The sequence below is a fragment of the Macrotis lagotis genome, chromosome X (genome assembly GCF_037893015.1).
Source record: "Macrotis lagotis isolate mMagLag1 chromosome X, bilby.v1.9.chrom.fasta, whole genome shotgun sequence".
NCBI lineage: Eukaryota > Metazoa > Chordata > Mammalia > Peramelemorphia > Peramelidae > Macrotis > Macrotis lagotis.
In genome coordinates, this window is record NC_133666.1 from 648,312,758 (window position 1) to 648,384,846 (window position 72,089).

General features: G+C 45.8%; 1 protein-coding gene across 1 annotated transcript; it reads right to left on the reverse strand.

Annotated features, from left to right (window-relative positions):
• Positions 1-1,726: 1,726 nt before the first annotated feature.
• On the reverse strand, positions 1,727-46,674 carry ONECUT3 (one cut homeobox 3). The gene is given in 4 exon segments (XM_074200288.1): positions 1,727-2,045; positions 45,458-45,698; positions 45,766-46,203; positions 46,205-46,674. Coding segments are annotated over 4 exon segments (1,383 nt in total). The 5' UTR covers positions 46,607-46,674; the 3' UTR covers positions 1,727-1,743.
• Between the last annotated feature and the right edge of the window lie 25,415 nt (positions 46,675-72,089).

Consider the following 72,089-nt stretch of genomic DNA (forward strand, 5'->3'; position numbering starts at 1 on the left):
CACCAGCCAGGTCCCTTGGCCTCTCTCCCTGCCCCCTCACATCCACCACTGCCACCGCATCCCATCCTCCGGGGATAGGGGTGCGGAAAGAACCCCAAAGGTTTATAGGGAGTCCTCTGTGACACCCAGACCTTCAGAGGCATCAGCGGATTTGACTTTTTGTGTGGGTGTCTCTCTCTTTCTCTCCTCTAAGTCCCTCCGCCCCATCAAGGTGCCTAAGTAGGGATGTAAAGTGACTGGGACCTGGAGATGGGGCTGAGAGGTGGGGAGTGTTGGGCAGTGGGGAAAGGGGCGCCTGGACTATACCCACTTCTTGTTTGAGCTCATAGACACCACTTCCCCTCCCCCACCCCACCCCCCTTCCACTAACCTCCCCAGGCAGAAGTTCTAGCCTGGGTGGGTGGAAGCAATTGTGGGACTCAGGGAGATAGACTTCCCTTTTCCTAGGAGCTGGGAAGACTTAGGGAGTCTGGGTGGGGTGGGGGTGGGGAGAGCTGGGGGGGGGGGCTAGCTCAGCCCAGAGCTCTGGGCCTGGGAGCCCTGGGGGAGGAGAAAGGTCGGGCCTGCTCCCCGGGATGCTCAGGAAGGAGGGAATGGGACACTGACCCCCAGGTGGGCCCCTCCCTGCCCAGGCTGGGGTTTAAGGCAGGTAGATGATCTTGGCACGTCGAATTCTGGCCACTGGGGAAAGCAATGTCTGCCGGCTCCGATGGACCAGTTCTCTCCTTATTAGGGGTGTTGGGGTGAGGGGTGGGGTCGCCATTGGATCTGAGGTTTGTTTTTCTCTTTTCTTGGGTGCGGTTGGGAGTCGTCCTGGCCCTGCCTGGACTGTGCACTGGAATCCGGTAACCACCTTGGGTTTTAGGGGTCAGATGAGAAAAGGGAGGGCTGCCCCAGGCCCCGGGGGTGGGGGTGGGGGGAAGGGGGAGATTGCCCCAGGGAGGCTTGCCCACCTTCCTTGGCTTAGGAAGGCGATGGTGGGGGGGAGGGGTATTAATTTTTACAGTTCTTTTTCGTTTTTAAATACCCGGTTTGTATTCCTACTATGTGCTTTTTGACCCGCTTTTGGGGGAGGGGACACCGTGAGACTCGATTTCCTCGGCGGCCCCTGGACACCCTGACTGGAGGTGGGGAGGGTGGTCGGGGGCCCCAATCCTTCCACGGAGTGAGGGAGGGACGTCTGTTTCCTTGGGGTAGGGAGATTTCTTTGGGAGGAGTCGTGGGGAGGTGGGAGGCTTCGCCCCCCCGAAGGAAGGGCCCCATTTGTGCACGTGGGCTCGGGGGGCGTCCCCTCACCCCCCTTCTCGGGGGGGGGCGGCCTCGGATCCCGGCACTCCCCCCATCCCCGGCCTTTGGGCCCCCTGGCTCCGTGGGCCACCCGGAGGCTCTCCGAGCGCGTCTCAAGCCAGTCGGGGAAGAGGCCGGAGGGGCCGCGCGGGGATCGGAGCCCGCGCCCCTCCCGGGCCCAGCTCAGCCCGCCCCTTCCTCCCCGTAGCTCACCTGCTGGGGAGAGCCGTCGGCGGGGGCTCCGCTCCGCCCCCCACCCCGCGGCCGGGAAGGGAGCGGGGACCCGCCCGCGGAGGGGGAGGCCGGGGACGGGGGGGGGGTGTCCGGAGCGGGGCCCTCCCGGCAAGCCCGGCCTCGGGGAGCAGCCCCGGGGTCGGTCAGGCTCCCCCCGTCCCCCCGGGGAGGAGGGGATGGTCTGGCCCCCCGGGGCGGGGCGGGGCGGGGCCCGGGCGGGGCTCAGGCTTTGGAGAAGGTGCCGGCGGCGGCGGCGGCGGAGGCCGAGGCGGAGGCCGGGCCGCCCGGCTCCTCCTGCCAGCGGTTCATGCAGCGGCGCCGCGCGTTCATGAAGAAGTTGCTGACGGTGTTGAGCTCCAGGCCCAGCTGCTGCGAGATGGTCACCTGCATCTCCTTGGACGGCCGCTTGTTCTCCTTGAAGATGGCGATCAGCGTGCGGCGCTGCAGGTCCGTGAAGACCAGCCGCTGCTTCTTGGGCTGCAGCGTCCGCTCCTTCTGCTGCTCCTGCTCCTTCCGCTTGCAAGCTGCGGGGCGGCACCGGGCCACCGAGGCAGCCACGGGGGGCACCGGGCCGGACCCCGACGGACGGGGCAGCGGGGGGGGGAGGAGGCAGAGGGAGGGGGAGGCGGAGAGGGAGGGGGGAGGCGGAGAAGGAGGGGGAGACAGAGAGGGAGGGGAGGGGGAGACAGAGAGGGAGGGGAAGGGGAGACAGAGAGGGAGGGGGGAGGGGGAGACAGAGAGGGAGGGGAAGGGGAGACAGAGAGGGAGGGGAGGGGGAGACAGAGAGGGAGGGGGAGACAGAGAGGGAGGGGAGGGGGAGACAGAGAGGGAGGGGGAGACAGAGAGGGAGGGGAGGGGGAGACAGAAAGGGAGGGGGAGACAGAGAGGGAGGGGGAGGCAGAGAGGGAGGGGAGGGGGAGGCAGAGAGGGAGGGGGAGGCAGAGAGGGAGGGGAAGGGGAGACAGAGAGGAGGGGGGGAGACAGAGGGAGGGGAGGGGGAGACAGAGAGGAGGGGGAGACAGAGAGGGAGGGGAAGGGGAGACAGAGAGGGAGGGGGGAGACAGAGAGGGAGGGGAGGGGGAGACAGAGAGGGAGGGGAAGACAGAGGAAAGAGAGAGGGAAGAGGGGAAGGGAGAGAGAGAGAGAAGTGAACCAGAATCAGATGAAAACCAAGAGACAAAAACAGAGAATGAGAACAGTGAGAGACAGAGGAAGGGTGGGGTGGGGCACATGGAGAAAGGGGCAATAACACATGGGGAGACAGACACAGAGGAGAGAAAGAGAACAAGGACAGTAGAGTAAACTTTCCCTCCAGGGCCCCCCAGCCTTCCTCTCCTTCTGCCCCTTCCAGCATGTTGGCCCCCTTCCTCAGATCAGCATGCCTTCTTCTCAGCCCCGAAAGCTGACTCTGGGGTTTATAAAATCTATGGGGGGGGGGGCAGGTCAGAGGGTAGGGACTGAGATAAGTTCCAAGAAGTAGCAGGTTCCCCACCTTCATCTCACACCTCTCCTGTATCTCCCTGGCTTGCAGAGAGCCTCTCTCTCCCCCAGCACCCTGGATGAAGGGAGGAGCAGCCTTCTCTGGACATGGGCAGGTGAGAAAGCTGGTAGAGCTAGGAGAAAGGAGATGACCTCTCCCCTCCTCAATGCAGACACTTCCCGGGGGCTGACTGGGGCCCAGCCATGTTCAAGGGAATAGTCTTCTCTGCTCTTTAAGACTTCCCTCTTTCACATGGTGCAAAGCTCGAGGCTCACTGAGACCCTCAACCCCTCAGAGACACACTGGGGTCAAACCTTTCAGCATAGGACTCAGGATCTAAGGGAATGATTTATATGAGGCCTGCTAAGGGGGAGGAGGAATGGATCCATCCCCAGCTCTCCTGATGGACTGACCACTCAGGAATTGTAGAGGATGGAGGAGACTTCCTCTGCCCAAGTCTTATCATTATAGAATAATCATAGTCAGAAGACTTGGGTTTGAGCCCCACTTAATAGCTGTGTGCATCCTCAGCAAGTCATTTAATTCCTTTGAGCCTCAATTTCCCCAGCCATAAAATCTAGAGGTTAGAATAAAGTCACTTTTAGCTCCATTTTTGTCTGATTCTTCCAAAGGTGTCATATTGTACTGGAATGTACTGGTTTGGAGTCAGAGAATATGGATCTGAGTTCCAGATCTGTGACTTACTCCCCATGTGTAGCCTGAGAGGAAGTCACTTCTCATCTATTTCCTTATCTACAAAATGAAGAGACTTGACTAGATGATCTTTATGGACCCTTCTAACTCTGACCTTCTGTTAACACCATTGAAGCAGAATGGTTCCCAGAAATGATTTAAACCAAACCCTTCATTTTACTGATGGGGAAACTGAGACCCAGGCAGTCTAAGCAACTAACAGAGCTGGGACTAGAATCCTTGTCTAATGACTCTCAGCCCAGGGCCTCTTTCAGGACCACATCTTATTAGAAACTGGGACCTAAGATGAGTTTCCCAAAGTAGCTTGATTGTAGCCACCTTTCTCCCATGGGCAGATAGATGTATTTGGGGTGAGGAATCTTGTCAATCTTGAGAACACCATCCTTAGCTGGGAGAAAAGCCTGCTTCTCCTCTAGGGATGAAATGTCTTAAATCCTAAATCTAACCCACCCCACCCCAAATCCTTGACTCCAAAGGTTGACTGAGACCTTAGTCTGGATCTTTTCCTCGTTCCAAATGGTGTCCCTTGAGATGAGGATCAGACTTTCCTCCTCTCATGGAGTCCCTGAATTGACAGCCAAAAGCAGTATTCCTCCTTTGTCATTCCAAGTTCCCTCCCTCATGAGATCTCCTGAGCTAAGACCTAACATTAGCATATCCCCCTTGGCTTCATATGTCCCTCTTTATTCCCAAGAGTCCTTTGAATTTATAGCCATGGATATGGAGTCTCCTAAGCTGGGACTCAGGAATGGGACCACCCCTTTTTCTCCCATGGGATCCCCTGAGCTGAGAGCCACACAATGGACACACTTTGGAAAGGTTTGGACCTGAATCCCTTGTCCCAGGGACCCACCCCTCCATGGGAGGGGGTCCTCTCCTTTGAGGGTGAACCTCCCCACAGGGACCAGGGGTTTGGGGAAGGGCAACAGGGGAGAGAGGGCATGGGGCAAGACCTACCCTATGGGCATCAGATGCTTGCAAAAGAAACAAACAAAAGGAATGTTGTGATTGGATTTTGGTGGTATTTATGGTCTTGTGCTGCCCACCCCACTCCATCCCTCCCAAATACTTCCCCTCCTCCCTTCTCTGCCTTGTCCTTCCAGCCCCCCTCCCTCTCTTCCCCAGTTTCTATAGAAGTCCCTCTGAGTCCTCCCTTCCCATTTCCACCCCACTCCATGACCGGATAGAGAAGATGGACATTATCTCAACAAGACCTTATGAAAAGGTGGCTGCCAAGGAGAGCTTAGAGTTAGTATTTCCCCACTGAGCATAGCAACATTTGTAATAATAATGCTTATCACAATAGAAAATAATGACAACTTACATTTCCACAATGCTTTAAGATAAAAAAACCACTTCCTCATAATAACCTAAGAAGGTGATCCAGAGAGAAGTGGCAGCTAAGTGTCAGAACTTAAAGGCATGGCTATGACACATTGGTTTAGGGGGAGAGGTGGTAAGAGTTGAGGGGGGCTGGATTATTTTATTGTCACCTCAGGGAAGGGGAGAAGAGGAGGAATGGAGGCTGTGTAGATCATCATTGGAACTGGAAGGAATGGAGAGAGGAGATGGTAAAATTCTGGAGACAGTCCTACTCATTCTATCATTCTTCTCAGTGACCACTCTCTAAATGGGACACCTCTGAGGTCCCAGATAACACCACCCTGACTGAGAGACCCATCCTGTGGTCATGGCTCTCCAGTGGCTCTTCTGTGACTGTTTGCCAATTAGAAAGCTGGGTATGCTTTCTCAGTTCAAGTCAACTTAAGAAGGTAGGTGGAGATAGGTACCAGGAGACTGGGTAGATGTCCATGTCATTGACCTGGCAGCATAGCACCAAATTTCAACTTGGTGACTCTTGTTTCACAATGCAGATATTACACCTCACATCCACCTCATTCAATGGGCCATGACACCAATTTAGATCTGCATTACCTTTAATCTAGATTATGGAAGTGGCCTCCACATTTGGTCTCCCTTCTTCAAGTTTCTTCCTTTTCTAATCCACCCCCAATAGCTACCAAGTGGATATTTCTGAGACACAAATCTGACCATGCCACTTCCCTGCTCTAAAATCTCCAGCTCCCTATTGCTTCTAGGATCAATTACACACTCTTTTGATTGGCACTTAGAAACCTTCACAAGCCTGGCTCTGTTTCCCCTTTCCAGGCTGATTACTTCCCTTCCTACACTCTGGGCACTAACCAAACTGATCTTGTGGCTCCTCTTATACCATATTGTTGTCACTGTCATTGTTTTTATATAGCATTTTACAGATAACATCTCATTTTATCCTCACAAGGATCCTGAGCATAAGTGCTATAGCATCTTCACTTATAGATGGGGAAACTGAGGCAGTTAGGAGTACTTGTCAAAGATCATACAATTAGGGAGTATATAAGGCTGGCTTCAAGCTCAAATCTTACTTCCACATTTCATTTATCATCTCAAGCCTAGATGTGGAATATTTTCCCTCACCCATCTCCTCCTGGGCTTGGGACAAGAGCCACCTTCTCATCACCATCACCTTCACTAGTACCACTATCACCTTCACCATTACATCATCATCTCTATCCCCTCATCACCATCATCTCCATGACAATCCTCAACATCACCCTTGTCGCTGCTACCATTACCATCATCTTCATCACTAACAGTAATGTGATAGGATGCTAAAGTCAGTGGGGTGCCATCCATGCCCCAATGCCAATGCCTATTCCTCAATACGATGAGGCCATATCACAACTGTGATTGTTACTATTCTCCATAATCACTTCAGGCCATCTTGTCACAACTCCAAATAACAAATGCAGGCACCATGTCATTTGGACATCAAAACATAGTCTTGGGTATTGTTGTTAGGGAATCAATATCATAACATCCAATGAATATTTGTGGGGAGAATAGTTCATGACAGTTAGTGGGCTGTAAGTTTAACATGAATTAACAGAGTTAACAGTAGCAAAGGAAGCCAAAGAGAACATCCTAGAATTCAAGAGGTCTGTCTGGCCCTGGCCCTGGTCACACACCAATTCTAATTATTAAGTCAGCTCAGATGACAGTAAAGAAGTAATGGGGTTCAGGTGTAGATAGAGGAGAATGGCCAGAATGGGAAGGGTTTTCAAATTATGCCACAAAAAAACATTTGAAGCATAAGGGGTGACGGGTGGAAAAGAGACATAGAGGAAGTATGATCAGTATCCTAGAGAATTTGAAAGGGCTGCCAAGTGGAAGGTGGCATCAGACTGGTTCTCTTTGGTCCCATAGGGAAGAACTGGGGCAATGGGTTGAAGCTGCAAAAATGCAGACTTAGACTTGATGGGAAAACTTTGGAATCAGAGTTGTCTCTAAGTGGATTGGCTTGATTTGGGAGACTCTTCCTCCCTGAGAGTCTTCAGTTGAGAGGGTGGGCAATCACTTAGATGTTGTGTTGTATAGGGGATATATCTGTGGTTGTGGAGATGATGAGGGAGGTGATGGAAGAGGATGGTGATGACATGTGGACTAGATGAGGCCTGAAGTCCTTTCTAAAGGAAATCTTGTAATTCTGAGTAATCCCACCATGGTCCATGTAGACCCCCCCCCCCGCCCCTGACTTTAGGACTGCTTTTCTGGTCTTTCCAGGGGCTGCTGCCACTCAGAGGGGGGCCTCAGCAAACCAGAGGCATAAAAAACTTCTTTTCCTGCTGATGCAGCTAAATCTGCCCATTCTCCCCTCCGTTCCCCCCTTCCTCCCGTTCAATCTAATTACAGCTCCTTGGAACCAAAATCAATACTGACTCAAGTCAGAGCTATTTACAAGAGGGAGTGAGTGCCCAGCCTGGGGGAGTCTTTTCATCTTGGCCATCACCCATGGTTCCCTGCAGCAGCTTCCCTAGGTACCCCTTGCTACTCCCAGCAGCTGGGTGAATAGAGATCTATGGGAGGAAGTTCTGTCTGGGGGCCAATATCAGGGTTAGGGCATCCCTCTCATGGTGGTACTCCATGACTCCCACCTTCCTTGGCCACTTCTTTTCTGTCTTCAGATACATTTTCTCATGTTTTTACAATCTACTCTAGTCTCTCTTTCATTTATGTATCCTCAATCTGTCACCTACTAAATAATAAGCATTTATTAAGTGCCTACTATGTGTCAAACTCTATGCTAAGCATTGGGAATACAAAAAGAGGCAAAAGACAGTCCGTGTCCTCAGGGAGCTTACAATCTAATGGGAGATTTACAATCTAAAGCCAGTTCTATAAGGATAAATAGGAAATAGCAGAAAGAAGGCACTGAAATTAGGAGGGGTAGAGGGTCCTTGAATTCTAGAATGTCAGAGGTTTTTTGGTCCAACCCACCACCCATCCATCTTCAGGCAGGTGGAGACTTAACTGGATACCCACCTGTTCCTACAATGACAATATTCAATACTTTGCCAATCACTCTATTCCAATACTTTATCTCACTGGTTGTCTGGAAGTTCTTCCTTGTGTCTATTCACAATTTTTCTTGCTTTCATTTCCCCTCATGCTCTTAGACACACAGGGGAGGATGAACTCTCAGTGTCTCCTTCAGCCAACTCCTTATGTACCCGAGGTTTGTAATCATGGTCCTCCTTTAGCTTCTTTTTAGGAGCAAACAGCTTTTATCACCAATACCACACTACCATACCATTATCATCATCATCACTAGCCTCATTCCAAACCCATTTCCTTCTCTGCCAGCTGTCATCATTCATTACTGTCATTACAATCACTCCATCATCATCTCCACCCCTATTTCCAAGACTACCATCATCATCATTATCTCTAGCTCTATCAACATCACCATATCACTGTAGTGAAAGCTATGGCTGCTTTTGTTTATGGTTGAGGTGAGCCAGAGACAAGAATCAGGGGAGTTAAGGGTTCAAGATGGTGAGATTTGGGATGCAAAGAGTATAGAACCAGGTATTAAACTTATTGGAGAGGACAGAAAGTGGCCTGGTGAGCAATAGTTAGCCACAACAAGGATCTAGACAAGATAGAAAGAAGTTTAAGAGGAAGAAGGTAATAGAAGCTTAAATTTAGATCTAGAAGTGACCACTGAGGTCATTGAATCCAATCTCATTTTCAGAGGACAAAACTGGGGATATTGTTTGTCCTTCATTTTCGAAGAAGGTCACAACATCAGGGAAGTGATGCCATGACAAGCATGTAAACTGGATTTGAGTAAGGGGGTTGCTGTGCTAAGTCACCAACATCACTTTCTCCTCCAGAGCCATTTGGATCCATTGGTCAAATATGAATCAGGACGACTGGAGATAGCCCTGGATGGGAGGCAATCAGGGTTGTGTTTTGCCAAGGTCACAAAGCTAGTAAGAGTCAAGTATCTGAGGCTGGATTTAAACTCCTGTCTTCCTGACTCCAAAGGCAATGTTTTATCCACTGTGCCAACTAGCTGTCCTGGGGATATTGATAGAATATTGCTATTAAAATTTGCTTAATATGGAGGTAAATTCCTAAAAACACTTTGTTCTTGAAAGAATTTAAAAAGAAAATAAAATTCATACACATACTGTAAAAATGAAAAGAAAGTTGAGATCAGAACTAGAATACACCCATTACAACAGCTCTCTCCAATATATAATGTTGTATTTTGGTTTATAATCCTGATATTGTAATTTAATTCAATGAAAATTTAGTTCCTTTGATCATATAATTTTAATAGTCTGTAAACCAAAATTCCTGAACTAAGGATAAGGCAGTGAAAAGGGAAGGCATTTGGTAGTCAGCTATGATCTCAGTGTTTCAACTTTTCTTCCAAACCAAAAGTACTTTATAGGATAAAGAGCAAATTTTCTTGAATTGCTATTTGACTGTTAATTAATTACTTCTCCCAGTGCAGGTGAATCTTTTCCATTGGGAATGGAAGCTTTTCCCAGATCAGGACTCTGTACTGGATAGAGGTAGAGCTCAAGAAGAAAAGTTCTAACTCTGGGAAATAATCGCTAGTGGGACCAGAATCATATCCCTCTGCTGATCTCATGTGTCCAACACACAGCCCTGCCCATTCATGTCTGGTTTATTGGAGGCTTTTTACTCCTCAGTAAGAATGGATTATTTAAATAAGTTTGAAGAGATCCCAGAACAAGAAAGGGCATTATGCCAAAGAACCCTGGAGTAAGTAATGCCAGGATTCAGAGGATCCTTAAAGGTCATCTGACCTCGGTTCTTTATTGAAACAGAAAAGAAAACTTAGTACTAGGAAGTGAAAGTGACTTAGCCAAAGTCACACAATGTATTTGGGAAAAGCCAGAGGAATATTCTGGAGTTCTCATTCCCTGGTCCTTTTTCAGTTGGACCATAATGCAGTGCAAGGATTCTAGATGCGTGAACTCTAAAGTTTCAAGCAATCCCAGCTGTCTCAGGGTGGGGCTCCCTCAGATTATTGGTCCATGAGGGTTCTAATTCTGGTTCTGCCTCCTGACTTTTTTTTTCTACTTTTGAACAAGTCACTTTCATCCACTGGAGGTGGGACTCAGTTTCCTCATCTGTAAAATGAGCCCTTGTAGGTTGATCTCTAAGCATCCTTTCAGCCCTGAACGTCTCTGGCAATCAGGGTTCAAGGTGTCTTCAGTGTTTATGTGAAGCCCTTGCTGGCCAAATCCCACAGCTTGGTTTATTCTTCTCCCCACTGAGATATGGAAGACCATCCCCCTCTCCCACCCCATCTGGGGAACAATAGTACTGATGGTTGGCCAGGGTAAGCTAGGCTTGGGCCTCTGAGTCTCTGATTACCACCCCATCCCCCCAGCCCCCAGCTAGAAGCCTCTGAACTCCATCCTCATCCCCCCCACCTCCTACCCTTCCAGTCTTGACCCTGCCCTTGCTTCAACAAAACCTGCAATTTTCTACCCATTTTTCTTAAGTGGCAGTGATTTGTTGGAATCACAAAAGACTGCTTTCAGCCTCTGCCTTCTAGTGGATCTGAGGGTGTGAGCCCAGGAAAGGGAAAGGGGTGTGGGGGAAGGGAAGGGAGAGGGAAACAGGGAAGGGGAGAGGGAGAAGGGAAAGAGAGGGAGGAGAGAAGAAAAGAGAAGAAAAGGGAAGAGAGGAAGGGAAAGAGGCAAGAGAGAGGGAAAGGGAAGAAGGGGAAGGGGGGAGGAGGAGAGAGGGAAAGAGAGTGAAAGGGAAGAGGGCAAAGGAAGAAGGTGCAGACTCCTGTGGGGGGTGTAACTTGCATGGGGATGATGGGGCATGAAGAAGAGCCTGGGGGCATGGATTTGAGGGTCTCTCTGCCTGCCTTGAGTTTCCCTCTCCTGCTCCTATTCCTTCTTCCCTCAAGTGCTTCAGCACCCTAGTGTTACATCCCTGTCCAGTTAGGTTTGTGCTTATGGAAAGGAGGGGAGGTGGGACCTAGCTCCTGGGAGAAGCCATCTCCAATCTGGGCCAAGTGGATGAGAGAACCAGAACTGCCTGAAGGGGCCCAAGAACCAAATATCAGCGTTGCTAATGCCCAGTGGAATTGAAGCTTCTTTTCGTCTAAGACTAGGGCCTGAACACACACACACACACACACACACACACACACACACACACACACACACACACACACGAAAGCTAGAACACGGAGGGTTTTAAGAATATACACTATCTGATCTGTGAGGGACTCTAGAATGTAGCTCATGGGAGCTGAAGGATCTTTAGGAGACAGACTGTCGCAATTGCTTGGTGTCAAAGTTGGACGGAGAACCTGACTCTTCTGATTCCCAGTCCCCTTTTCCTTCCATTTAGCCTGCCCAAGAGATGGGCAGATATGTTCCGAGAGTCCTTCTGGGGCTAGTGGCTGGCCTTTGTGTGTATTTAATTAGGGGACACTGGACAGTTTTGGGTTGAGGGGAGGGGGACCATTTTTTGTGGAAGGAGGGGATATTGGGTACCCAATGTTGAAGATGTCAATGTTGACTTTTCCCCATTTATTTATTTTTTCAATTGTAATTTTATTTAGTTTTCCAATTACACAGCATACTTTTTTTTTTAGGTTTTTTTTTTTTTGCAAGGCAAACAGGGTTAAGTGGCTTGCCCAAGGCCACACAGCTAGGTAATTATTAAGTGTCTGAGACCAGATTTGAACCCAGGCACTCCTGAATCCAGGGCTGGTGCTTTATCCACTGCGCCACCTAGCCGCCCCCAGCATAGACTTTTAAAAATGATTTTACAAGTTCTAGCACAGAGAGCTTGCCCTGAAGTCAGGAAGATCTGAGTTTAAATCTGGCCTCAGACAATTATTAGTTGTGCCATCCTGGACAAGTCACTTTACTCTATTTGCCTTAGATTCCTCTTTGTCATGAAAATCCCAAATGAAGTCACAAAGAACCAGACACAGGCTGAACGACAACAAAAATTTTAAATTTAAACGGTTCCCAGAAGTAAAATGTTGTTTAATAAAAACCCCACAATTCCTTTGGCACTTACAACATATTCACACCTTTTCTGTTTTGGCATCTCTGTTTTTATAATAGCTAATAATGGCATATTTACACAATGCTTTAAGGTTTGCAAAGTGCTTCACAAATATCTTGTTTGATCTCAGAATCCTGGGAGACGTGTTCTGTGAGCATCCTAATTTTAGGATTAAGGAAACTGATGCATGCAGAGTTCAAGTGACTTGTTCAAGGAAACACAGCTAGTAACAGGATTTGAATTCAGGTCTTTCTGACTATGTCCTAGTGATCCAAATCAAGTTCCTTCCCTTCTCTGGCACTCGGGCTCCTCCTCTATAAATTCAAAGGCAGCACCAGAGGATCTTTGAGTCCTAATATTATATGCTCTATGAATTTCTGTGGGACCTTGCTAAGTTGCAGCACAGAGTTTGGCAGTGCCAGTTTGGTAACATCCGTTCCTGGCTTCCCTGCTCAAACCACAGCAGAGAAAATACAGGGGCAGCTTATGTATCAGCATAGTCCTTTCATATCTATTCTTTCATTTGATCCTCAGCAGAGCCCTGTGAAAGAGGTAGGGTAGGAATTATGACTCCCCCCATTTTACAAATGAAGAACTGGAGGCCCAGAGAAAGGTATGTCCGGGCTTGAACAACAATTAGTGGTTCTGATTCCCAGACTTAGGGTTTTTGTCTCTGCAATAATCTGCTTACAAACCAGAATGGGCTTAGACTCATCTCTCCCCTGTTCCCAGACCTCTGTACTATTTATCCCTAATTGCCTTGGCTTGGGAGACTGCCTGCTCTAGCCAGGCTCTTGGCCAGTAGAGCCTGCACTTTTCAGTAAAAGCAAAAACCATAGAATTCTGATCTGGAAAGGACCTTTGAGGATTGTCTTGTTCCAGAATCAGAATCAGAGAGAACCTCAAAAGCCATCAATGGCTAAAATGGAATCCCCTCCTCCACATACCAGACAAGTGTATCCAATCTTTGTCTGAGGCTCTCCAGTGTGGGAATACTATCTACCTCTTGGGGCAAGTCTGTAGTTGGATTTTTTTCTTACTTTCATCTTTAGCTGGCCCCTCCGAAGCTTCTATACATGATTCCTAGTTTTGACCTCTAGAACCAAACAGAACAAGTCTCTTCCCTTCCTGAATTTTTCATCCTTGTTTCTCCCTATCTTCTCTTCGTCAAGTTCTCTGACTACTGCTTGTCTGGCATGACCCTGAAGCCCTCTGCCACCCTGATCACCCTCCAATCGCCTGCTTTTGTTGATGTTCAGAGAGGTTAAAGTATCTACAATTTCCCCATCCTCAAACTCAAGCTCTGGGCCTGATGCTGGAGAGAGGAAGGGAAGGGAATAAGGAAAGGCATAGATTATACTGGCAAAAGAAGTGGAAAAAGCAACAAATCATATAATACAGGTAACAAAGTCGTAATATATACACTTTCCCAGTTGGCATTCAGGTCACTGAAATAAATGTTTCTATTTTCTGGGTGACAACTTTTGCCAAAGCTGTCCACAGCCACCTGTATCATACCTATGGCTGCCTGTATTATTGTCCTTGTGACTGTTTTTATCATCATGGCTCTAATATCATTGTCTCTGTGATTCATCTTCATGGCGACCTGTATCACATCTTCTGCCATGACCATCCTTGTCCTCATCACTAGTTGTAGTGCCATCCCTATGTTTGTATCTCTGTTTCTATGGCTGCTTGCAGGACTACCCTATAGCTCTCTGGAGAATTGTTTCCCAGGCTATCTGCACCAAAATCTCCCAAATGACTGTCTCATTGTCCCCACGACTGACTGCCTTTACTGCCTTTCCTATGAATGCTGGCATCCTTTGACATTTATGGCTGCATGCAAAGTCATTGGTCCAATGACTATATTACTATCCTTTTGGCCACTTCTCTTCCCCATTCCCATGACTCCATGTACCTCATAGTTTGAAACTTTTTCTATTACTCTCCCTTTAGTTGCCTATATCACAGCCCAACAACTGCCTGTTCCCATTGCTCTGATGAGAATCATTGACCCAGTCAATGACCAACACCACCCTTGTGATCCCCAGTGTTACTCTTTGTATCGATATTATCGGTGACAATGCCAGTGTTCTCATAACAGTTGTATCACTAATCATGTTTTTTGTTGTTGTTGACTTGTTTCAGTCTTGTCAGACTCTTTATGACCCCTTGTCGTGTTTTCTTGGCAAAGATACTAGAGTGGTTTGTTTTTTTCCTTCTTCAATTCATGTTACAGATGAAAAGTTAAATTGACTTGTTCAGGGCCACATAGCTAGTAGCTGAGATTGTATTCGGACTCCAGGCCTGCTATTCTTTGGACTATGGTGTCATCTAGCAGCCCCACTAACTTTGTGGCTGCCCATAATTCTTATCTTATAACCATCTCTTTAGTATCTATATATTTACAGCATCTATAGCATCTGTCTGCATTACTGTTCTCAAAGTTGTTTTTATCAAAATTACACAAAAGACTGTATCCAACCAACATTGTATCTCCATCCTTGGGACTTTCTGAATCACTGTTCTCATGTCTGCCTGCATCACCACTTTCTCCTTGGCCCTTTTCGATATCAATAAAAATACTAAGAGAAGGTTCTTTGCTTATTCCACATCATTATCTGATGGCTTCAGATGATGTCAATCCCCAATCTTACCAACCCCAGAAAGTTGCTTCCATCTAGGGCATTTCAATGTGCATAGGGTACTGAAGCTCCAACATTTGAAGGTAATGAAAATTCCACTTGATTAATTCTTTATAACAAACAAGAGTGTTCATCATTGGCCGAAGGCAGCAGAACCAAGTTTATTTGTTTTATTTTCCAACATATCCAGAGAGGCTCAGTTTGGCTGAGCTGGGGGTGTCTGACTCCAATCAGGAGAATAGAAAAGAATTGGAACAAAATGATAATATCAGAGCTGGGAGGGACCTTAGAGTATAAAATGTCAGAACAAGAATGGCTATTTAGATCATTTAATTCAACCGCTTCATTGTACAGAATAGGAAACTGAGGGCAATCCATGGAAAGTAACTTGGTCAAGGTCACCCCTTGAATCACTGTCAGAGAAAATTGCAAATAAGTTATTTGGCTGATGCCTTAATGTGAATATTTTGACTTTCCAAGCCATTTTCATAAATTACTTAATTTCATCTTCACGATAACTGGGTAGGTGGAAATGTTATCCTCATTTGGAATATAGGAAATTGTCGGAGACTTGCGCTCAATGGCTCCTCAATGGTTCCCCACTTCTCTTTTCACTCCTTCCCCCCTTCTCTTTTCACTAATTGCCTACCTAAGTCTCCCTCGCACTTCCTCCTGCCTACAGTCTGGACAAGCACTGTGATTTGCTGTAGCCCAAGGAAGGCTTTGATTCAGGGATAGTGCTTGAATCACTGAGATATTTAAGAGGAGGAGAGTAGGTTTAAGGAGGAGTTGGGGAGGGACTATTTTTCTGCAAGGCAATGGGGTCAAGTGACTTGCCCAAGGTCACACAACTAGGGAATTATTAAATATCTGAGGTTGTATTTGAACTCAGGTCCTCCTGACTCCAGAGCCAGTGCTCTATCTACTGAATACTAGCTGTTCCCTATGGGGGACTATTTATGGAGGGATATGATGTCTCCCTTATCTCCTTCTCTCTTTCCCTACTCCCTCCCTTCCTTTCTCTCCTCTTCTCTCCTTCCCTCTCCTCTTTTCTCTTCTCTCTTTTCTCCTCTCCCCCACCTTCATCTCTTTCTCTGTCTCTATCTCTATTTTTGCTCTCTCTTTCTGTCTGTCTCATTCACTATCTCTCAAGAGCTTCTATGAAGCAGAGGATTTAGAATTCTTTTGCTTCACCCTAGAGGGCAGAGCTTAAGGTAATTCAGGGACAGAGGTGGGGAGCAGACTTTGATTCAGACTTTAGAACACTTAATCTGATATCCTATCAACTTTTTAAAAGAACATATTTGGAGAAAAGTATTTCAATATATTTGGTTTATGTATTTTATTTTATATATTTAAAATATCATTCAAAAAGAGTTTCACAGGTTTTACTAAGTTGCCAGATAGGTCCACTACAAATAAAAGCTTAAAAGCTCTTTCTCTAGAGGTAGTGAGCTGCCCATCTCTGGAAGTGTTCAAGCAAAGCCTAACTGACCCCCTGTCAAGGAGGATGAAGAGGACATTCCTGCACCATGTGAGAGGCTGGACTAGCTGGCCTCTGAGGTCACTTCTTATTCTGAAAGTCCATGATTTGATGAGGTAGTGTCTCTGTCCCTCCCTCCCTCCTAGAAGGAAAGCAGCCTAGCCAGGTACCAAGACCTTCCCCCTGATTGAATGTGGCAGTTGGTAGTTAACTGGTTCAGATGTCAAGGGCTTTAGCCTCCCCTTGATGTGTTTAGGTCAAAAGGGGGAATCAATACACTCAATATCTGCTAGGAGCTGGCCCAGGGAGCTGTGGGTACCCTTCCTGGGGACAGGGTTGGGGGAGGCAGGGAAAATTCACAACTAAGTCAGAACTCCCCAGACCCTCCAGTGGCTTGTGGTTAAGAGTGGTGGGAAAAAAGGCAATTCTGAGAGAAGCATCCCAAACCCAGGCTTTCTGCCCTTGACTTCCCTTTTCCCTGGGGAGGTTCTCCTAGGCTAACCCCTTCATGATTGTTTTTACCCTTTCCCACACTGCTGGCCACTAGAGGGTGTGTGTGCACTGTGGAGAAGAAATCTGTTTATTCATAGATTAAGAGGTGGAAGGTCCCTTAAAGAATGTTAGAGCTAGGCGGGCCCTTAGAACATGTAATGTCAGAACCTTAAAACACAGGGTGTCAGATCTGGGAGAACCCTTAGAATCTAGAATGTCAGAGTTGAGAGGGCCTTAGAACACAGGATATCAGAGCTAGAAGGGCTTTCAGAACCTAGGATGTCAGAGCTGGGAGGGCCCTTAGAACATGTAATGTCAGAATTGGGAAGGTCCTTGGAACACAGGACGTCAGAGCTGGGAGGGTCCTTAAAACACAGGATATCAAAGCAGGGAGGGCCCTTAGAACAGAGAAGTTCAGAGCAGGGATGGCCTTGAGAATATAGAACACAGAATGTAGGAGATAGGAGGAACCTTAGGGCATAGAACAAAGAAAGTCTATGCTGCAAGGGGCTATAGAATATAAAACATGGAAATTATGAGTTGACTGTACCTAAGAACATAGAAAATTCCATCTTTAAGGGACCTTAGAATTCAAAATATCAGGGCAGGAAGGAATGTCTTAGATCATAGAGCAAAACTAGAAGAAACCTTTGAACACAGAACACAAAATATCTGTGCTGGAAGTAATCTTCATGGACCTGAAGTCAGGAAGACTTGAATTCAAATTTGTACTCAGATACTTCCTAACTATCTGATTCTGGACATTAACCTCTGTTTGCTTCAGGTTTCCTCAACTGTAAAATGAAGATAATCATCTAACCTGAAGGGTTGTTGTGAGGGTCAAATGAGATAATATTTGGCTGGCATGTGGTAGGCATCATAGAAATGTTCATTCTCTTTTATCCTTCTCTCCTTTTAAAACATAAAACATAGACATTCAGAGATAGATGGACATTAGATTGTAAATGATCAAAAATGGAAGGGATTTCAGAACACAAAATCAGGGCTAGGAGGGACCTCAGAACATAGAAGACCAGGATGTGAAATGGACTTTCTCCCATCTCATTCCCCTCAATCAGAACTCTGTCACTAATTAGGTGACCTTGGGTAAGTCACTAAACCTTCTTTTCCCCTTGTATAAAATGATGGAATTGTTCAGATAACTTTGAAGGTCTCTAGAACTTAGAGTCAGAACCCTGAGAACATGAAGGGTAGAATGCCAGAGCTGCAAGGATACTGCCCTCTTCAGCCAAGAGCTATGGACAGAAGAGGGGCCCTCCCCTCCCAAACAAGGCAGATTGAGCTTCCAGGCCTTTTCTCTCTCCTCTCTACCCTCCCCCAAGGCAAGGCTGAGGAGGGGCCCCTGGGGGGCTGGGGGAGGAGGGGAGCAGCTCAACTCAGCTCAGCTCAGTTCAGCATTGATCTAGGGGGCTGTCGATTGCACTGGCTTCAGGCTGGCTTCTGCAAATTCCAACCGTGTGTGTGTGTGTGTGTGTGTGTGTGTGTGTGTGTGTGTGTGTCTGTGTGTCTGTGTGTCTGTGTGTGAATCTGTGTCTGTGTGTCTCTGTGTGTGTGTATCGTGTGAAGTATATGTTCTATATTGTGTGTATAGATGCTTGATATTTGTAAATATAAGCAGACTAGATATATGTAGTATATGCCACCACACATGTATCATATCCATGTCCTATGTGTATTGTGCACATGATGCACATGGATGTATTTTGTATGTGGGGAGGGTGAGTTTAGAAGTGAAAACCCATTTGAAGTGACTTGATACTTATTTGTACTTGATGATTTTCTCTCCGAGTAATTCCCCATCCTGTGGGGAAATTGACCTGGAAGATCTAGATCCATCATAAAACCATGGAGCTAGTAGGGGCTTTAGAAACCATCCAGTCTGTATATGGGGGAGCTGAGGCCCAGAGAAAGGAGAGTAAATCTAGCCTCCCCCCAGGATCAGGGATGCCACGGCCACCAGAGATGATGGTCCTGGTCAGTCAACAGGCATTTTTTATTATTATATGCCAGATATTCTGGGTGTTGTACCAAAGATAGTCCCTGTCTGCAGACAGCTTACATTCTAATGGAAAAACAATTAGGAGACACAGAAGCTAAAAGCCTGGGCTTGGAGTCAGTGTTCCAATGTGACCGTGGAGATTTACCTGCTGTATGGCCCTGGGCAAGTCACTTCACCTCTGCTTGCCTCAGTTTCCTCATCTGTGAAACGGAGATAATAGCATCCTCCTCCCAGGGTCATTGTGAGAATCAAATGAGATAATAATTGTTAAGTGCTTAGCACAGTGCTCTCAAAAAGACATATACATATACCACAATGCTTCTCTCCATCATACCTCCCCCTATTCTTCCAGTAAATATAGCCAGTAAAATTCTAGATTTCATGTCAAAGATCTGGGTTCCAATTATACCTTTAATGTTATTAATTATATAACCTAGACTTACTTCTCTCTCTGGGCCTCAGTTTCCTCATCTGTAAAATGAGGGAACAGAAGTAAATGATTTTCAAAGTGTTTTTAAAAAGCACTAACTTTGGGGGAAGCTAGATGGTGCAGTGGTTAGAGCAGGAGACCTGAAGTCAGGAGGACCTGAGATCAAATACAACTTGGCTGTGTGACCTTGGGCAAGTTTCTTAACATGCCTTGCCAAAAGAAAAACAACCCCAAGAAAGCACTAACTTTTAAAATCCTCTCCTTTCCCTGCCATCTCACACCTCTTCACTCTCCCAGTCACTTCTGGTTCAAGGGGAAATCACTCTCCCTCCTTGTTCCCCTTCCACAGACTTCTCTTCCTGATTCATCAGGAAAGCCAGAACTGAAGAAGAGGCAACAAGGCAGAGATGAAGGAAAGATTGTGCTGGGAGCTAAGGACATACTTGCTGCCTTCCTCCAGCCACCTCCAGCTGTGGCTCTAAATTAGCAGATCAGTTGCCAATCACATCTATGGTCCAATTCAATTAAACAGAAACCTGCTACCCCATGTTCTACTGGGGAAAAAAAGCAGTTGGAGCGGCATGATAGATATTTGGTCTGGGTGCTGTTTCTGCTCACCTTTACCTCTTCCTTTTCCTTTTCTTTCCTTCCCATCAAATTGGATTTCTATTTTTTTAAAGAAACTATTATGCAGACTTCCATAGGAGAAGCTAAGAGAAGAGAGAACTCTGCAGTAGTGGGCAAACCACCAAGCCATCTGGAAGGGTAGCTCAGGTTGCAGGTCAGTACTAGAGGGAGCACATGGACCCAGGTCTCCTACTTCCCAACTCCCAGGGATTGCCACACTTGATAACTCACCTGAGAGCACTATAACCAGTTTTTCAGTCCATTGTAGAATATGCATGTCAGAGAGGCAAGGATTTATCATCTTTTTTGGATCAGAGACTCCTTGGACAATCAGTTTGGGGAACTATATGGATTCTTCCATATCATGTTTTTAAAGGATTGCAAATTGCCATAAATATTTTTTAAAATAACCAAACTTCATGGACCCCAGGTTAAGATCCCCTGCTTTAGGGGCAGCTAGTGGATAGAGCACTAAGCCTGGACTCAGGAGGACCTGAGTTCAGATCTGACCTCAGACATTTACTAGTTGTGTGTCCCTGGGCAAGTCACTTGTCCCCGATTTCCTCAAAAAAATAGAAAAAGAAGCAATGCTTTAAAGAAACCTTGTAAAGACTGGAGTCAAAGATCATTTATTCTAATTTCTATATTTTAGAGATGAACAAACTAGTCTCAAGCACAAAACTTTAGCAAACTAGCCTTAACTCTTTCAAGATCTTATAAACATGTGACCCTGCCCATCAGAGTGAGAACGCCTCAGTGCAACACTGTCTAGAGAGGTTCCTTTTTCTAGAGCCATTCATTCAAGCAAGGTCTACCTTGACCAATAGGTGGTGCCATGGTACACAGAACTCTGGGACTGGAGTCAGTAAGATCTAAATTCAAATGTGGCCTCAGAAACTTCCTAGCAGGACGACCCTGGCCAAGTCACTTCACCTCTGTTTGCCTCAGTTCCCTCATCTATAAAAAAGGAGATTAACAATAGCACTTATCCCAAAGGGTTGTTAAAAGGATCAAATGAGACAATAATTGTAAAGTTTTTAGCACAGTGCTAAGGAGATATATAGTATTTCCTATGTCGCTACATAGTATTTCTATGAACACACATAGCATTTTCTTCACACATTTCACCAAATAGTAGGCAATATATAAATTTTAACTGTTATTACTTCCTCCATGAGGTATTTCCTGATCTCCCAAATTACTAATATTTTCCCCAAATTGCTTTATAGTTGTCGTGTGTGTGTGTGTGTGTGTGTGTGTGTGTGTGTGTGTGTGTGTTGCATTTACTTACCTGCATCCTCCCAGTAAAATGTAAACTCTATGAGGTCAGGGATGGTTTCATTTTTATCTTTTCATTTGTACATAGAAAATTGACTGGCATGTAATAGGTGCTTAATAATTGCTTGTGGAATAGATTCATTCACTTCACAAACATCAATTAAGCACAAAATGCATGATCTGCTCAGGGTCTCAGGAGGTAGAAAATTAAATAAAATTTGTTGATGACTTGCATGGAAACTTCTGCTCTAAAAAAAAAAATCAATAAAATACTAAGTGGTGGTTCAGTGGTTGGAAGGCTAAGCCTGAAATCAGGAAGACCTGAGTTCAAATCCTGTCAAAGACACTAGTTAGCTGTGACCCTAGGCAAGTCATTTAACCTTGATTGCTTCAGTTTTCTCATCTGTCAAATGAGCTGGAGAAGGAAATAGTAAACCACTCCAGTATCTTTGCCAAGAAAGCTTCAAATGGGGTCACAAAGAATTGAATATGACTGAAGAGCAACAATGAGAGATTTGTCCTGAGAATTAGGAAGCTCTGAATTCAAGCCCAGCTTCTGACAGAGCCTAGATGTGTGACAATGGGCAAGTAACCTCTCAGCAATTCAGGCAATTCCTTTACACAATTCCCTTGCAAAATAGGTGCTGATTGGAATGAAATCACAACTCTTATTAAAGAAAAAAGACCTAAGAAAGGTTCACAGTGCTATGAGATCAGATGGGGGAAAGATGATGATCAGTGTGTGTGTGTGTGTGTGTGTGTGTGTGTAATAGCGGCAGCCATGTACAATGGACGGAATCAGGAGATCTAGGTTTAGATTCGGATGCTGTCCCTTACTGGCAAGTCTTAATTTCTCAGCCTCAGTTTCCTCAGCTTCAAAAAATGCATCCTTCTTAGCTGTAAAACTTCAGGTGCTGTAGAAATGAAAACTGTGCTTAGTTTTTTCAACAGAAAGAATATTTATAAAAAGGGACTCTGAAGGATGAATCAGATTTAACAGAGAGGTTACTGGAAGTGGAGAGACTACTCCTTCAGAGTTAGGGCTCATCACCTTTTCCTTGCAAGTTTTCTAAGGTACAAGACAGGGAGGGAGAGAGGAAGACATCTCCAAGGCTCTGCTGACATAGGAGGGAGGGCCTGGACTGTGTTGTCCTTTTGAGCTGGAGTGTGTTGATTTCTCTGATTCAATCACCTGTCAGCAGGTTAGAATGAATCTTCTAAACTGAGCCAAAGGATCCTTCTCATCATCATCCACTGATTATCTTCACTGAGCCAGGCAGAACTGGGCAAGGAGGTGAGACCTGCCCTTCCCAATCTTCTGCCTCCTTCTTGGGAGGTAGGAAGCTTGTGTGTGTGTGTGTGTGTGTGTGTGTGTGTGTGTGAATGTATCACTGTGTTTTTTTTAATGAATGATGAATGTATATGTGGGACCATAGGGTCCTTGATCTAGAGCTTAGGAAGAACTTCAGAACCATCCAGTTCAATTCCTTCATTTTACAGATGAGGAAACAAAACATGGTAGTAACATGAGTTGCCCAATATGTGCATCTGTATGATTTCATCCATGTGTGCATATATGTTTGTTTACACCCATACTTTAGCAGATCTATATCTCCATCATAGGGCATGCTCTCTAATAGTGTAAATCCTGGCTCTTTCCTACCTGCCCTTCGTCCAAGGCTCTGGTCTGAGTTCACAAATAACTCTGACATTAGGATTCCTTGAACAGGCTGGGGGCCTTCCTCCAAGCCTCTTGACATTGCTTACAATATCTTCATTTTGATTCCTTGCCACTCACTGAAGATCATTTTGTATGATTCTTCATTTTATGGGTAGCTGTGAGCATCATTACCACACAGCCAGTTCCTGGTGATGAGCTTTTTGATCTTTAGCTAGGCTGGTCCTTGGAGAATAGACTCAATCTGTTGGTGGAAACATATCTGAAATCTTTTTTAACATGACCAAAGATGCTTTTGAGAGTTCAGGTCTTGCTGAACAGACAAGTGGTCAAAGGATGTGAAACAGTTCTCAAAAGAATGGCAAACTATAGTTTCTTCATTTTTTAATATTTATTTATTTAGAGGCAACTGGGCTTAAGTATATTGCTCAGTCACACAGCTAGCAAGTGTCTGAGGTCGGATTTGAACTCAGGACCTCCTGACTCCAGAGCTGGTGTTCCATTGGTTCTTATAGCATCTAGCTGCCCCAAACTTAAGTTTCATTTCACATTCAGCAAATCAACAAAAATAACAAAAGACAGGAGTCTTTTGTTGGAAGAGTTGTAGAAAGATGGGCACACTAAAGCATTATTGGTGGATCTGTAAAATTGTTTTGGAAATCAACATAGAATTGTGCAGTAAAAATAGCTAAAATGTACTATATACTCTTTGACCTAGAGATTCCATTATTGGGCATATACCCCAAGGAGTTCAATGATGAAAAGAAAGGCTCCATATACACCAAAATATTTATAGCAGCACTTTTTTTGTGGCAGCAAAGAACTGGAAACAAAATGATGCCTATTGATTGAGAATGGCTAAGCAAATTGTGGTACACGAATGTAATGGAATATAACTCTACGTAGGAAACAATGAATATAGAGAGATTCATGGAAAGACAGATGTGAACTGATGCAGAGGGAAGTAAGCAGAGTTGAGAAAACAGCATACTAAATGACTCTGATAATGTAAATGGAAAGAAGAATAGCAAAATAAAAAAAAGTATTGCAAAATTGCAAAAACCAAGCTTGATCCCAAAGGAGAGATATGAAAAGCTATATCCTCACTCCTCTTCTTTGCTCTGTATGAGCTTGGAGTGTGGAACATTGCCTATACTGTTAGATTTTAAAATCTATTGATTAGTTTTACTCAATTTTTCTTTTTTCTTAAAAGACATTACTTTTTATATGAAAGGACTCTGGGAGGAGTCAGTGGCAAGGATACAGGGGAAAATCTAGGTGATATAAAACAAAATACATGTATTTGAATATAATTTAATTAAATTATACTAATACAATTTTTAAAACGTACTCCAAGATACCACTAAGCTTTGATAAGAGTCTCTGCTCTTATATAATGCTATGTAATTTTTTTGGTCTGTCTGAGACCTGTCACTTTATTGGAATAGGGAATTGCTGCAAACTAATTCCATTGATGCCAATATGTATCCCATCTGCAATTAATAATATGAAAGAACTTCCTGGGTCACTGTAAGTTAAATGACTTGCCCAGGGTCACATGGCTAGCATGTGTCAGAGACAATATAGATGCAAGTCTTCACGACTCCAAGACTGGGCTTTGATGTTATTTCTCAGTGTTAGCCAATATTAGAGTGAGATTATAAGCTGTATGAAGGCAGGGACCTTGTTCTGTTGATTTTTCCCCAGTTCCTAGTGTTTAATAGAATGAATGAATAACTATATCTATACTAAATGCAGATGATGATGAAGAATGCATGACATAGACAATATCAGAGCTAGCTGACTTTTGCCTATCATCCATTTCAACCCTTTTATTTTATTGGAGGGAGAACTGACATCTTTATTGTGTGGGAACAGCTGGATGTAGGTCTAGGTGTTCCTGGGTATTCTTCAAATATATCTGTGTTTCTGTATGGGAGAGAATTTGACTCAATAATTCAGTGACAGAACCTGGTCTAGGACTTAGGGATTCCTTACTCTCTGTTGTTCAGTCACCTCCTCCTCTTCATGACCCCATATAAGGGCTTTTATTGGCAAAGATACTAGAGTGTTTTTGCCATTTCCTTCTCCAGTTCATTTTACAAATGAAGAAACTGAGGTAGACAGGATTAAGTTAAGTGACTTGCCCAGGGTCACACAACAGTTAGTAAAAGTATCTGAGGTAGAATTTTAATTAAGGAAGATGATTAAGGAAGTCTTCCTGACTCCAGATCTAGCAAGCTATCCACTGTGCCACTTAACTACCAAGAGGGGTATTTTTTTTATGTGAGATTTAATCCATGTTAGCCAAAAGAGGGACAAGTCACTCTCCCAGCAAAACTACCAATAGTTCTTCTCATTTTCCTCTCCCCTTCTCCTCCTCTATCATCATCTCATCTTTTTTTTTTAAGGGTATTCAGCTAGAAATGACCCTAGGATGTCACTTTCCTGCTGTTTTTTGTTTTATATTTTGTATTCTATAGCTATCTATTGCAAAAGTGGATAAAATAATGCTTTCTGTAACGGTGTATAATATTTTAAAATTTCAATTCATCCTCTGTGGGTTCAGGCAGCTTTTGGACAACTCCAGTAGACAGGATTGAGGATGAGGATGGTATGTGCTTCATCTATTCCTGCATTGTTTTGATTTTTTTTTCTGCCAGTGCTTTATATTTCGAAAGGTTTTTTTGGTCACATGCCTTGAAGATTTGTACCATTTTAATATGGTGACATCTCTTTAAGAAACATTGTTCTTAAATTTTATTATTGTTATTTAGTTAATATCTATCATTATCCCTCAAATGTATTCCCTGCTTTGCAATTTATAAATCCCTTTTCCAGATATATTTTCCTTTGATTTTTTAACTGTTCTCTTTTATAGGATCCTGGGGCTACTGGGGGTCTGTCTGTTCATCAGGGATTGTTCTGGTGTGTGTGTGGGTGTGGATGTGTGTGTGTAAAAGGAGGAAGGAGAGGAAGGCTTATGATGGGACCCATTATCAAGAACTCCCCCATGCTGCTCCAATGTGGACCAGAACCCAAACAGCTGGCCTGGAAACTGGCGGGGGCTGGTGACTCTAAGAGGGGAAGACTAGGGACTGGCATGGGGAGTAAGATTGGCCTCTGTGCTTAACTATATGATGAGCTATTGGATTTGCTGGAGAGGAAAAGTCGATAGTCAGTATGGGATTCCAGCTGCCTAGCTGTATAATGGTTTCCTTGACAACATGTCCCCGCCTCAGCACCCCCCCCCCCAATCTCCCTCCAATCCCTCCTCCTGCCTCACACCCTGGGGCTCTAAACACAGAAGAGGGGAAACCATATTCATTTCTTTTTTTCTTTAATTTAGCCAGACCCCAGACCAAATTGTGATCAGCCTTGTCCTCCTCCACCCACCCTAATCTCATGGGGATCAAGGGATGATTTTTTCCATTTCCTTGAAAGAGATACTAAGGTCCAAAGAGGGGGCTCCATTTGCGGAAAGTCACATAGGGAATTAGAGGCAGGGTTAGAATAAGAACTTGGGTCCCTAGGGCTCTTTCACTATGAAGTACAGCATACTGTCGCTTAGTAGCTACTTGTGAAATTAATTTGGCCTTTGGTCCATTCCCAGAAGACTCTACCTTTGTCTCCCTACATATGTCTAAACATCTGGATGGAACACAAAAACATTCAGACCACCAATCTGTGGTTTCCCAAACTATTTGTGGCTATTGGGGAGTAATGGATTTCTTTCATCCAGATGTTTAGGGATCAAATAGCCTTCCCTAAACACCCTCTCCAAATTTCTGTTTGGAAAGCAGGAACACTACTAAATTCAAGATAGAATCATGGCATGCCTCATAATCTACTGTTCTCTAAATCTGTTTCCCTACCTTGCTGTCTTCATCTTTTTTTAAAACAAGTTTTATCGATGTCTTTTGTTTTTACTTTACAATTATTTCTAGATCCAGCCTTCCTGATCCTAGCTTTAAACTCTCATTTGTAGCAAGGGAAATACAGTTAAGCAAAACCAACTGATATATTAATGGTCCGACAGCGAATGGGACTTTCTGTGCCTGTTTCTCTATTAAGAGGAAGGAGTCTATTGTTCAGAGGAGTATCCCTCGGTCTTTTTGTTTTTCTCTCCATCGCACAGAATCATACAATTAGAGCTGGAAAGGATCTTAGCAGTCATTTTGTCTACTCCCTTCATTTTACAGAACTGGAAACCAAGACTTTGAAGATATTAAGTGATTTGTTTAAGATCACAGACCTGTTTTTTTCCCAAAGCCTAGATTTTAATTTACATCAATAACACCATGAAATGCCCCCCCATTCTGTCTCTCTCTATTTCAGTCTCTGTCTCTTTCTGTCTCTGTCTGTCTGTCTGTCTCTCTCTGTTCCTGCCTCTACACATTTTTCTTTTACTGTTTCCTTTTCTCTTTTTTCTCTCCCTCTTGCTCTTGTTATCTCTTATTTGGTCTCTCTCTCTCTCTCTCTCTCTCTCTCTCTCTCTCTCTCTCTCTCTCTCTCTCTTACAGCCATTCTGTCTTTTCTGGGTGTGCATCTATCCTCTTTCTGTCTCTTCCATCTCTCTGTCTCACCCCCAATCCCCACCCCTGCCCTGAATGTTTCTGGAAATTTCTTGTTTGCCTGGATCCCAGCCTGGCCCCACCTGCTATCTCCAGGCTGTGGGTTGGGCCTGGACTCCTTGGGCACGATGGGATTTTAATGGAGGTATTTTCAAATTAGTTCTGGGCCTTTCAAGACTTATCAGTTAAATGGACTTTTTCAAATTGATTCAAAGGTCACCCAGAGAGTCAGTTCCCTGCCCTGTTTTCTTTGCCTCAGGGTGACACCCACAACTGGTGCCCTGTGATGAAGAAGTAAGGCACTCATAAATGTACAGACATCTGCAAAGATACATGTAGCTCTATGAAAACTTATCCGATTACACTAATTGGACAACATTAGAGATATACACTCTGACAGACATAGCCTCCAACACCTACACTGACAAAACAACACACAAAAGAACACACACTGGCACACCAGCCTAGACATACGTCACAGGCAGACCCACAGTCATGGAGAACACATTGGATTTCCATTCTGCAAGTTAAATAGTAACAGCCAGAGGCTGTTAGAAATAGACTTGATAAAGATGACAAAAGGAAAAGAAGCCTTTTAAAAAGGAGATGGAAAGAAGAAAGAGAATGAAAAGAAAGAAGAAAATGGAGAAAGACTGGGAGAGGAGAAAGACATTAGAGAAAGAGACAAAGGAAGAGGAAAAGAGTAGAGACTAAGAGGAGAAAGGAGACAAAGGAGGGAGGAGAGACAGAAAGAGGAAGAGGGGGAGAGATAGAGGAGATAAACAAAAGAGAAGATATATATATATATATATATATACAGAGAGAGAGAGAGAGAGAGAGAGAGAGAGAGAGAGAGAGAGAGGAGAGATTGTTGGAGATAGAGAGGAGGGGAACCAAATACTGGCAAGGGAAGAGATATACAGGGGTGGGGAAAATCAAGAAAATAAGACAAAGTAAATCTAGGCTGTTTCAAAAGGGGAAAAAGGAATAAGAAAATCAGAGTGTAAAGAGAAGAGTGGAAAATAGAAAGGGAGGTATAAAAGTGGAAGATAAAAAGGAAGAAATGATGGTTCCTTTATTCATTACCACAGCCCACCTAGGGTGTTACCACTACCCCCAAGTCCTCTATGTGTGTGTGTGTGTGTGTGTGTGTGTGTGTGTGTGTGTGTGTGTGTGAGAGAGAGAGAGAGAGAGAGAGAGAGAGAGAGAGAGAGAGAGAGAGAGAGAACTTAGACAAAAAATTGGTTAGATCATATACATGAGGGAGCCCAGGGTGTCACAGGAAGAAAATGGGAGTAACTTCAATAATCTCTAAATTTATTCATTGGAATCCTAGGCTGCACTCAATGGCTAGGCATGAGCCCTGCATGTAAATTAGGGAGATATGGAATCCAGTTCTGACCTAACCCTTCTGGCCTTTGCCTCAGTGGGGCAAGTTGCTCAGTTCTCTCAATCTCATTTTCCTTGACTTGTAAAATTGAAATATACCCTTCAGTATGAACCTCACAGGTTCCTAGGGAGGATCAAAAGAGATAATATCTGTAAAATGCTTCACAAATCTTAAATTAAGACTAGTCATGTAATCTTCTGTGATGTGCTCTCACTCTTTAAGCCACATTTTCCTCCCTAAACTGGGGATAATTTTGTGCATTACTATTTCAGATAATTACTGTGAAGAAGATAATGCTTAAATCCTGAAGACATGGGAAGCTCCCTTCCTCTTCCACCCCTCCCCTACACATTCACACACACACACACACACACACACACACACACAGACATAGAGACATAGATACAGAGACACAGACACACACAGACCCCCTCTACACAAGCACACACAGTCACAGTCACAGACACACACACACACACACACACACACACACACACACACACACACACATAGACACACAGACACATCCCAGCAGCAGAACCAGAACAATGACTTCAGGTTGTGATCACACCAATGACACCTTCCCTGAGTCCTTTCTTTCTCCTCCCATCCAACCCAGTGCCACAAATGGGGCTGGAGAAGGGAAGTGGGGAGGGGGACAGTTCTATGCTCTGAGATTATAAATTCAGGTGTATCTGGATGTCCCTGTGAGGCTCTTATGTCCACAAGGTTGTATGACTGCAAAGTCAATTTCTGCTTCAATGGGTTATGTGAAAACTTGCCTGTATAGATGGACCATGTCCACATGAATTATGTGTCCGTGGGTCTGTGTGAATGTGTGTCTGTGTACATTTAGGTCTTTGTAAAGAGAGGGCATGGTTTCCATTCAGAGAATGTTTATGTCTGTTAATGTATATTCGGTGTCTATGGAAGGGAGGAAGTAATTGGAAAAGCACAGGGTCTAGGGAGCAAGAATTGAGAGGGGAAGACCCTTTTCTTTCTAGACTCACTGCTTAAGGGTCCCTCCCTCCTTGTTGGCAGGATTTCCAGGTTCTAGTTCTCACCTCTGACATGGAAGGACTATGGTAGAAGGAGGAAACTGAGGTACTTCTAGCATACACAGATGCTGTGATATCAACAGAAATACATTCATGCTGAGATACACATAGGAAATCACACATAAGTCCTAAAAAAAAGTACACTCCAATGCCCACAGGACTGCAGATACTAGGCACATAATGACAGGTGCTTCAGTTTTCTCATCAGTAATATTTGGGGCATTGGACTTGATGACCACTAAAGCTCCTTTCCAGATCTAATTATAAGATGCTATCACCATATTTTGTGCATGTGAGAAAAGATAGTCTTAGATCATGGAAATATCAAAGGTCCTTCAGCTCTGACATTCTATGACAATGAACACACATTGAGACTTATGGGGGAGAAATGCACAAATATATGGCCAGACACACAGATATAACTCGTCTGAAAGCAGCAGAGGGAAGTGGGAGGCCTTGCTCCCTTTCTTTGGAATTGACAATACAGGGGCATCTAGGTGATGCAGTGATAGAACACCAGCTCTGCAGTCAGGAGGACCTGAGTTCAAATGTTACCTCAGACACTTAATAATTACCTAGCTGTGTGAACTTGGTCAAGTCACTTAATCCCATTATCTTGCAACCCCCCCGCCAAAGGAATTGACAGTACTCCCAGATGATTCACCATCCCCATACTGTTCAGGAGACCTAGAGGTTCAGTACTATACAACCTCTCTTTTTGAGAAACCAAGATCTCTTGCTTTGGGGATGGAGAAGATGCATTTCTTAGCCTCAACACGGATGTTTCCTCCCCAGTCAGTATCCCAAGACTGAAGATTCAAATCCTAAATTTTAAGGAAAGTGATACAACATAGCCCCTTTCTTTACCCATGTCATATCAGAAAAGTATAACTTCTTGCATAAGACTTTCTTGAAAGGTAGAATGATATAGAGGATGAAAAGCTGCTGTTGGAGTCAGCAAGTCCTGAGTTCAAGTGTGGTCGAAAAAAGTCACTTAAACTCTTAATATTCCAGGTAAGCCCCAAGACCACACAGATTGCAGGGACTTTTCTAATCTCAAAGAAATGTATTCCTCAACCAGCCTAGCTTTGTATCTATAACTCACCAGTGTGGGCAAGTTTCTCCATCTTTCTGAAGCTCAGTTGTTCAATTTGTAAAATGAGGGGAAGAGAAGAGATAGTTTTAGATTGCAGAAATATTACAGAATACTCTTAAATTTAACATTCTCTGTTCTAGGGGCAGCTAGGTGGCACAGTGGATAAAGCACCGGCTCTGGAGTCAGGAGTACCTGGGTTCAAATCCAGTCTCAGACACTTAATAATTACCTAGCTGTGTGGCCTTGGACAAGGCACTTAACCCCATTGCCTTTCAAAAACCTAAAAAAAAATAAAGTGGGGAAGGGCAGGGATTATTTCCTCTACTTTTTAATATGGGGAAACTGAGGCCCAGAGAGGAAACAACTCTCTCTAGGTTACATTGTAAGTCAAGGGCAGAATCTAGACTACAGCCTAACCCAGTTTTCTTTCTGGGAAGTCTTCTTTGGGAAGTCATAATGGGAGACCAAACTCAATTATAAGTGAAGTGTAGCTGCTTTTGACAGATCTATAAGCCAGAGATACTTGCATTTCACTGTAAAGCCTCCTGCAATTTGAAGCCAGACACTTCAATTCAAATTCAAGCATTTCTTTGCCTACTAGTTGTGTAACCTTGGACAAATGATTTACATCTCTGAGCCTCAGTTTCTCTGCCCCATCCTATAAAGTGAGGGGATACTGGAGGAACTCTAATTTTCTTTTCAACCATAGATTCTATGATTCTCTCACTGTTTGGAATGGAACTTGAGCTGTTGTTAGGGCCTCTCAGATCTTAACTCTGGTACCTCCCAAATGAAATTCAGATCCTGAGACTTTTAAAAGTGACGTGGGAGAGAAGATGCAGAAAACTATGAGTCCATCTCGTCCTCCCAGCTGTAGGATAGACTGCACTGAAGCAGGCCAATCAAGTTAGGAGGAACAGCTAGGTGGCACAGTGGATAGAGCTTGGAGTCAGGAAGACCTGATTTCAAATCTGCCTGCAGGTCCTTACTAGCTGTGTGACTTTAGGCAAGCCATTTTACCCTGTTTACCTCAGTTTTTTCATCTTTAAAATGAGTTGGAAAAGGAAATGGCAGAACATTCCGGTATTTTTGCCAAGAAAACTCCAAATGGGGTCACAAGAGTCAGACTCAACTAAAAAACTACCAAAGCACAACAATGTCATCTAGGTGCTGAAGACACAAATACATGAAATAGTGTCTCAATCCTACAGAAAATGTTCCTAGCATCATCTTTTTGGTGGAGACAGAATTAGAAGAAAACATCCAAGGAAATGGGGGCAAGAGACAGAAGCACCTACAGACCAGTATCTGTACCCTTGATGATCTGGTGGAGTTTCTCAGAGTCCTCTTGGGGATTTGCTGCTCTGGGTCAGAAGTCTTAGTAGAAGAAAGACCAGTAAACCCTTGGTGTATGTAAGTTCTGGGGACTGAACTTGCTCCAGGGATGAACCTAGATATTTCATAGTGTTCTCTGCATAGATGTTCAAATCTAAAGTCAGAAAAAAAAAACATTAGAGATCATCAAGTTCTATGACCCTATTTTACAAATGAGAAAACTGAGTTCCTAAAAAGAGGACTGGTTCCAGCTATTAAAGCTGCCAAGTAATGAGAGTTACCCTAATCCCATGTAGATAAATCCACATACACAACACTGCATGGAACTTTGTCATTCTCTTCTACCTTGGTAGGGGTTAATTATCTAGCATGGTATATTTTTATGTTATGCCTTATTGTTGCTCCACCTCTGCACTTTGAGCTCTGTGAAAGCAAAGGGCCTAATTCATCTAAACTTTGCATCTTCAAGAATATCAAGCAAAGGCTCTACAAACAATAAGCATTTAATAAATAATTTGGAATGAATAAGTAAAACATTTCTTACATACGCTATATGATAATTCTGGTAGGATAGAATAGAATGAAATGGGAAGGTTTGGAATGGTGCAGATGTGTGTGAGCATGAATACATATGCATATGTTAGTACTTCAAAGAATATGCTCTTCTGTAGTTCATCGTCCCTCCACCTTAACAGTTTCCTGGAAATACTGTGTCCCTCGCTAGGTGGCTCATCTTCCAGAGATGAGTCTCTTTTCTTTGGTCGTTGGGTGACAGACAGACTATGATGGGTAGGAGAGGGCTTCCAAGTATTTCCATCTGGACAGGATGAGCCAAAATTTGAGCTTCCTTGGCATAACCAGAGAACTCAGTTCCCCCTTCCCTGGAACCTGAGGCATTTTAGGAGGAAGCCTTCACTGGGATCCAGCTCTAAAGAGTGACTAACAATCATCTTGGCAAGACACCTATTGTAGGTAGCTCTGCCAGCTGAGCTCAGGTCTGATCCAGTTGGAAACACTTCAAGTACTTGCCTGAATATGGATGTCATATCTGTCCTCTGAGAACCAACCCAGTTTATTTTATTTATTTATTTTGGTTTTTTTTTTTGTTTTGTAAGGCAATGGAGTTAAGTGACTTTCCCAAGGTCACACAGCTGGGTAATTACTAAGTGTCTGAGGTAGGATTTGAACTTAGATGCTCCTGAAATCCAGGACGGGTGCTCTATCCACTGGGCCACCTAGCTACCCCATGGTCCAGTTCATTTTGGAGGGCCTCTTTGCTTGTCTTGGGAAGAGGTGGAGTTGATACACTTTCCAGTCTCAGCAACTCTGGATCACAGTTGAAGCTGAACAAGGAACATCGACAGATGAAGGACAGAAGAGGTAAAGGGGGAACCACAGATGAAATCAAAAGGAATATCTATGCATATGTATGCGAGAGTACATTGTATATGTTCCCTTTTAACATTATTCAAGTAAGGCTCCAAGCACCTTTTGATGACCCCTTAGTGAAAGATTAATGGAGAAAGGTAAGTAGCTCAGGATATGAGATGGTGGATGGATTGTATCTGCAGAGCTGCAAGAAGCACTAACGGAGAACAGTGAGGATATAACAGATCCAACCAAGTGAGCTTTTCCTCTCCTAGATGCATTGGGAAAAAACCCCACAGTGGGAGAAAGGAAATGAGAATCTCTATTTCCAGCTCTACCACTGGTCTCTTGGGCCCTGGAAGTAAGCCATTTCTTTTCTCCAAGTCTCAGTTTCCCCAAATGTAAAAATGGGAAGGAAGATAGCTGCACTGTCTTCCCCAGATGATGAATGTAGGAAAGGTCTTTGTAGCCTTTAAGGCTCAATAGAAATAAGAGAGAAGGAGAATCATAACTGAGAGAGAGAGAGAGAGGAAAGAGGAGGGGAGGGAGGGAGTGGGGATCAAGGGGGAAGAGAGTGAAAAGGAGGAAGGAGAGAAAGAAGGGGAGAAAAGGAAGAGAAGGGGAGGGAAGGGCATGGAGAGAGAGAAGAATCTTAGACCTATACATTAGAATGTGAGCACTCCCTATTCCACCCCATGGAGAATAATACATCCTTCACAATATCATAGAGAAGCCTTGTGAGTGTATATGAGCCAGCAGACAGTGTAATGTGGCTTGCAGATGGGAGATCTTCCCTCCCCAGGCCACCAGGTCCCCAAGCAGATGCCCTACCAGCAGGAGGTGTTTTCTACTTCGTTTACCATGAGTCAAATGAAATGAGGGTATTCACTGAGTTCACTAAGTAAACCTCTACCTCCAAACCCACCAAACCTTCCAGAATGTGGTATAAGCCCAGGCTCCTAACTGGGGTTCAACAGCTTATGCATGAGTTTTTAAAAACTATTTTAATAACTGTTTTTCAGCATAATTGATTTCCTTTGTAATCCTCTGTATTTATTCCACTCATTTAACAACAAGATTCTAAGAGGGGCTCTACAGGTGGCACTGAACTGACTGTCTAAGGGCCAGAATGTACACATGCAAAAGATTAAGAATCCCACACTAAAAAGATGCCAGAAAGAATTCTGGGAATGGACAGGGCAGTGAGGGAGTAGTGGGGAATAAAAAAGGGTGATTTAGAGTCAGAAGCACTGGGTCTGAATCCTTGCTCCCCAGGTAAGTCACCTTGGGCCAGTCTCTTGGTTTCCCAAATCTGTACAAAGCAGTGGCCTAGTGATCTCTGAATTCTCTTTCATTTCTAAAATGACTCAGACATGGTGTGGTGAAGTGGGCACAAATCCTGCCTTTTGAGTGTCCAAGTGGACTCACAGCTTTCTCCTCCCTGACTAAAGGAGGAGGTTCAGCTATGGACCACTGGGTGAGGATGCTGTCCTCTGGAGGACCCAGTGAACTCTCTTCCAGGACCAGCTGCTATCTCCTGGAGGCTTCCGGCTTCACATCTGGTTAAGAAAGGGGCAGTCATCGCTCTGCCCATCACCACCAGATATCAGCATTCCCCATCAGGTGATCTCCATGTTTACCCACTTTCCTACCCCAGGCCCCATATCCACTAACCCCAATTCTGTTCTAGCTCTGGTTTGAGGAAGGAGGCTTTCTTGTCCAGACCCCTGGGCTTGAGGGCTCCCTGGAGGGTAGCTACTGCTCACAAGGACCAGTCTTGTTTCACTAGTCTGTTGGGTAATGGCTACTTCAGGCTAGAGCAGGCCAGGAGAGCCTGGGTGTGGGGGATGTTCAGTCCTTCTGTGTCCTTTGGCTCACTGCGAGTGGTGGGTCTGTCTGTCTGTTGATATGTCTGTCCATTAGGTCTCTGGAATGGCATCTACTCCTGAGGGATTTGGAATGCTGCTGTGTTATTGCTCTGAAGCTCCCTTGTGACCTAAAGGAGAAATGCAGCCATTGGAGACCCAAAGTGCTGGTACCTAGACAGGTGGGGTACTGACTGTGTGTGTGTGTGTGTGTGTGTGTGTGTGTGTGTGTGTGTATCTAGGGTTATGTAGGTGTCTGCAGGCCTGTATCTTTTTTAGCTAGCAATGTATATAATTTAACATTTAACATTATTGTATAGATCAAAAGCAGCCTAAAGTTGTGGTTAGAAAACCTAGAAACTGGGCTCAGAAGAAAGGAATGGGAGACCAGTGTTCAAGTCTTACCTCTGACATCTCTTGGCTATGTGACCCCAGGCAAGGCAATGAACTTGGCCCAAGTAACTGCCTAAGACTTCAAAATGTGGAACAATTGCTAAGCATTATTAGTTTTCTTAACCCTGTACTATACAATAATGAAACTGATATTATGAGTTATTTTCATGCAAAATTAGGAGCTCTAGAAGAACCCTCTATGACCATTTCAACTATTATTTATTATTTAACCAGAGAAGCAAACAGAAAGGCCCCCAGAGGCAGTACTGTGACTTTGGATCTGAACTTTAGTTTTTTCCTCTATAGAATGAGAGTTTGGGGATCAGATTAAATTTAAGGGTCTCTTTCAGCTCTAGCATTCTAAGTCCTGTGTTCTAAGATTCCTTCCAGTCTGAGATTCTAGGTTCTGTGAAAATTTCTAGTTAGAGTCATTCAGTAGGTCTTTGATTTGCCAAGAAGCATTATTTCTAGCTCCCAATTTCAGGCCCAGGCTCACACCTCTCTCAAGTGCTTGGTGGTACCTAGATACCTAAGAGACCCCCCAGAGACAGGTCAGGATTACCCAGACAGTTTCTCTTCCCACCCATTGGATAAAGGTCACCATTTTCTTTAAGGAGGTGACTGGAGGGGGGGGAAGCTTTGGGCAGGGGGTGCCAAATCCCTATTGCTTCGTTCAGGAAGGCAGCCAGGATTGCTCCCAGTCTAGGGCTAATTGGAGAGGTGGGGGAGGGGTGGCTTGGGTGGGAAGGAGGAGAGGGGAGTAAGGGTGGGCTAGGAGAGAGGAAGACTAGTTTGAACAGCAGAGAAGGCAAAGCAAGAAGGGGGATCGATACAGATTCAGTTCAAACCGGCCCCGGATCGGCTCACCAAGAGCGTGCAGCCGCTGTTGGGAGGGCCAATGACACAGGCGGCCAGGCTGTAACTCTGGAAGCCCCAATTCCCCAGCACTCTGAACAGAAGCCCCCAACCCCCTGCCCTCCACCTGGCTAGGGGTTGGTCCCCTGAATACATACAGTACATGCCCTCACCGCCATAGCCTTGCTCATAGTCTTGCCCGATCGCCACTCACTAAAATACTCGGGTTCACTTGCTAATATGGAGGAGTATTCAAGCTGAGAGTAACCTTAGGGCCTCTTCAGATCATAGAATCTGGAGCTGGAAGCGACGGTGATCCAATCCCCCCGCATTTTAAAGATGAGAAAGCAGAAAGCCCAGAGGAGTAAAGAGCCTTGGCTAAAAAGATGCAGAGGCGGGATTATGCCTCCCCATCTTCCGATTGCAAATGCATCATTTGGAGCTTCACTGCCATCGTCCAAATGATAGCCTACTTCTGTGACAATGCTACAGAACTGTGGGGTCAATCGTGCAGCTATGCTTGTAGCCATTTTAAAGAGGAAACTGAGATTCCAAAAGGAGAAAGTGATTGCGATCCAAATAGGACCAGGGTCCAACATATAGCCTCTCCTGGTACCCAAAGTCGGTAGGTTTCTCAGTATATCACGGACCAGAGTTTAAAGACAAAATTTGAAACCCCTTTCCTTTGCCCCCAAATCTCACACCCATGGAACCACCCTGCCTGCTCTGATTAACCATTAAGTAGCAGAATCTACATCCAGGTGAAGTTCAGTCTCATTCTTGTTATCTCTATTTTAAAGAATAACCCGAGGTTTACTGAGAAATCTTCACGTCTTCGAACTGGCTTTGTGAGAGCAGATTTCTGTCTAACATGGCTTAGGCTGGGCATATATCTGTGGTGTGGGTTTGTGGAGGAAGAACCGGTGCCACCGATGTCTTTAGAGTAGGTGGGGCAGACATCGGGCTAAGGGACCAATGGAGCTGGACTGAGACTATGGACTTCTAAAGCTGTGTTTCCTCTGGATGAATGTAAAACTATTCATCTAAGATTGGGGGAGTGTATTTGTATATTGTAGGTATGTTGTGTTTGTGATCTATAGGGTGAGTGAGTCATCGTAGGAGTTTATTTGTGCTTGTATTCTTTGTCTACAGTTGGATGTGTATCTATGTATTTCTGTATGTTGGGTTATGTGTAGATTTCTCAAACAATTTGTGTGTTTGTGTGTAATTTTCTATGTCTAAGTCATGGAGTTTTACCATGTGTTTATATGGTTAAGTGTGGAATAACTGACAGATCCAGTGAGTGTGCATTTGTAGCGACTGTATCTAAGAAAAAAAAATCATGTTTCCAGGATAATGCTAATTCACTTCCAGTCTTATTAGGTTCTTTTTCTTCAAGCCTAAGCCAGGATGACAAAGGCAGGGTAGGTGGGTTGTCCTAGCTCCTACTTAAGCAGAGATGGGACTGTGAGGAAGGAAGGAAAGAGTGAAAGGAGGTAGGAAATATAAGGAAGAGAGGAAGCAAAGGAGGAAAGGAACAAGGATCAGAGAAGGAAGGCTCTAAGGGAGAAAAGAGGTGACATCTTATAGAACCCCAAGCCTTACAACCCTTCCTTGTCTGAGAGAGGAATGAAATATGCAGCCTCTGTGGTTGCCTGAACCCTGCCCAGCCAAGGAAAACCCAAGGATTTATGGGAAGACCATAGGGCCAAAGGCTTTTTGGACCAGGGACAAGGCTGAGTCCCAGAAATCAGTGAGGGAACTAGACCAGATGAACCTTTCAATATGGAAAACGAAAGACTTAACTACAAGCTACCTCTGCAGCCTTTTCTCTTTCGCTTTTCTAAATCTCTCTGCATTCTCTAGCTCAGTATTTTTTTTTTTTTTTTTTGGTCCCTGCGACTCCTTTCTCACTGTGTTCCTCCTGGTGCTTGTCTCTGCCTTTCTATCTCCCTTATCTATGTCTTTCCTCTTTACCTTTCGTTCTCTTTCTCCCTCCCTCCATTGTGTCTCAACTCTCCCCTCGCCGACTCCCCCGACCCCTCCTCCTCTATCTGCCTGCCACCCCCTTTCTTCATCCCCAGTTTTATGTCCACAGTTTTATTTAAGGGACAGAAGCTTGGGAAAGAAAGTCCCGGATTGTGGTCCCAAAGCCAGCGCCTGTGGATCAGTACAAGTTAGCCCATCTCTTCCTTCCCCCTTCCATCCGGAATATCGATAATAAAATTAGAATCGAATAGTTTTGTGAGGCGGGGGGAGGCGTCCTAATCTGGGGATCCTAACTGCGATGCTCTAGGTCTGTCACTTCCTTTCTGTTTCCTAAACTGTCAAGAAGAATTAATAATCCACAGTTCTTCCTTCCTCACAGGGCTGTTGGTGTGAATCAGACAATGGTTTAAAAAAATCATAAACTGTCAGTCACACAGAAATCTGAGATGCTATGACACATGATAGGATCAACTCTTATTGGCCAGTCCTGTTACAGTAAAAGAATACTTAATGCATGTGTGGATGGTTCAGAGAATGGAGTTGGAAAGCGCGAGGGGATATTGCTTTCTCCACAGTTAGTTTGAGATTTACTTTTCCCCTCACGGAACCGAGCTGTTGTTTCGGCCTCTGGGAGCCCCGGCCTCTCTTACTCTACCCTCAGCGCAGGACCCAAGTTGCCCCCAGCGGCTTGGCTGTGGACCACACGGGCTCCCAAACGCGTGGGTTCAAACCTCCCCAGGGGGTGGTCCCCGAGCGGCTTTACCCCCCTCTCCTCCCTCCGTCCTGGATTTTGGTTTTTAGATTTTAGATTTTGATCCGTTACAAAAATAGTTGAAGTCCGGAGCTGCAATCCCGACAATATTTGAAGCGGGCCGAGAACGATCGATCCGCGTGACGGTGATGAATTAGAGATAGTAATTCGAATTTATCGATTTTGCGGCCTGGAGGAGCCCTCCCCCCCCACCCCAAACCAATTCCACTTTCCATATAATTACTGTTTTAAATGTAATCACGGAAAGGAGGCCCCGAGTCTGTGCTGGATCGGATCTGCAGAGGGACCGGGTGCCTGTGGAAGTTCGTGGGGATGGGGGAGGGAGTGAGAGAGGAGAGACTTCCATAAGGGGTGAGATCTGGGTGGGGTGGGTGGGAGAGATAGATGGAGATGGAGGGTCTAGCTCCTGGTTCAGTGAGAGTCTGGCTATAGTTTCTCCATCTTTAAAATGGAGAAACTGAAATTGTCTCAGTATTTTCTGCTAACTTTTTCATCCTGAGACTTCCCAACGCTACCATTTTTTGTTCTACAAACCATCCCCGGCTCTCACAGTCTATGTATACTCTTACCCTGATGCGGATGGGAGATGGACGAGGGGCATACATAGTATATTTTTTTTATTATGGACATTTCGGCGGGAAGCGAGGAAATCCTCTTAATCAGAAACAATTCCACATACTCAGGTTAAGTCATTGGCCATGAACTCTCTCTGCCTTTCCATCTATAGGGCTTTTCTAATGCACAACTATGCCAACCCTTGGCATCACGCACACTCACATCTGTTACCAATTTTAACCATTTCCAACGTGCTTTCTTATTCTCTTTCCCATTAATTCTTACAACTTCCAGAAAGCTATGAAACAGTTTTCAAATCAGCTCACCCAGAGAAGGCACTCTGCAAATCTTAGTGTCTTAACTATTATCCCCATTTCACCAAACAAACTAAAATCCAGGAAATAATAAGCCATATGGTCAAGGTCACACGGGGAGGTGATGTTTGGGTGGGCGGAGGGGTTTAAAATACAAGTCTCTTTTTTTTCTAAGCCTGCCGTGATTCGGGTTGGGAAACGCTTGGTCCACACCGGGACGAGACGCCGCTGGCCTGGGAGTCTGCACAGTCAGAATTCATCGCTGGGTAATTTTAAGCAAAGAAATAAGCACAGTCCAATCCAGACAGCTCCAGCAATCGCGAGAGCCCAGCACCTCGAAACCAGATCAGCCTTCCTGCCCCCGAATAATCGAGGATTGTGACCTGATCTGGGCTGGGGCTGAGTGGGTGTATTGACTCTCCAGAGAATGGGTGGCGTTCTTGTTTCCTCTTTCCTTCCCTTAGATTTGCTTCTCAGTTGGTGCGTCCCAGGCTAATCTAAATTGGGGTAGGGATGGCAGGGACGTGGAAGGGAAAGAAACTCTTTTTCCAGTCGTGGGCTTCACAGTCCAAGATGACTGGAACAAGGGATCTGCACCCTCCAGAAGGCTGTCCGCCCCTACCTCGACCTTACTGTTCTGCTCACCTTCCGGAAGGAGCCTGGGTCGCTTCACGCCCAAGTCACAGGGATTGGGGATCAGGAGCCTATGGGGCCCTCGGGGCCAATCTCGGAAACTGGCCTTTTGCACTCTCAAATCCCCACCTCTTCTTCCAGTGGAGCCGTTGGAGGAAGACGGGAGGAAAGTCCTCCAAAGCTCACCTCTCCCCTCCCCGAAAGGCTGTGCGAGTGGCATGCCCACTTTAGCCAGCTTTCGGGAAAAGACCTCGCTTTCGGTCTCATCCCTTTCCCTTCCCTTTTCTTTCCTTCCTTTTCCTTCTCTTCTCTTTTCTTTCCCCCTCTCCTTTTTCCTCCCTTTCGTCTCTTACCCTTGACTCTGGGGTTCTCTGTGTGTGGCTCCCCATTTCTCCTTTTCTATCCGTTTGTCTATTTCTTTCTGCCTTTGCCTGGATAGATTTCTTTCTTTTCCTTCTGTCTCCTTTTCTCGGTCTTTAGTTTCTCTTTGTTTTTCTATTTCTATTTTGCAATCTCTCTTCTTCCATCGTCCTCCCTTTGCTGCACCCTCCTGTCTTTTGTCTCGGTTATCTCTCTTCCTAGTCTTCCGAGATTCGGGTCAGAGATTCGGGATTTGGAAGGACTGTAGACCAGGGTCGATGGGCGACTTTAAGATCCTGTCTCAGAGAACCAAGGACCAAGGGAGATGCTGCTTGCCTAATTTTAAAGGAAAAGGGACCCCTAAAGTAGGAGCCAGCGTATATGCAGGGAAGAGAAGTGCGTACGTGTGTGTGTGTGTGTGTGTGTGTGTCTGAGGCCTTGCCAGACTGAGCACGGATGCGATTTATTTTCTTGGAGGTCGACTTGGAGGGAGACGAATGGATGATCACAAGTCGGGCTGAAGGCTAAGGTCCACTTTCTTTTCCCTCCCATCCCTCAGCACCTTTGGGGGCTGTCTGTACTTCTGCCTCTGTTTCACCCTGGGCTAAACGATCACCCAATCCAATGCCTACCGCCCGGGACCCTGAGCCAAGATCCCAGCGCCCACCCCTGCTCGAGGCGTCGGGTCGGGCTAGCTCTGGCGCTGGCGGTGCTTAAATCTCCATTTCCTCCGGCCTCGTAAAGCCGAGAGCGATTTGCATTCTATTAACTGCTTTTCAATAGCGCATTGACCGGAACTAAAGGATGGCGCGCGGGGCCTAATTACCAGGCACCCCCGCGCGCCGTTGTAGCGCAATCCGGACGCCCTGGCCCTGGTCTCTGGGCCCTAGCAGTCCGGGCCCGCTTCGGACTCTGTCCGCTGCCTGGAAAAGCAAGGCCTGCGAGGCCTGAAAAGAACGAGCAGAGGCCAATATTCGGGAAACGATGACCTAGGTATGTGACGTCCAATAACTTGACAGAGAGGGAGCTTCCCGCCTGGCCCATGAGAGTGTCTGTCACGAGGGATCTGTAACGAATGCAGCTCGCACAATAGCTCCTTCCAAACATTTTCTCTAGGATAGGGACTTTCTGATGTCTAAAACTGATGCTATGAGACTGAGCAAGTCCCTTCCCCTCGGGAGCCTCAGTTTCCTCCTCTGTAAAATAAGGAAGTTGGACTAGAGGGGCTATTATGTTTAAAGTTCCTCGCAACCCTGACATTCTTCGTTCTAAACATTCTTGCTGGCTCAAAGATGCTTTGTTCTCTGTTCTAAGCTCCTGCCTTCTGCTTTTGTGTTTTGAACGAGCTGTTCCACTCTGACGTTCTTTGTTCTGCGTTCTAAGGTTCGTTTCAGCTCTAACGTTCTAAGAGCTAAGGCCTCCGGCTGCTCTGACATAGTGGATTCTAAGCAACCATTAGCTAAAACGCTTTGTCCCACACGTTGGTGTGCGTTTCAGTTGAGAATGCTCTGTAAAGTTCCTTCCATTCTAAGGCTCCTATATGATGCCGACTCGGCAATGTGGCAGATTTCAGAAGACAATGACTTTTTTCCCCAAACAGGTCATCTGGTCATGTCTGTGCAATGTGCCGTCCTATAGAATATAGAAGGTGCAATGTGGGCCGTACTGCAGACAGCAGAGTGTGAAGGGAGATGCCATTTCTATTAAAGGCCGTATGTGTGATGGATATTTCAAATCCATAGCAATGCATAATGTAAAGGTTAGTGTGCTTGATAAATAATACATAGCTTAATATGTAACCAGGCTAAAATAAAGCCTGTACACTGTGATAGGAAATCTGGAATGCAGAGCAAGAGGGCTATTACAGATCAGCCGTACTTATAACAGATTAACTCTGAATAATGGCGTGAACGCCAGTGACTGGAGTTTCTGGTGCTCCGAGAAAGCAATGGGGGGACAGATTGAAGTGGGGACTTACTCTCACACCTCACGTCAACTTCAGCTTCTCTTCGCTGTGTGTTTGTGTATGGGTGTGTATGTAGATTTGTGTGTGTATGTGTGTGTCGATGCTGAGGGTGTTCAAAGGTGGAAGAAAATGTCCTCGACACCCCCCCCCCCACTACTGGATCTCATTTGTTGGGAGAATCTAGGTTCTAATCCAGAGGGCTCCTGGGTCCTCGGGACCCAAGTCAGGCTCCCACCCCCCACCCAGGACTAGAGACAGTGCAAGCTGCGAGCACTCATCGATCGGCTGCAGAGCAGAGCTGCAGCTATTGTCCCTAGCTCCCAGCGGGTCCCCTGGCCCAAGGTCCCCGAGAGCGGAGGAGGGAGGGATCGGGACAGCGGGGAGCACCCCCCCCCCAGAAAGGGGTGCCCACTGAGAACATCGCCTATGGCAGAATTGGGGGGGTCCCTGGGGCCAGATGTTGCCTCCAGCTGTAGACCACGGGGAAATCTCTCCTGGGAGCTATGACCTGGTGTGTGTGTGTCTGTGTGTGTGTGTGTGTGTGTGTGTGTGTGTGTGAGAGAGAGAGAGAGAGAGAGAGAGAGAGAGAGAGAGAGAGAATTCAGCTGTCTGAATTTAGATTCAGAGAGTGTGAGGAAGAGAAAGGAAGATTGACAGAAGGCAGACAAAGAGAAGGGATATTCAGATTCATAGATATTCAAAAAGAAAGAAAAAACTGAAAGAAACGAGACAGATTCAGAGGAGGAAAATAAGAGATAGATATTGAGAGAAAAGATGAAAAATGGGAAAGGGTTGGGGGAGAGAGAAAGGAGACTGTGTGTGTGTGTGTGTGTGTGTGTGTGTGAGAGAGAGAGAGAGAGAGAGAGAGAGAGAGAGAGAGAGAGAGAGAGAGAGAGAGCCGAGTCTGAGGGCGAATCTAGTGTGTGTAATCGGTGGACTCGGCAGATACACTGTCCACACGTGTACCTCGGCAGTGACTCCAGATCCATGTGGGTGTCTCTGGTGGGTTCATGCTTAGCGTGTCTGTCTTTGTGTGTCGATCCTCTGGACACTTGGGGGTCCTCTCTCTCTGCCTCCCTCCCGGAGCTAGCCTTGTCCCCACCCTCGTTCGTGGGCTCCTCTGACCTTTGTCGCTGGCCGCGGGGCTCGGTGGCCGGGCTGCCCCCGGAGGCCCCACAGAAGGCGCCTTTCTCGGCGGACTGGGGGTGGGGATGGATAGCCGGGGCCATTTGTATAGTAACGATGGAGCCAGGAGATCGATGGAGAGCAGGACGAGGGCTGGGGATTGGGGAAGAATAGCGGCAGTGAACCTTTTTAGAGCCAGGCCCTGGAGAATAGAGTTGAGGGGTGCTAGGGAGAGGGAAGTTCTTGGGCTAAAACGGGGCGCCGGCAGACCTCTCCTTCCAACCGCGATGCTCTCACATCCGAGCGCACGACCCCCCGGTCCAGAGTACCCCCGAGCAGCCAGGCTTACCTCCTTCCTCTGTCTCACCCCCCTGCCCATCTCCATACAATTCTCCCAAGCAGTTTTGGCCTACCTCGCCCCGGGACACCTCTGTGGGGCTCTCTAGCTGAGTCTTTCAAGTCGAAAAGAAGAGAGGAGAAAGCCAGGATGGGGGGGGGGGACAGATCCAGGGGGTTTTAGAGAAAAGGGAGGGGGAGATCTTCCCACCCAAGGGTCCTGTCCCCTACTTCACGTTGAGAGCATGTGGGGAGGGGGGGGAAGAATTCACTGCCTGGCCACCTCATCCCCTTGCCCTCCGCCAGTCTCTGCCCCCGGGGGGGCAGTGCCGGCCTCCCGAACCTGCCAGCCACGGTTGTCGACAGCCTCCTTTCCCCAGCGCCCTGACTTCCTCCCCATTTTCCAGGCCCTGGCTCCCTTGGCCACCTGTGAATCTCCGCGTCTCCTTCCCCGTCCTCGATCCTAGCCCCCCCCCCCCCGACTCTGTTTCTCAGCGTTCCCCTACTCCGGCCCAGCCTTCCCTCGGGTGCCCAGCCCTGGACAAGCCCTGGCCCCCTTCTCCGCTCGAGTTCTAGCTAGGAGTGGAGGCTCTGGCGGAGCCCCGGCTCGGAGCCCGGTGCCCGGGACCCTCCGGGTCCCCTCGTGGTCCCGCCCCGCAGCCTCCCGGGCCGCCCTACCTGCGAGCCGGAGGGCCGACATCCTCTGGAACTCGGGCTCCTGCAGCCACTTCCACATCCTGCGGAAGGTCTCGCGGCCGGACTTGAGCTTACTCCAGGGCTTGGGGTTGCGCAGCAGGTCGGAGAGGGTGCCCTGCGAGCGGCAGAGGATGCGCTGGGCGAAGATGGCCTGGGGGATGCTGTAGCGCTTCAGCTCGGCCGTGATCCTCTGGGCCACCTCTTTGGTGTTGATCTCCTCCACCTGGCCCGAGCCGCCCGCCTGCGAGCCGGCCGCGGCCGCCGCCGCCGCCGCCGCCGCCGCCTGCCGCTCGCGCTCGGCCAGCAGCGCCCCCCCCGCCGCCGCCGCCGCCCCCCGGCCCCGCGTGGTGGCCGTGCGCGCCCAGCCCGTTGAGCGGCGCCATCAGCCCCGCGCCGGGGGCCCCGAGGCCGCGGCCCAGCGGGTCCTCGGCCCGGGCCAGCATGGCCGCGTGCGGCTCGAAGGCGGCCGCCGAGAGCATCTTCTCCCCGGCCAGGTGCGGCCCGGAGCCGTAGGTGGCCAGCGGGGGCGGCGGCGGCGGGGGCGGCGGCGGCGGCGGCGGCTGCTGGCCGCCGTGCAGGGGCCCCAGGCCGTTGGCCAGCGGGCTCAGCGGCTGCCCCATGGCCGGCACGTCCTTGGCGTAGTGGCCGTAGAGATTGCCCACGGAGGCCAGCCCGCGGTCGTCGCGCATGAGGGTGAAGCTGCCGCTGACGTTGGCGGGCAGGCGCTGGTGGGGGTGGGCTCCGTGGGGCGGGGGGGCCGGCGGGGTGGTGCGGGTGCGGGTGGTGGTGGGGGTGCGGGGGCGGGTGCGGGTGGAACTTGTCGGAGACGGCCGAGATGGGCGGCAGGTGCTGGAGCGGCGTCAGGGTGGTGTAGGAGCCGCTGAGGCTGAGGGCCGGGCCGGGCGAGTCGCAGGCCAGGCTCATGGCCGGGTGCAGCGGGGCGGCCAGCTCGGCCCGGTAGTCGGCAGCGCCGCTCTCCAGCAGCGAGGCCACGCCGGAGACCATGGCCGGCCGCGCCGGTCCCCCCACCAGGCCGCGGTGTGGGCCGGGCCGCGCGTGGGCTGGACTCAGCAGCTCCCCGGCCGCCTGCGGATGCGCCAGCCCGCCCAGGTTGTCCAAGCTCAGCTCCATGGCGGCCGGCCGGCCTCCCGCCGGCCCGCCGGCCCCCCGCCGCCGCCGCCTCCTCTGGCCGCCCTCCGAAGGCGCGCCCGCCGCTACTCCATGGGGCCGGCCGGGCGCACTGGCGGGCGGCGGCGACGGCAGAGCGCGGCCCGCGGGGCCCCCGGGCACGGCCCCCGGCCCCTGGCCACGGTGCTCCGGCCTTGCGGCGCCCCCCCCGGCCCCGGCCCGAGCCTCACGGCGCCGCTGGCCGCTGGCCGCCCGCGCGCCTCCCTGGGGCTCGGGGATGCAGCTGCGAGCAAGCCCGCTCCGCCCCGGCCAGCGCCGAAAACGATGTGGCCGCCGACCGCCCGCCAGCCTTAGCCTCGCAGCCAGCGCCGCCTGACGTCAGCAGCTCCCAGCTCATCAGGGCCCTCGCTCGCCTGCCCTCTCTCTCTCTCTCTCTCTCTCTCTCTCTCTCTCTCTCTCTCTCTCTCCCTCTCTCTCTCTCCCTCTCTCCCCCTCTTTCCCTTCATCTCTCTCTCTCTCTCTCTCTCTCTCTCTCTCTCCCCCCTCTTTCCCTTCATCTCTCTCTCCCCCTCTTTCCCTTCATCTCTCTCTCTCTCTCTCTCTCTCTCTCTCTCTCTCTCTCTCTCTCTCCTTTCTCTTCTCCATCTTTTCTCATTCACTGTGTCTATCTCTTTTTGACCCCCACTCATCCATACTTCTCACTCAAACCAAACTGGAAGTGGGAATTGGTGAGGGGGGAAGGACCTATTGGGGTTTGTGGGCAAGACTCTCATTCCCCACACCCAGATCGGAGTGGGACTCTGTGCATGACCCCCGCCAGAGAAGAAATCAGGACAAGCTGCTTAGTGTAGGAATCCAGGGTCCCGGATCCCAACCGTCCAGTGAGGGGTGTTGCTGTCTGCCTATGCATTTGAAACGTGGGCTGGGGGGAGACAGAGAGAGACAGAATGTGCTCTGTGATTCAGAGACAAAGAGGATTAGAATGGATTTCGCTCTTTCGTCTAGAGGGGCACCGATCTCCCTGGACATCTTTTCCCACAGATACAACCTGTCTTCGCTAAATGTTACACACAGGAATCTGGTTTGTTCCTGCATTCTCCTACACAGACAAATACATGCATCCACATCTATTGATATAAATACACAGACACACATAAGCATCCAGAGGTCCCCCCCCCCCCAAAGATGCACAGAGGAGGAGGGCCTCTCCCTTTCTAACCTTTACCAGGGTTCAGGAGTGGACGTGTGTATGTGTGTGTGTGTGTGGGGGGGGCATCTCGGTTCTTGCCGCTCTATGGTTTGGTAAATAAGAGAAGAAAATTTAGAGGGTGAGGGTCTGAAGGAGGTTGCAGCTTAGACAAATCTGGGGCTTCCAGAGCGTTTGGAATGCTATCTCTGCCATTGGGATGTTTCTTTTATTTGTTCTCCCACACTCGGTCCAAAAACATGGGTGTGTGGACATGGGTGTTAGTTTGTGTCTGCATTCACATAGGTGGATGTGCATTTGTGAATGTGTGGAAATGGCTAGATGTATTTGTAGATCCCCTGCGCATGGTGTATATAAAGGGGCAGAACTATGCCCCAAAGGGACCCCCTCCCTTAACACTTCTAATCCTCTGCGCTCTCTATAGGCCCATGACTATACTCTGGGTTGGGCCACAAAAGGCACAGAATCACACCCATTCCAAAGACTTATGGAGAAATTCATTTTCCTGTAATGTTAATCTAACTAAGGTGATGGAAAGGAGGCTTCTTAAACTCATTTGCTGGACCAGGAAAGGGTGCTGCCTGGGAGTCCCGAAAAGACTGCTGGTTTCGATTCTAGTCTGACAGATAACTAACAAAGGGACATTGGGCAGATCATTTTCTTTCTCTGAGACTCAAGTCTTCTCTCTGATGAAATAAGGGGTATGGACTAGATGTTCCCTTTAAGTCCCCTTTGTGCTGACATTTTGATGGTTTTAAGGACTGGCTTCCCCCCTTCACTGGTCTAGGGTAGATTAGAATAACCAGGATTCAGTGGCTGCTGTAGAGAATTTGGGTCTGAGCCACCTCCTGCATCCATCACTCACCAAGATGCCTGGCCAAACAAAGCTCTGTGTGTATGTGTATATGTGTGTTTGGGGAGGGGGCGTATAAATAATTTACTCTCCATTTTCTTGAACAATCAAACTAATTGATGTAAAAGTGAATCGTTTGCCCCAAGTATCAACTTCGTATTTTCTTCACTTTACAAGAGCTTGGAACCCACCCCCAGGCTGTGTGGCTTACTGACCAACTACACTGTGTAATCTAAGGTTTCCTCCCACCCCGTGGATAGAAAGACAGGTGATGGATGGACTGACACACTGACTAGTGTCAAAAATAGAGACAGTCAGTTGGATAGATGGGTAGTTAGACACACTAGTTAGTGTACAGAAAAGTGCCCCCAAATCTGGACATCAAAAAGCAGTTGAAGAAACCCTTTCCCTTCCTTCCCAAATTCTTAAAATGATATTAGCAGGGTGAAGGAGGCTATCTTGGCTTAGGCCTCCTACTTTCCCTAGACTTTGCTGGAGAAGAATAACAAGGGGTGGGGCTTACTGGGACCAGATACGGGGCATTTCATTTAGGGATCAGGAGACCAAAGAGGTGATCCAACAAGGTTCAGAGCCTGGGGATGGGGGTGGTTGGTACCAAGGAGTCTGAACTGGATTTTACAAGGAGCTGGGTTACTGAGGTACCTGCTTAAACAAGGAAATTTTCCTCCTAGCTTTCCAGCTCATTCTCAGAAGTCCAATAGACTCTTGAGTTGGGGTTTTACCAGCAAAACTAGCAGCTTATGGATGACTGGAGGGGAGCTTAATGGGAGGGGAGCTCTGTGGTAGGGATGGAGGGAAGAAGAAATTCTGTAAGCGTCTACTGTGAGGATGTGAATGTGGCAGGGAGGAGTGGTACCTAGACCTCAGAGTTAGAAGAAATGCTTAGAACATAAAATGTCAGAAATGGAAGAGATCTTGGAATACATTAGAGCTGAAAGAACCCTTAGGGATCATTTAGTCTGTCATTGCACAAGTGCTGGAGAAAGAAGATGACCTGCTCAAGGTCATACATTGAGCCAGAGGCAGACTCCAGGATCAGAAACTTAGGTCCCTTGCCTGCCAATCCATAGTCTAGCCTGCCTGGAAATAGGTGAATGAGGCTGGGGACAGGTTCAGAAAAAAAACATTCAATTACAGCTGTTTTTGTTCCACTATATTCAGAGATAAGAATTCTAGAGTTTACAGTTATATGGGATGGGTGGGAGAATAAGGTGCCTACTACAAAGGTACCCATAAGAGACCCATAATGTTATCAAAGCTCCTCTTCCTAACTCTCAACTCACACCACACTGGTATCCTCTGAAATCCTGAATCGTGTCATTTCAAAAGAATCTTAACCCTAGTTTCAGCAGCATTCTTCTTTACAGCTGTCCTTCAAGGAAGGCAAATTGAAAATTATCTCCATTTGACAGTCAGTTGGATAGATGGGTAGTCAGACACACCAGTTAGTGTACAGAAAAGTGCCTCAAAATCTGGACACCAAAAAAGCAGTTGAAGAAAACCCTTTCCCTTTCTTCCCAAATTGGATTCAGAGAGGGGATGTGATTTACCCACAATCAGGTAATCTGCAAATCAATAGCAAAATCCCTAGAATGGAAACACAGGTCTGCAAGTTATGTCTAGGACCTCTCTCTATTTCATCAGTCTGCCTATTTTAGATGGAAGTGTCTTAGACTTGAACTCAGATCTGTTTGGGCCTGCAATGATTTTCCAACTCCCCATCTCTGCCTCTTCCTCTTACAACCTACTCCCTTGAACGCAACTCCCACTGGAGGCCCAAAGTGATTTCCTCCAGCACCGATCTCTCCTTGAAATGACCCTCACTTAGTAACAGCATAGTAGAATGGAAAGGGCTCACAATTTAAAGAAAGCTGCCCTGGATTCAATCTCCCCTTTACTGTCTGTGTGACTGTGGGCAAACCACCAATTCTCGGCCTCCATTTCTTCAAGGGAATTTCAGGTCCACGGGATGGCCCCTTCTGGAAATCTACTACAAGATGGACTTTGTGTTTACTTATCTGCCCATGCGTTCAACTGATTCCCTTCTCTTCCCCCCCCCCCCCCCCAGAAGACTAAACCCTTTGAGAAAGAGCAGGAACTGTTTTCACATCTTTCAGCTTCGTATAGTCCCTTATACAGAGCAGACAAGTGATCAATGTTTAAGTTGAATTGGATTCCCACTTTGAGAGTCTCCATTTCTGATCTGCTTGAGTCTTTGAATACTACGAGTGATTCCGAGACCTCACCTTTCCATTGTTGGACAGCTCTGGCCCTTCAGAGTTGAAACGTGCCTTCTTGGTGTCCCCACGCTACCCCTACTCCCCGCCTCTTGGCGTTTTCTTCTCGGGAGCATTACTGAAGTTAAAATGAGCTTGAGTTGAGGCTGAGGGAAGGGGCCTTCCTTCCCCTCCTCTCCCCTCCCCTGCCAGGAGCAGGGCGAGCAGCCTGTTAGTAATTAGTAAAATATAATGGAGAAGAGGGAGCGAGTGTGCTGGCGCTGCTACACCCAGCGCCCCCGCGGATCGATGCCACGTCATTAGGCAAATTGCGGAGCCAGAATGGGGGAGGAAGGAGTGGGGGCTTCTCCCTTTGAAGCCAAAGGGGGCAAGAACCCCTTCTTCCCACTAGCCCAAGGCCCCTGGATTCAGAATCTGTCCGTCCCACCCGGAACTCGTAGGGCAGCTCCTGGTGGTCCAGACTCTCCTACAACCCTCCTAGCAGAGCCCAATTCAACCAGTCTTAGTAACAGAGAGATTTCGAATCTCAGGCTCCCGGCGCGCGGGGAGATCCTGGGCCAGACGGCCACCATTTCCGGGCCGGGGCCCAGACCACTTCCCAGAGTGTCCGTTCATGCCAAGACTGGGCAGAGTTTAGTGTTTTCGATAAAGAAAAATTGGACGTGGCAAGGCAGCTTCCTAGCGACCCCCATCCAGGGTCCCCAAACTGCTATGTGTCCCTTCCATCTCCAGAGTCCTAAATTTCCGAATTCCAGAGAGGCTGACTCACACCCCTCCTCTCCCCTTTCTGATCAATATTATTTCTTTTCTCTAGCTGTCCCTTTCTTCTCTTTTAGGAGAGGAGATCCGCTCCCCCAAAGTTTCCGATGGGAGGACTCGTGTCCTCCCTATCTCTTCCCCCCCCACCTCCTGCCTTCTTCCGACCCGGAGATCCGGCCCCGGCCTTGGATCCCGGCTCCCTCGCTCCGCCGCCAAGCCCCGCTTATTGAATGGTTCTCATGTAAATGATATTAAGCGGCCACCCGACCCCTCCCCGCGCCGACTTTAATTACAGCCGGATTTTAATAAATAGTGGCAATTGAACAGCCACAGAAGCACCAGCCCCGCCGTGGTCCCAAACGAAACCGAAGCCCTCTCGTTTCTCCAAAGCATGGGCATAGATGAAAACGAAAGAGGAGGGAATGTCACCAAGCATTCGGGAAGGGGGGAAACAAGATCTGCCTCTGGGCTCTTCCCCCTCTTTATGGTTGGAAAAAAATGCACCAAAATGCATGTCTGAGAAATAGAACATAAACAGGAGCGAGAAGGACTTTGTTGAGATCATTTTGTTTGGAGTTTTAATCGTTTCTGCGTTCGGAAATTCGGGTGCTTATTTTTGACTTTGGGTGTTCGAATGTTCTGATGTGGGGACAGTCTGACGGCCGGAGTGTCGGAACGTTCTGGGATCCAGATGTATGTTCTGGGATCCAGATGTTTGTTCTGAGGCTCGGAAGTTGGGCATTTGGAACGCGGTGGGGGTTCGGGCGAAAGTTCGGACGTGGAAATGGTCAGAGCCGCGGCCGACCGGGCTTGCCGAGGGGTGACCCCTTCTGTCTGACGTCCGGGGGCTTTGGCTCTTCCGGGCCTCCCGGCTCCCGCCGGCCAACTCTCCACTCGGCAAATCTGGGGAGAGTGGGCAGCGAGCCCCGCCGGAACGGTAGCCGGGAGCCGGCCGCGCTGAGTTGGAGCCGAGTTGGTCATTTTCTTTGCCGTTTCTCCCTTCGACAGCTGTACCCTATTGATTCCCCTCTTCCTCTCTTGCCTTTTTTTCCACACCCTCCGCTTCCCCTCTCCATTTAATCCTCATCTCTCTCTATTCTCCGAAGCCGAGCCGTCATCTCGGCAAACAACCGAGTTGTTTGCCCGAGCCGGGTGAGGCTAGGAGGAGGGAGGGAGGCTTCCTGGTCCGCCTCCCACCCACTCAACCCTCGGCCGGCTCGGGGACACCGACAGGGAGATGGGGCGAGAGTGGGTGAGGGTGGCAGGTGGCGGGGTGCTGGCATGGGTGTGTGAGTGTATCTGGGGAGGACGCTGGATGAGTGTGTCTGTGGGATGAGTGTGTAAATGTATCTGTGGGGAGAATGCTGGGTGAGTGTCTGTGGGGTGAGTGTGTAAATGTATCTGTGGGAGAATGCTGGGTGAGTGTGTCTGTGGGATGAGTGTGGAAGTGTATCTGTGGGATGAGTGTGCAAGGTATCTGTGGGGAGAATGCTGGATGAGTGTATCTGGGAAGTATGTAAGTGTCTCTGTGAGATGAGTGTGTGAGTGTATCTGTGTGTATGTGGGTGTGTAGGGGGGGGTGCCCCGATTCTCTTTAAGGGCCCGGGGATGGGGCACAGCACGGAAGGAACCGTCACTTTGCTTTCTGAAAGAGGACTGGGCCGGCGGGTGGCCGATGGGACCCATTGCCCCTCCAGCCTCCGTGCTGGGGCGCGGGAACTGGAAGGGCCTTCCACCCTTCTGGTCGTAATGCTAGATGGGAGCATCAGTCCTGTTCTCTCTCTCCCCCACACCCCGAAGCCGGCTCCGAGGCCTGCTTTCAGCCGCAAGCTTCCGACCCGAGTTTTCCCAGACACGGACAAAACCAACTAGGCAGTGCATCTTGGCGATCGATTTTCCGGGCCCGAGGGGGGCCTGCCGCCGGACTCAGAAGGGACAGTCACCTTTAAGGAGGGGCTTTGGCGATCGATGGGCCGGGGGGGGGGGGACTGCTAAACCCGAGCTTGCCGCCATGCCTCTCCCAGCCTCAGTGTAGCCTACGCCGGCTGCTTCTCACTTGGGGGCCCCTCTGAAGCGTCGGGTGTTCTCCCTTCCTCACCTCCCCGCCCCTCGCCCCAAGGGTTCGCAGGGCCTTGGGTTGGGGCCCCCGAATTAGCAGCCACGGCTGTTGCTGCTTCTCCCCAAGTATTAGGTGTGCTCCTTCCCGGGCACCCACTTTATTTACTCGGAATGGAGACTGGCCTCTGCGGGCTCTCCTGCACTTCACTCTCTATTAAGTATTCTATGAGTCACAGCTCCGGCCCAAAGCACAGGATTCCGGGACCAAAGGGAGTCTGTGGCCAAGTCGGCTGGGCAGTGCAGGGGAGACAGAAGCTAGTTTTTTCTACTCCCCCCCCCCCCCCACCGCCTCAAGCAGGGCCGGAGGTGGCTTTATGGAATGTAAGCCCCCATTCCCTTTCCTCCGAACAGAGTCTAAGCAGGAAGGCGATCCCTAGGGTGTCCCGGCACCCCCAGGGTCCCAAGAAAGCTTGGGCATACTTCCCTCCCTCACCTCAAGTCTCCAGCGGCTTCCTTCCCTTGCTGGCACTCCCTGGGCCCTTCCAAAGTCGGAGAGAGTTGAGGAAATTGTTGCTACCCGCCGGGGGGTGGGACTCAAAACAGGAGTAATCACAGAACCTTAGAGTTACACAATCCGAGATCCTTTGAATCCTGGATTTTTAAAAGCCTAATTTAGAATTTTAGACTCTCAGAATGAAGCGACAGAGCTAGAAGGGGGGGGGTGGCATAAGATTTCACCATCTCCCTTATTTTACATCTGAGAAAACTGAGGCTCAGTGAGTGAAAGGGGCTTGCCTAAAGCCCGAGATGATCTGGTGGCAGAGAAAACAACATAGTAAATAAACAAAACCGGGCAGACCAAAAGGTAAATCATTCCTTCCCCTTTCTTAGGGATAGAAGGGACTGTGACAGAGAACCTTACCTACTCAGAAAGTCTCTAGTAAAATAAACACCGACTCCTGAAAAGAGAGAAAGACCAAGGACAGAGAGTGGAAACCTAGAGCACTCCTCTCATTGTTTCTAACATGCCCCTAAACTTGGAGAGCAGCTGAGATTGGACTTAGGTTGGAACTGGGGAGTGCTGAGACTTTCCAAAATCATTGTCCTCTCATTTTAGTTTCCTTCCAGGACTCCAAATTGCCTTTTTTTTGGTCTGCTCCCCCATTCCTCACCCCAACCCCCAATCCTTTCCAACTCTTCAAGAGAACCTGAAAAATTCAGAGCTGACAGGACCTTTAGAGATGTCTCATACAAGCTCCTTGTTGGATTTACTGAGAAACTAAGGCACCAAAAATAGATGGGATCATCGCTGTTCTCCCTCTCTTCAACCTCCCTTCAGAGGGGAGGAGTCAGAGGAGGAGAGAAAAGACAACAAGAGGCCTGGGTTCCAGCACTGGTTCTTCCATTGGCAAGCCTATCTATTCTCCATGACTCCATTTTCACCTGCTTCCCAGCAGTTTTCTTTCCCTCCAGTCTAGATAGATGGCTCCTGACCATTTCCCCCATACTGGCCTGCTGACCTTGGGAAGGAGCTTAGGGTCAGGAAACCAGGACCTTGTTGGTTAATCATTAATGAAACTAGGCCGGAAGAAGTGAGTGAGTGAGTGTGTGTGTGTGTGTGTGTGTGTGTGTGTGTGTGTGTGTGTGTGTTTGGGAAGGGACTTGCTGGAAAAGGTGTTTGGGCTTTGCCATTATGGGGTGGGGCTTACCCCATAAACCTATTAGCAGACCATTGGAAAGAATTCATTCTCCACATGCTATTCCCCCCCTTCCCCCCCCAGCTCTCCTAACTATGCCCTCTCACCTTCTGGGCTTTCCAAATGCAGTCTAAGGCTCACAGCTCTACTTAGGCCAGCCTCTCCTTTGGCCTCACTCTCCTGAAGGAGCTATATTGGCTCTTACCTTCCAGGCATAGCCCACTACAGAGAAAATAGGACACATCAAAGGGAGATGGTCAATTCACTTTTCAAACTGTTTTCACCACTCCCTTCACATAGCTAGCAATTCTACCCCAACCAAATAGGATTCTATTTGTTTCAGAAATATATCTAGGGAGAAAATGAGGTCTCTGAATAACATGAGCCCTCACTTATCATTAGAGAGAAAGGCAGCAGGTTGTCTTACAAAAACCATTAGATATGGATTCTGAATAGCAGGGTTCTGATCTCAGATCTGACACTAACTGGTTGTCACTCTCTAGCTCTGTGTCTTAGCTCCTTATCTGTAAAACGAGGGGGTTAGACCAGATGATCTCTCAGGATCCTTCCAGTCCTGCATCCTCAAGGGACAGTTTAGGAGGAATACAATGAGAAAGAATATGGAGACCAAGGACTAAAGTTTAACTGGAGAATGGAACTGAATTGAGGTACTACACCTGGGAATCATCTGATCCATTACTTGTCATGTTCTTTTCCCTTGTAGGACCTTAGCCTCCTCATCTGTCAAGTGAAAGGGTTCCTTGAGATGACTGCCATGGGACCTCAGGGAGCTGACATTCTATGAGTCTTGCTTTCAGGTTTATCACTAACATGTCTGACTAAAGTTTCTTAAGGGGAACTAGACCTCATTTCCCTGGAATCCTACACTTCCTCTGGAAGTTCACTTGGGTTTTCTTTCTTGTCTTCCTCTTTTCTGCCTCTTCCTTTTTGGTTTATCTTTTTTCTGCTCTTTATTATCTTTTTCCCCTAACAAATTTATTATGACTTAGATGAAAGAACTGAAGCAAAAGGCAGATTTGTGAGTATAGCTGGCAATATTTGCCAAATTAATGAAAAGGAAAAAAAAGGACAAGATCAGGGGACATACTTCATCCTGAGCCTATTCTAATGTGAGTAATATAATCCTTGTTTAAAATCATCATCCATCTGCTTCAGTTTCCTCATCTATAAAATGAGGAAGTTGCTGTAGCTGGTCTTCAAGATCCCTCCCAGTTCTAAATCTAAAATCCCATGATCTCCACCACCCTTGAGTTGAGCACACCCATCTCAATCTAATTTGAAGACTGGAAATAGGAATGATGATGGAAAGTAGAACATTAAAAAATGACAGAAATAATGGCTTCACTTAAATCACCAAAGCCACTGGGCAGCTAGCAGGCCTAAGAAGTATCCCAAGTTCATCCTGTTTCTCTCCATTGTGTCTGACAGAAATCACATCAAAAGCAATTACTGGGGAGGGAATCCTGGAAGACAAAAGGAAAGAAAGAAGATGGGTGCCCATAGAATGTCAGAACTAGAAGCATCCTTACAACAAGGAGTGTCAGAGTTGAAAAAGACCTCAAAACATAAATGTCAAAACTAAGATAGATTTCAGAAAATAGAATGTCAGAACTTAAAGGGGCCTCAGAACATAGAATGTTACAACTGAGATTGACCTTAGAACATACAATCTCAGAGTTTAAGGGTCTCTAAAATATAGGATTCAGAACTAGGACTAGATTTTCAGTCTAAGAGGGCTTTAGAACAAAGAATGTAATGTATAGCCTATATCAGATTACCTGCTGTCATGGGGAGGGGGGAAGAAATGGAGTGAGGTAGAAAAATGTGGAACTCAAAATCTTACAGAAAGGTGAATATTGAAAACTATCTCTGCCAGTGATTGGAAAAAAATAAAGTATCATTTAAAAAACAAAAATATCAGAGCTGAGAGACATGTTAGAACAAAGAACACATGGCAGAGTTGGAGAATAGGAAGGGCTCTTAGGGGATCTTGAGTCCAATTCCTTCATTTATAGCTCTGGATAAGTGTCCTCAGAATGCAGTTAGATGACCTGGAACTCAGTGGGACAATTAGTATTTTGGCACAGAACAGGGTTGCCATGATCCTGTGGTCTGTGGAGAAATGAGGAATGAGCATAATTGAGAAATTCAAGACACTCTGCACAAATAGAATTCCTATGGGGGTCTTTACATATCTTTATTTTCTCATCCTGTCAATGGGTTGGTCTGCTCTCTCTACCCCGGAGAGGTGAACCATGAAGTCCATAGAAGGATGAAAGCTCTCCCCAAAGCAATTACAACTAGAAAAGGGTCTAGGATTTTTTCCACCATCTAGGTATGGGAGTCTTTTTATTTTCTATTTTATCCAGACTCTGATCCTGGATAAGGAAAGTACGTGTCCTGGAAGGAAACTGTGGCATCACTAAATGAATATTTAGAGTCCAGAAATATGGGATCAGATCCTGCTGTTGCAACCTTAGGCAAGTCCCTTTATTTCTGCAGGAAACTCTGGAAAAGATGATTTTGAAGGATTTATTAGTTCTAAATTGTATTAAATATGAGAAAGGCAGATGGGGGAAGGGGAGGTTGGTGATATGTTATAGGGAATAGTCTTTTGAGGGGGGAGGAAGAGGAGAAGGATGAAAGCTTATAAAACTCATTCCGCTAGGTTTCCTTTCTCAAGTAAGAAGAAATGAAGCATATAGTAAGAAATTTTTGTTGCCTCATTGACTGACTGACAGAGAGGCAGAAACTGATAGAGACATTTTGAGGGAGGGAGAGAGAACCAAATGAGATGCAGAGAGAGTCTATCTCTGCTGGTTACTTCCTGTGAGACCTTGGGTAATGAATGGATGACCAAAAAAAAAAAAAAGCAAAACAAAACAATTACATGCTTGCTCTTTGCCTGGTGCCAGGGTTGGGAATACAAATACAAAAAGCATGATGACAAGTAGGTTATATTTTTTAGGGTTTTTTTTTTTTTTACAATGCAGTGGGGTTAAGTGGCTTGCCCAAGGCCACACAGCTAGGTAATTATTAAATGTCTGAGGCCGCATTTGAACTCAGGTACTCCTGATTCCAGGGCTGGTGCTCTATCCACTGCACCACCTAGCCACCCCAAGTAGGTTATATTTCTAACAGGCAGAGAGAACACATATATTGCACTATCTCTAGTCATAGAAAGTGACATTATTCTCTTTAATCAGTTTCTTCATTTATAAAACAAGGGCAAAGAACTAAAAATGATTTTTAAAGTCACTTTGAGCTCCGAATCCTTTGACTGAAGACAAAGAAAGATAGAAGCAGAGTGGGATAGAGGCAGAAAATAACAGAGAGCAAGAAAGAGACAGAGACCAGAAAGATGGAGATGGAGAGACAGAGACAGAGACGGGGGTGGGGGGAGAAAGATTGAGGAAAAAGAGGGGGGACAGCAAAATAGATTGAGAGGTAGAGAAAGACAATGACAGAGATCAAAAAGGAATAAAGACAGAGAGAGAGAGAGAGAGAGAGAGAGAGAGAGAGAGAGAGAGAGAGAGAAAGTAAAAAGAAACAAAGAGCTTAGGAGGGTCAGAAAATTGAAGACAGTGGGAAGGTAGAATGGGGAGAGACCAGAAAGCCCCCCAATCCAAGAGAACAGGAAGTTCCCATAACCCTGGACCAAATGAGTGAGAGCCTGAGTCACAGCTCAAGGGATTGATTGGAAATTGATTTTGCTAGGAGGGGAGTCAGGAACAAGAGAGGGTTGGTTGTCAGGGAGAAGGGGGTGGGGAGGGATTGTTGCTGAGGAAGTTGAGGGACAGCCTGAGTAAGAAGGAACCAAGGCTGCCCAGAAAATAGGTCCAGAAGGAATGACTTATGGGGAGTGGTATTGGTAAGTTTTTGGGGGGTTGTTTTTTTTTTAGTTAGATGATGATATACTGTTTCCTTTCATGAACACTATAAGTCATCCTGTATTTGGGCTTTTAATGGACACTGAGACCAGTTCAAGTTTCTGATTCTTGTATTTGACACATTTCTCCCTCATGCACAGATGCACATACACTTCCAGTCTCTCATCTTCTCCCCACCATCTCCCAGACCACCAACCTCAATTCCAATCTCTTCTTTTGTCTCCTCAATGGTTGCACTGGGTAGGGTCTGTGTATATAGGAAAAAGAGATTCTTGGATCCTAAGTTTAAAGTCCCCCGAGCCATATAGGATGACCAGTTATAATGAATTTTCAGTCATGGAATCTGAGAACCATAAGCATTTATAATCATCATAATTCAAAATAATTGTAGTACAGAATCATTGGGATTTGGATCTTTTAGAATTTGGAAACATCAAGATCTGAATCTTAAGATTTGTTGGAATCTCTAGCTTTTAAAGTATATTTTTGGGGAACTTGTTTATCAGAAAAACACAAAACTAAGCTCTGATTCTAATTCTAGACTGAACTTTGATCCAATCCTCTTTCTGAGACCTGATTCTGGGCATCTTAATTATTACAGGGTGTTGGGGAAGGACTAAAGAAATTCAAAAGAGAGGAAGTTTGGGATAAAAGACAAGGGTATAGTCACTCTCATAGACCACAGAAGAAGTGGCACCTCTGATACAGTGCTTCAGTTAACCAATACTTAGAAGACAGTGCCCTTTCACTGAAGTGGACTCAACTGCCAAGCAAGTTGCCCTTCAAAAGTCTGCAGTATTGAGGGGAACACATGAGGACTCCCCGGACATTCCCCATGTCCCAGTTTCACAATCATTCAAACATACTTTTTGCTCACAAGATTGGATGATTATGGACAACCAGTATCTACTGCTGGAGGTATAGTTAAGAGGTCATATCTTCCTAAGGAACAGGAGGTGCATCTTCCTCTTAACAGTTTTTTGCCCAAGACCATTCACTATCTTCTTCAGGGCTATGAGGTTAATTATGACTTGGAACCTTTATAATGATTCCATTTGTTTACTTGTTTGTTTAAGTCAAAGAACAATACTGTATTTTTCTGGGGATTTTTGATCCACCTGGCTCCTAGTACAATCCTAATAGATTTGTCAAACTCTGTGGAGAGGAGGAGGGGATGGTGATGCAATGGAACTCCACAGTTGCCTGTTCTATCCTACCACACATTTGGGGAAGGATATCAGGGTGGAGAGAGCCAATTTCTCCCCCCTAATTGGGGTGAACCTGTCCTGGGTGAGGCTTTCCTGGTTGGATTTCATTCAGGATTCGGGATCACCACACTTCCTGGCCACAGCATTTTCTGCTCAGCCCACAGATCAATGCATGTGTGTAAAGCATATTTGTAAATGGTTATTTATGATTATTATCCATTTCTCAGATGTGCCTTCAAGTTTAGAACCAGAAATAGGGATGCATGGATACCAGGGATACACCTGATTTCTGTTATTTTTTTTTCATTTGTGCAGGTGTACTTGCCAGCATAAACCTTTTGAAAAAATGGTTGTTTGTGGGGTGGCTAGGTGGCACAGTGGATAGAGTGCTGGCCTTGGAGTCAGGAGTACCTGAGTTCAAATGTGACCTCAGACACTTAATAATTACCTAGCTGTGTGGCCTTGGGTAAGCCGCTTAACCCCATTGCCTTGAAAAATCTAAAAAAAAATGTTTGTTTGGGCTTGCCTATGTAGAGATTATTTCAAAGAACCCTCCCATCTGTGACATTCCCTGTTCTAAGGGCCCTCCCGGATTTGACATTCTATTTTCTAACAATCTGTGTTCTTGTCTTCTGTTTTCTGTGGTACTCCTAATTCTGGTGCATTCTACATTTTATTACTTCTTTTATCAAGGAGCCAAAATACATAGTGCTAGAATTGGAAATAGGAAGACTCAAATCCAATCTCAGATATCTGGCAAACAATTTAACTTCTCTCAGATCAAGTCTACAAGCACTTATTAGTCCCCTACTATATGCCAGGTTCTGGCTTTAGTGATGACAAAGAAAGGTCAAAAAAATAGTCCCCGCCCTCAAGAAGTGCAATCTAATAAGGAATATAATAGGCAAGCAACTATATTCATGCAAGTCATATATGTGATAATTTGGAGAGGAAAAGCACTGGGCTATGGGAAAAAGTTCTTGCAGAAGGTAAGATTGTAGTTAAGATTTGAATCGGGTCAGAGCAGCCAGAAAGGTTAGGTGGTGGTAATGAAGAAGGGGAGAATTCCAGGTATGTGAACAGACAGTAATAATAGCAAGAGTTGGGAGATGGAGTGTTTCATTTGAGAAAGAATAAGGAGACCAGTGTCACCAAAATGGAGATAATGACACCTGTTTCACAGGGTTGATTTGAGATTCAAATGAATTAAAATATTGAAGTGATCTGTAAAAACTAAAATGCTATGGTATTGTCAGTTATCACCACCACCACCACCACCACCATCATCATTGCCTTCTTCCCCGTCTTCTTTTTATTAATTTATTCTTTCTCTTTCTTTTTCTCCTCCTCCTCCTCCTTCCTTTCATTTCTCCTCTCTTTTTCTCCTCCTCCTTCTTCTAAAATCTCTAAAATCTCTACAGTCTCAGGATTCCTTCAACTATATTCTATATTCTGATATGTTCTGTTCAATGTTCTAAGATCACTTCAAGTTCTAACATTCTATATCCTCAGGTCTCTTCCAGTTGACATTCCATGACATATTGTTGAATCTGTTTTTTGTATTATTAGAACATGCATTGTACCTCATTATTTCAAAACCTTTAATGTAAACTTTGTAGTATGACTTCATGTGAAGAATTCTAGTCCAATATCTACCCTGACTCTCCTATCACCCCAGTTTCCCCCTCTATAAAATTAAAGAGTGGGATTGGAAGATCTCTCACTCTTTTCCAGTTTGAAAATTCACCAATTCCCTGGTTGACAACAGGCAATAAAGTACTAAACCTCCCATGCTGCATCGCTCCCCTCCCAGGCCCCCATCCCAGGCCCCTTCAAACACTTGGGCGTTTTTCATCCCGATCACTCCTATCGATGTGGGGGAAGAAGCAAAATTAAAAATAACTTTAAAACATATCGATGCCTAGAGCCGCCAGCAGCACCATGCCTTCATCCCTGCCAGGATTAATAAAATCGTTCGGGGCTCCAGCAAGAAGTGTGAGCATAAAGGCTTCTTGTGTGGTGGGAGGGGAGGGGGTGCAGAGCTGCTGCCACCACATTAACCCACTCAGTTATTATAAAAACAAAAGCCGCTGTTTGGCTGCAAATGGATTTGCTGCTAATGTGCGGAAGGGGGATGTTGGGGGGGTGAGGTGGGGAGAGAAGGAGCAAACCTTTTAGGGTGGAATATTGCTGGGGAGGGAGTATAGGAAGAAAGAAGGCACTGACAGTGGAGAAATATATATATATGTGTGTGTGTGTGTGTGTGTGTGTGTGTGTGTGTGTGTATGCATGTGTGTATGCGCTTGTATATTTTTATATATTTACAAAAGCCATCATAAAAAAGAGAGGAGGAAAAGATACATTAAGACCATTATCAATATTTTGCATGGGAAAAAATGGAGAAAGCATTTTCTTGTCTGAAAAATTAATAACCTGGCTCTGGTTGAGATGGGCTAGTTTTGGGACTCTGCATTTGGCTCCTTACCACACAAGCCTCTCCTCCCTCCCCTCCCTTTTCCCCCAACCTTCATAACCTGTTCCAGGTTGTTGATAAGAGGAAATGGAGGGGGTAGCCACAAAGTCCAACCACAGATCCTTGATGGGGCTCTTTGATGTCTGTGCCTAGAAGACATCCCTTGGATCTGGGACCAGGGGTCTTTTAGGCTTGCCATCTTCTTTATTGGGCTGATCTTTCTTCCAATTATTATCTGGAATAGGAAGAGGTGGGGAGCAAAAGATGCAACTGATAAGCACAGAGCTGAACTATGACCATGAGCCAGAGTTTGGCCAGGGAACTGGTGAACATCAAGGTGTATACCCAAGTGAGAAACCACAGTCTGCCTCCACTAATTTCTCTACCTGCAAAATGAAAGAATTGACTAAATTATCTCTCAGGTTCCTTATCGTTCTAACATTCTAGGTTCTAAAGTCTTTCCTACCTCCCACATTTATTGCTCTGGGTCCTAAGTCCTTCCGACTCTGACTACCTTCCAACTCTGACATTCCATATTCTAATGGCCCTTTTAATTCTGATATTCCACATTCTAAAAAACCCTTCCAGTTCTTTTGTTTTTTAGATTTTTTTTCTAGGCAATGGGGTTAAGTGGCTTGCCCAAGGCCACACAGTTAGGTAATTATTAAGTGCCTGATGTCAGATTTGAACTCAGATCCTCCTGACTCCAGGGCTGGTTCCCTTCCAGTTCTAACATTGTATGTTTTAGGACCCTTCCAACTCCAACACTTCCATCTCTTGTATTCTATGTTCTAAAATCCCTCCAACCTCTGTCATTTCAGCTCCAACACTTTATGCTCTATTTTATAAAGATGCTTTTCAGTTATGATATCATGCTTTGTGTTATAAGGTGGCCAATATTTTCTGTTTTTAATGTTCTGTAATTTGAAATTTTTCATTAGTCTTATAATCATTGATCAAATTCTACAGTACTTTAGTTTTCAAAGTACCTTTTCCCAAGACTGTCCTGTGAGATAGATGGTGTAACTATCACAATTTCCATTTGACAGATGAGGTCACTGAGGCTCAAAGAGGAAAGTGACTTACCCAGAATCCCATAGCTTAATGAGTTTTAGAGCTGAGTTTCACAGCTAGGTCTTTTGATATAAAACCAATTCTTCTCCCCTCCCCACTATGCCTCTGATTCTTTAATTCTCAGATATTTTGATTCAAAGAAACTAAGATTAGGTCATCATTCTTTGGCTCTAAGTAATAATGCCTCCCCAAAGTACCTTTTTTGGAGCTCTATCATAAGGTATGAAAGATATGTGATTCAGGCAAGTAAAGAATAAAGACACCAATAATCAACCCCCCCTCCCCTAAATAAGGATGTTGGTATTAATTAAAATATTTCTTTGAGTAGAAGAAATATCATTTCTCCCTATTACCTTACATATACTACCAGACCGGCCTTCTCTCCAAATCCCATCAAACTCATTTCTTCCTCAGAGTCTTTTCTGTTCACACCATTTTGCCCATGTGGAATCTCCTTTCCTAACCTCTCTAATTCCAACTCTTCCTTTAAAAACTTGGCTTAAGTCTCCATACCTTCCAGGAAATCTTTCCTGATCACTCTAATAAATGAGATTTTCCTCTGATGGTCCAATGTGGCACTGATTTGTTGCATCCTCATAGGATATCTGAGTTGGAAGGAATCTCAGAGATCATCTAGTCCTTTTTCCAAGAGAAGGAATGAGACACAGAGAGATTAAGGGGCTTGTCCATGGTTACATATTTAATAAATGGTCCCCTTCTTGTTTTTAGAACCAGTGCTTTGTCTATGTCACCAGACTACCTCCACTATATCCATTTAATCCATAAAATGTCTTGTGGCAGCTTTTCCACTGATGCTTCTCAATTGCTATACATGAGTCTTCTCACCTCAACTAGCCTGAGTTCCTCCATGCTTGGGGCTGCCTCTCTTGTCTTCCTACAGATGGGCAGAGAAGAGTTTAGCCTGGAGAAAAGAGGACTTGAAAGATGTTACTTCTGCCTTAAATTATTTAAAGAGGAATTCCAGGGAAGAGAGACTCATCTTGGCCAAACTAGGCATAATGGATAAAAATTGAGAAGAAGAAGTTTTGAGTTATTTCCCAAAGTGAAATGGGTTGATTTAGGTCAGGAGATCTACTTTTCAAACTGGAAAAGAGTGAGAGATCTTCCAATCCCACTCTTTAATGCCTAGGATTTAGATTTGGAAAGCAATTTCCATATTGACTAATACAGAAGAGGAAACCAAGTCAAAGAAGGGAAAGAATTTCCTCAAGGTAGTATCACATCTCCACAATAAGTCACAGAGTTGTGATTTTGAACCCAGAGCCCCTGTCAGAAACGCATAGATTATCAGAATGGGGAGTCCAAAAACCATTTGGTTCAACCTATAATTGAAAAAAGAACCCCCTTCTTTAACTCTGCAGACAAATGACCATCCAGCTACCACTTTCTGGTGATGTGGAGCTCACTACCTACCGGATTATCAGTAAGTTTCCCCTTCACCAAGAATCTGTCTATCTGAAACTGCCTTCTTTTCCTTAAGTCAAATTAGTCCAATTCCTTGAATTCTCCTCTTGCCTGGTTCTTTGGAATGCTTTCTAAAGGATGGAGTTCAGAATTAGACCTGATACTCCAGATATTATTTAACCAGTGCAAAAGAAAACCATCTATGCCTTTATCTAAGTCATTGATAAACATGTTAGACAGGACATGCCAAAGAAACATCACCAAATCACTTCACTAGAGACTTTTCTCTAAGTAAACATTGACCAATTAATAACTATGGTCCCTTTGAATTTTCCCTTAATCCTTCCAGGCTCTGTCTTTCTTAATATAGAGAGTGAGTCTAAAGTTGTTGGTTGAATACTGAACCTCTAGTCAGGAAGATCTGAGTTTAAATCCTATTGCTGAAATGTTAGGTGTGTGATCTTGGACAAGAAAACTTAGTCTCCCAGAGCCTTGTGGTTGTTGTCATTCAGTCTTTTCCAGTCATTTTTGACTCTTGGTGATCTTATTTGGGGTTTTCTTGACAAAAATGCTGGAATGATTTTATAAATGAGGAAACTGAGGCAAACAGAGAAGTGTATGAGGTCTAATTTGAACCCAGGAAGAGGAGCCTTCCTGACTCCAGATCTAGGCCTCTAGGTATAAGCTACACACCTAGTTGAGCCTCAGTTAGCCAGAATATAAAATGGGAATAGTGCCTACAGTACCTACTTTTCAAGGTTATCATAAAGCTCAAATGTATTCATCTATTTAAAATGTCATACAAACTCTGACTTGCTATACTCTTCAGTTATGATGTTGATAATGTACTTAATCAGGAGGTATTTAGTATAGTCTTAATGAACAGGAATCCTGCTCATATCATAGATTCCCCACAAAGACATTCTGCCCTATATAATAGTCATCCCCAGATTGTTAACCTTCAGAGAGCAAGACTCATAGAACATTCATATAGCTCTTCTTCAGGACTCTGCACATTCCAGGACTCTGGCATCGTTTTTCAAATTGAATTGAAGGGAATAAAAGTGCCCCTGTGTGACTGGGGAGGTGGAAGGTGGGAGGGTGGGGTAGGCAAGTGGGGACAAGGCATAGAATGGCATATTTGCATGGGATGTGAGGAGCTGTCTGTGGTGCTGAAACTCAAATGGGATTTAGGCACAATTTGGAAGGGAAAATAATCAAAGACCTCAAAAAGACTGAACAGGAACTCTAAGCATCTCTTTGAAGCCCAGAATTTTGCAGACATAGATACTGAGGCTCAGGGAAGTTAACTGACCTGCCAAAGGTCACACACCTAATTAATGTAGGCTAAAGCGTACACATCCAAAACCCAGGTCTTCAGACCCTTTGGAGGAAGATTGTTCTATACTGATAAAAATAAAGTATGAAGAATATGAGCCCCAGTTTCTTCATCTTTAAAATGGGAATTATCATACTTGAATTGCCCAATAAATGCTTGTTGATTGAGCAATTGGTTCATTGATTGTTGCATAATTTACAGGGTGTGTTGTGAGAGAAATGCATTACTAACCTTAAAGTGCTATAGAAAGGAAATCTGTTATTATTAATATTTCATCTCTTATGCACCTTCCAACAGACCAGTCTGATTTCTTTTACAAAAGCCACACTCATAACCTCACAGGGAAGGCTTGAGGTAAGTTCAGAATAGTTACCACTTTGATGGATATCTCTTCTTTCTTTATAACTTTAAGGTTTATGATGCAATTTCCTTTCAACCACTCTAAAGGGTTCAGAGATGTGAATTGCCTTGCTCAGGGTCACACTTATATTGAGAAACACAGTTGGGGCTCAAAGCCATGAATCTTGACTGTGAGTCCAGGGATCTTTGCATGAAGTAACAATGCCTCAGTCAACAAATATCAGTTTTTACTTTTTCACTAGAGTGCCTCTGAAGAGCCCTCTGAGGGATTCAACTCTAGGTGGGGAAACAGGACTTGCATACCTGTGATAACTGAAGAATAATTAAAGGCCTGAGGATGACTTCATATATACAAACTTAAAGCAATGGGAGATGAGTTTTTACTGGAATGACAGAAAAGATTCTCTGTCAGAGATCTTATTTGTGTCTTGACATGTTGGTAGGATTTAAGGAATGGGAGAAGAGAGACGAAGGATATTCTAGACTAAAGGAATTGTGTATGGAAAGACCAGGAGACTCAAATGAATCTAGGAGAAGCTTGATCCATAGCAACAAATATAATCATAGAATCTCAAAGTTAAAAGAGATTCAACCTGTACCTGGACAAGGATCCCCACTAAAACAAGCCATACTAGTGTCTATCTAGTCTTTGCTTTTATTTCTATCTCATTTTCTCTTCACAAGAAGTAGGTCCTATGATTATTTCCATTTTATGCTAAGGAAACTAAGGCAGACAAGTGACTTGTCCAGAATGATGTTACTAGCAAGTGTCTGAGGTTTGATTTGAATTTAGGTCTTTCTAACTCCAAGCCCAGGACTCTGTCCATATCTTGAGTCTTGCTGTTGTCAACATTCTCCAAAATAGTTCCCCACTTCCTTTTAATAATGTGTCTAATGGATCAAACTAATTAAAAAAGTTGAGTCTTGAAGGAGGGGTGGGGGTTAAAATTGCAAAGAAGGAAGGTTCAGCTGCAGGGAAACAAGAAAAGAAGATCTTACAGAGCCACAACTCAGATCTCCCCTTCTCCCCAGGCCAGCAGAGGCCCTGTCAAATATTGAGCCTGCTTGTCAATGCTTGCACTCTAAGTGGAAACAAAAAAAAAAAAAAGAAAAGAAAAGGAAGAAGAGAAATCAGCTAATGGTTTTTGGGAGACTTTCTCCTGATGGGTAAATGCTTCAGAGCCTAGGGATAGAAGCAAGGGGGAGCAGACCTGGGGTTTCTTAAAGCTCTGGTAACAGCCAGAGAAGATGCAGCATTTCCTGGAGGACAAATAAACTCTCAGAAGGTCAGAACTGGGAGGACTCTTGGAAAAACAAAGATAGCAAGGTTCTTAGAACCCAGAATGTCAGACCTGGAAGAACCCTTAGAACTTAGAATATCAGACCTGAGAAGGTCCTTAGAACCCAGAATATCAGAGTTGGGAGGGTCCTGTGTCAGAACACAGGAATGTCAGAACTAGGAAGACCCTTAGAATACAGAATGTTAGATCTGGGAGGGTCCTTAGAACACAGAATGTCAGAGCTGGGAGGACCTTTAGAACATAGGATGTTAGAGTTGGGAGGGTCCTTAGGACACAAAATGTCAGAGCTGAGAGGGCCTTTAAGAACATAAGATGTTAGAGTTGGGAGGGTCCTTAGGACACAGAATGTAAGAGCTGGAATGGTCCTTAAAACACAGAATGTCAGAACTGAGAAGACACTTAGAGCATCAGAATTGTAAAGAACTATAAGACCTTAGAATACCAGAGGAATCTTAGAACAGAAAACTTAGAGGACTTATACATCAGCTCTGGAAGACATTAGAACCCAGAACATAAGTTATCAGAACTAGGAAGGACCAAATATAGGATGGATTGTTTCCTCTTTTAACCTTCTCTCTTCTGGGTGACAGAAACTTCATCACAGACATGAACCTGTTTTGGAATTAATTGGACAATATTATCCTTTCTGGTAATATCTCTGAATATTAGCAAGAGACTTCTAGAATTTGGGTAAAAATCCAGCTTCTTTCCATCATTACCCAGTTGCTTCTCATAATTTCTTTAATCAGAGGTATGTCCTGCTTTTGCTTCCTTTCTAGTCTTGGTTCTCCCTCTTGATCTTCAGAGAGGATGACTGTTGGCTCTGTTGGAGGGAGGACCTTGGGCCAGTTGGCTAAGGAGAAGCTTTTCTTAACCTCTCCACGGGGCATTCTCCTTCCCACCCCATATTGCTCACCCCCCTTCCTAGACTGGAAGGAGGAATGTGACTTTAAGCACCTTTGTAAAGTTCTTTTGAGGAACGTGATATATAAGGCCAATAAATAAATACCTCAATCAATCAATCCAATTGGGTTAATAATGCAGCTGGACTGAAAGAGAAAGAGAGTTTCGGAAATCTATCAGCAACTGACATTTTCGCCAGCCTGCAAAGCATTCTCTCAGTCCTTCCCAGAGTCTTAGCTGGCATGAATGAGAGTTTAGGTCTCCTTTCCTGAAGGACAGATCCTGTGCTGTGATCTGAGGAGGAGAGGCATCAGAGACTGGGTGACCCTGGACAAATTCTTCCCCATATGTGGTCCTCAGTTCCCTCCCATAAGGCAATGAGTACAGTACAAAGAGCACTGGAATTGGCATCATTGGGCTTCAGTTTTAATCTCTGCCTGTATGATCTCAGGCAAATCATTTTATCTCTCTAGATTTCAATTGTATCTATAAAATGAAAAGACTGAGATGACTTTCAACTTTAAATTTCTGATCCTTTAACTGGATGATCTTTGGGATCTTTGGGTGATGATAAGGAGAAGGTTAAGGGAAGGTCTAAAATGTTTTCAGCTTCCCTTCAACCAATCAAGCACTGTCATAGGTCCTGTAGATATGAAAATATAAGCACAATTGTCTCTGTCCTCAAGGGATATTTCCATGTATGTATGTAATATATGTTATATATATTTGTTGTTGTTGAACTGTTTCAGTTGTGTCTGACTCTTCACGACTTCATTTGGGGTTTTCTTGGCAAGGAAATAGGAATAGTCTGCCATTTCCTTCTGAGATCATTTTACAGATGAGAAACTGAGGCAAACAGAGTTAAGTGACTTGCCCAGGATCATATAGATAGTGCCTGAGACCCAATTTGAACTCAGCAAGATGAGGCTTCCTGACTCCAAGTCCAGTGCTCTATACACTATGGGACCAACTAGCTACTCCAGCAATACATACATAAGGTTACTCAAAATAGATAAAGGGTGGTGAACAGGAATGGTCAGTGAGGCACCAAGAGCTGGGGGGAAATCAGGAAAGGCTTCATGAAGAGGCTTGGAGAAAGCAGGTATTTTAAAGACATTCTAAATACTAGAATTCCAGAATTATAATCTTGGAAGACATCTCTCTGAAGTTGAAATCCTCTCTACAATATTACATAAATAAGGAAGAGGAAGAGGAAGACCTGGGATCCCAAGACCTTGTCACTCCAAATCCAGGGCTCTTCCAACTAGGGAAGGGGAAGACAAAGGAATAATCATTTATTAAGCACCTACTGTGTGCTAGCTCTTTATATTTATAAAATGTATTTATATTTGTAAAATATATTTTCTGTAATATACAATGCATATCACATAAATAGGATATGTATTGTATACTATATAAAATATATTTATTTTTATCTCATTTTCTCTTCACAAGAAGTAGGTCCTATGATTATTTCCATTTTATGCTAAGGAAACTAAGGCAGACAAGTGACTTGTCCAGAATGATGTTACTAGCAAGTGTCTGAGGCTTGATTTGAATTTAGGTCTTTCTAACTCCAAGCCCAGGACTCTATCCATATCTTGAGTCTTGCTGTTGTCAACATTCTCCAAAATAGTTCCCCATTTCCTTTTAATAATGTGTCTAATGGATCAAACTAATTAAAAAAGTTAAGTCTTGAAGGAGGGGTGGGGGTTAAAATTGCAAGGGAAGGTTCAGCTGCAGGGAAACAACCAATCAACAAACATATATTAAGCACTTTAATATGCCAGACACTATGCTAGGAGTTGGAAATACAAGTATGATGAAGCCCTCCCTTTTAGAAAGGGATATATACTTATCATTGAAATGGGTGCCTGGCCAGTGGATCTCACCTTCTACAAGATATATACAGAGCATGGAGGAGAATCTCAGAGGACAAGTCACTTGACCCTGTTTGCCTCCATTTTTCATCTGCAAAATGAGCTCAGAAGGAAATGACTAGAAGCTGGGTGGATGGAGGAAGGGTCTCCTGTAGAAGGTGGGATTTGAGCTAAGTCTTGAAGGGAGTCAAGAAAACCAGGAGATGGAGATGTGTAGGAAGAGTGTTTCAGGAATGGCGTACAAAGCCAGTAAAAACTTTGTATGGAGTCTGGAGATAAAATATCTTGTGTGAGAAACAATGAATCTAGATTGCAGAGTACATGCAGAGGGAAACAAAAGGTAAGGGACCAGGTTCTGAAGGGCTTTGAAAGCTGATAAAAGACCTTCATCTTTGATCTTGGAGGTAATAGGGAGACATTGGGGTTTATTGAGTTAGGGGTGAAGGTAACATGGCTAGCTCTATGCCCTAGGAAAATTGGTTGGTCAGCTGAGTGGAGGATGGCTTGAAGTCCAGAGAAATTTGACCAGCTAATCAACCTATTTGAATTAGTATAGTCGAGGCAGATGAGGGCTTGAACTAGGAACATGACCATGTGAGTCAAGGGCAGGTGAAAATGAGAAGTAATGAAGGTAGGAATGACAAGATTTGACAAGAAATTGGCCATGTGAGAGGAGTAAGAATGAGGATGCTAAGGAGGACATGGATCCTGGAAATCTGGCAAGATAGTGGGACACTCAGTAGTAGCCTTCAGGAGAAATTATACAGTATAGTACCCTAT